The 72,089-nt window shown below is 39.7% G+C and overlaps 3 protein-coding genes and 1 non-coding gene across 5 annotated transcripts in view; 3 read left to right on the forward strand and 1 right to left on the reverse strand.

Moving 5' to 3' along the window:
- LOC137179664 (uncharacterized) overlaps window positions 1-5,671 on the forward strand; it is a 12,817-nt gene extending 7,146 nt beyond the window's left edge. The window contains exons 2-6 of the mRNA XM_067584513.1: window positions 165-575; window positions 1,228-1,359; window positions 2,499-2,549; window positions 2,978-3,043; window positions 3,155-5,671. Coding sequence (XP_067440614.1) covers window positions 165-575; window positions 1,228-1,359; window positions 2,499-2,549; window positions 2,978-3,043; window positions 3,155-3,225 — 731 coding nt within the window. The 3' untranslated portion in view covers window positions 3,226-5,671. The remainder of the gene's footprint in view (window positions 1-164; window positions 576-1,227; window positions 1,360-2,498; window positions 2,550-2,977; window positions 3,044-3,154) is intronic.
- Window positions 5,672-15,172: 9,501 nt separating this feature from the next.
- Window positions 15,173-44,552, forward strand: tmem132a (transmembrane protein 132A). The gene is made up of 13 exons (XM_067578182.1): window positions 15,173-15,188; window positions 15,792-16,099; window positions 16,224-16,436; window positions 16,555-16,748; window positions 18,220-18,363; window positions 18,493-18,762; window positions 18,866-19,018; window positions 20,917-21,112; window positions 21,214-21,357; window positions 29,808-30,010; window positions 31,257-31,476; window positions 31,556-31,747; window positions 41,311-44,552. Exons 1-13 carry the CDS (start codon window positions 15,173-15,175, stop codon window positions 42,283-42,285), a joined length of 3,228 nt encoding a protein of 1,075 aa, XP_067434283.1. The 3' UTR covers window positions 42,286-44,552.
- Window positions 44,553-46,999: 2,447 nt separating this feature from the next.
- Window positions 47,000-47,071, forward strand: trnam-cau (transfer RNA methionine (anticodon CAU)). Its single transcript has one exon. It is a non-coding gene; the product is annotated as a tRNA-Met (tRNA).
- Window positions 47,072-70,665: 23,594 nt separating this feature from the next.
- The window catches only part of si:ch211-89o9.6 (uncharacterized), a 31,057-nt gene continuing 29,633 nt past the window's right edge, over window positions 70,666-72,089 (reverse strand). For both annotated transcript variants that reach the window (XM_067584493.1, XM_067584494.1), the window contains exon 8: window positions 70,666-72,015. In XM_067584493.1, coding sequence (XP_067440594.1) covers window positions 71,330-72,015 — 686 coding nt within the window. In that variant the 3' untranslated portion in view covers window positions 70,666-71,329. The remainder of the gene's footprint in view (window positions 72,016-72,089) is intronic.

Consider the following 72,089-nt stretch of genomic DNA (forward strand, 5'->3'; position numbering starts at 1 on the left):
ATGAAATTCTGGGAAATTTTTTTTTTTTTTTAGAATTTGTTAACACAAAAGTGGTCAAATGTAAACATCCTGAATATCAGGAGAAACAGTTACCTTGTTTAACATGAAACCCATGTTGTTCTCTGTGTTCTCCATACTAACTAATGTCTGTCCCCTATAATCAGACCAAACAGACTCAACCACCACCATGGCTCCGGCCAACAACACCACCAACAACACCACCAACAACAGCAACAGCAACAGCAACAGCAGTAACTGTAACTGCCATAGTACTACTGCTCACCCCAACACCAGGAGCTCTACATTTGCCCTGGGCTATATCACAATCAAATGGATAAAGACATGTCAAGGAGAAGTCCACATGATCCTCAATAATGCCTCCAACTCCTCCTTACCGTTCTGCAACAGCAGAAAGACAAATGTCCAGAGTCTTCTTAGTAATGTGTGTGAGAGCAAGAAAGGTTGTGAAAACGTCCTGCGCTGGGAGGAAAGCAGAAATACGCTGGGTTATAACATAACTGAAAGTGGACAAATGAAAAAAAACGTCTGTAAGACACTGAGGGTCCAATGCAAAGGTTTGGTCTTCTGTCTGTGTGTCATTTCTCTATGAATGTGTGTGTAAGTGAGCTAATTTCATGTCCTGATGTAGTTTGACATTTTATACTCAGAAGCCTTTTAGAGGCTTACAATGATGCAGTATATAACCACAAGAGATACACTCCCTGATTTTGTTATACTGTGCAACAATACAAACTAACACTTTAATATTAAGTCTTGGTATTGTTTGGACATTTTAGTACTGGAGCTGGTGGTTGGTTCCAACACCAAAGACATCTTTTTTTCAGTATCTGACCATTTCAATATCTTTTTCTATAAAGATATCCTCCAGACATGTTTTAAGACATATAAAGGTACTCTGCTTTGAATAATAATTTTTGCCAAATATGTTTTTTCTGTGAAAAAAGTTCAATTATTCTCTTGTGTTTTTCTTCTTGTTCCTTAAGTTGGATGTTGTTCTCTGTGCAGAATGATGCAGTTTGTTTTCATATTAATTTGCTGAAGATGAAGATCTGTCTGAAAATACAACTTTCAGTTAATCACTAACTACATTCTTTGCAGTTAGCTTAGACTTGCCTTCTGTCTTTCAAATCTATACGCAGAGTGTGTGTGTGTTGTCACAGCAGATGGTTTTACCTAATGTGTACGTTTGTGTGTGTGTGTGTCCAGTTGAAGTTGTCCCAGATGTACAGGGGCAGCTGCAGGGCTACAAAGTAGTGACAGCTTTGCTCTGTTGTGTGCTGATGGTCCTTTTACTGATGCGCTTCACCAGACCCACCATCAAAGCCCTGCAGAGGAGATGTGAGTACACACACACATGCACACACGCACATGCATGTACACATATGCACTTGTTTGCATGCAATCAGGAGTATTTACTGAACACTCTGATATTTTCAGATTAAGACTTGTCAGATTAAAAATAATCCAAGAAAGAGTTTTCTTGAATCAAAAGGATTCTGACAAACAATACAATAGAATGTGTGCTGTTTTTAATCAACCCGTAACAGGTTTGAAATATTTTTATTTGGGTTTTTATGTATAGAAAATCGTGAATTCTTACATTTTCATGGTGTGGTTTGGCTAATTTGGTCTGAAGGTCATGAACCATTGAGTTGCTCTTGAAGGCATTTGGCTCACACACATGTCACTTTTGGTCATTATCAGTGGGTGACTGGCATCGGTTATGTCTCGTCATAAGCAGTGTGTATAACGGAACAATCTGGTTCTGCTCCAAAGGCCTCTTCCAGGAGGAAACTATCTTTGTGTGAGAAGTGCAAAATCAGTGTAAATGATGATGACAATCATTCACATTGCAATCACATGGATAGAAGTACAATTAAAATGCTATTTTTTTATGCTTTTTTTCCTGCTTAAAGGGCAAATTTACCCAAATGTGAAAAAATGCTGCTTTCACCCACCCCTTATGGTCTGTCACCACAAAGATAGCTTTGATTTAATGAATTCTGAAAAAATAATTCTTTCATCCCAGGATGATGGAGATAAATGGAAATTCTGCTGTGCTGCTCACACTTCTATGAAATGATGAGAGGGACTTCGGAATATTTTTTGACCTGTGGCAGGTCAGTGTTTGGCCACTGGGCACAGTAGAATAGTGGCGCTGTTTTCTGCCCTTCCAGTGACTCACAAGTCACAAAAAGTGACCCATATGTGTGTTTTGTGGTCTCTAGGCAAGCGGCATACAGGACGTGGAATCAGTTGAGCAAGAGAGGCAAAAAATCACTCTTAGTGGAATAAGTGGGCTCAGTGGAATAATATGTATTTTTTGTTATTTGGGTGAAATTACCCTTTAAATGAATTATATCAACATATCCTCCAGAAAAAAGAAACTGGAACCATTTTGAGGAGGTGCACATCATTTGATGTATATGCAATATTCACATGCATGTTCAGTGCTTGTTGTGTTGTTTTATTCTCAGTATCAGACAGGAGGCAGAATCGCTGGATTGGCCCAACGCAGAGTCACAGCGGTGAGTCTTACACACACACAAACACACAATAAATTCTTCTACTAACAAGTATTTTTTGTGTATCCAAAGTCTGATATATCTTGTTCCTCTGTGCCATAGACCTCCATTGTCATTCAAAAACTATTAACCCTTTGAATCCTAGACTTTTTTTGCTCACTTTGCAGTCCCTTTATTTACAGGCTTTATAGCACTAGAGCACAAAATGTGCATTAGTCCACCACTGAAAATAGACCCCAACAAATGCACTATTTCCTTCTGTTTGAGTAACGTTTGTGAAAAACTACAGTGACCAGCTGTTTCAGAAAATTACTGAGCCTTTAAAAAAATAAACTATACATTTGTTAAGATTTACATCTTCAGTAGGAACCAGTGAGCTTATGGCATCCTTTTAATGTCTGTCCTTCTTTTTATGTTTCTGTCTGTCTCAGTGTCTTACCACCGAGGGAAAACTGCAGTGAAAAACAATGACGGAGAGAAGAGACTGTCCTACCCTGGTAACATTCACACACACACACACATGTACACACACACACACACAATGAGAATGTTGTTAGCAGTCATTCTATTGGTTTAAATCTGCCTGCTCTTCCTATGTGTCAAATCAGCTCTGGAGCGTCTGACAGTCAGTGACAGCAGAGAGCCTTCATCCAACAGGAACAGTGGCTACAACTTCTGACACACCTTCTCCTCCTCCACCATCAACATCATCATCCTCTATATGTGGGCTGAACATGTTTTCATTAGTGATTACTTCTGGATTGTAACTTAATGCAGGAATATCACTTCTGTTTGCAGAGGAATTACTCACCACATTTTTCAAGATCATGTAAAAGTGATAATTGATCTCTTGATACACCTACATTAGCTGTATCACATTCAAATTTCTGTCATGACCGATAGTCAGTACTTAAAACAATCAAAGGGTAGAGTCCAAACCAACCTAAACCATCCTTTTAGGCTAGCCTAAATATGTATAAATGAGACTGGAAAAATATGTCAGAACAAGTTATACTGTAAATATGAAGTTAAATCAAGATGTGATTTTTTGAAGACAATCTTACAATATTTTGGGAAACGTACTTACTGTATTTGCCATCATTGTGCTCATTATGTTTTGGTAGCAGCAGTTAGCATTGGCTAACAAGCGTTGGGTGCAGTGACTGCGCTGGAAATGGAGTTTCCAGTTTTGAGCTCTGCCCAGGTGATTCTTGGATATATCCATGACTAGCTCTTTTATTAACAAGCTAAAACATGTAAATCACACAGCTTTGGAGTTAAAAGGTGTATTTTCCCTTTTAGCTACTAGCAGTTTCCCCCTTTTTCCAGTCTTGGTGCTAAGCTAGGCTAAACACTTTCAGGATCTCTCCCTCTACTAGACAATAAAACTGAGAAACTGAGAACTGACCAGCAAGAGGATTTAAAGATAATTTCCCAAAATATCTGGATCCTTTAATCAGAAAAAACATAAAACACCTAATTCACTGACACTGTAACATACTGACATTTATTGTATTATTTCTTTTGTTGATTATCGTTTATGATTTTTGATTAAAGTTGTCAATCTTTAATGTTCAGTATGATGATCTTTGTGTTTGACCTGATTTGTTGTCTTTGAAGTAGGTGAATGGAAAAATTGTGTAGTTTTTGGAGAAGACAGAAAGACAAAGAGAGGTGGAGGAGAGAGTGAGAGACGAAGGTGGTTACTAAGTGCAGAGATGTGGTTTCCTCTGCCGTTGACACCAACTTCCTGTTTGTGTTATTTCTGTCGCAAACTGTATATGTTTCCCCCTCTCTCCATTTCTCTTCCTTGTTTCTTTCAGTCCCTCCTCATTCTTTTCTTCCTTTTTTGTCTTTTTGTTTTATTCTTTGTCTGCTTCCTTTTTTTCTTCCTCCCACTCTCTTTTTGTCTTCTGGCTGTGTGGTGAAGTCAGAGTTGAGGTTAATTCTGCCCCTCTTCATTCATCTCTCATTCAAACTTTGGGGAAAGCTGCATCTGAACAGTGTTAATGGAAAATCAAGTCAAGTCAGTCTACAATGTACTGCATTCAACATCCTCTATCCTTACATGCTTGATTCAGATAAAAAAAAATAAATGGGGGAAAAATGTAAGAAACCTAAGGAGAGCAACAGAGGAGGACAGACATGCAATAGATGTCGTGTGTACAGAACAGAGCAAGGTAGCAAAATTACAGTATGTCAAAACAGAATGACAAAATTATAGATAAATTGATAACATATATCACAAAGTACTTTGAGGAACTTCCAAGTGTCGCCAAATAGATAGAACCTGAGCCAACATATTCTTTAATGGCAGCGTAGAAAAAGTGAGACTCGTCATCATTCTGATGATTTACTTAAAACAGTCGAGCTTGTTTCTTTGGTCACACTGTGTCTACTCTGTCTAAACGTCACTTGTCTGTCAGTGATGTCACTATGTATTCTCTGTTTAGGGTCAAATTTGAACTAACGTTGAGATTAACCAGTTATTGTTTCTTGGGTTGGCTGAAATGAAATGAGGATTGTTCTGAATTTGTAATTTGTGGCATCAACATCAGCTGGTATCTTGACACTGTAGAGCTTTGTAGGTGCTATGAAGTTTAAATCACTATTAAATCACACTGGGGCTATGTTATGACTGGATTTGTATCAGATGGTGTGAAAGACATAAAACAGCTCAGTTGGATAATTAGGGAGTACTGGCCATGTAACGCCCTGCAAAAGACTTGTGGTGACACTGAATAACCTTTAATGATTAAATGATGTGGTGTGTGTTGTAGAGGCGTACAGTAGTAATAGACATGCATCACAAAACAACCAGTTCTCTGTAAAATCTCAGCTGTGCCTTAAAGCTGATTTGCAATCTGCATTTTTAGCCATGCTAGCAGCATGGTGCTAGGGATGGAAATGTCTGTCTCTCAGTCCACCTCTTTGGTTCAGATTGAAATATCTCAACAACTGCTGTATAGATTGCTATGAAGTGTGTTACAAACATTGATGTTCCCATCAGGGTGAGTTGTAATATCTTAGCTAATCCCTTAACTTTTACATCAGGTAAAATTTGAATGTGTCCAACACTTTGGTTTATGACCAAATACCTGCAAACCTGATGCCATCAGCCTTAGCTGTACTTTGTCTTTAGTACTAATAAGTAAAGTCGATAAAGTGAGTTGGTCCTGTTTTGTTTTTCTTGTACAAGCGAATGAGGACACACATACATGTGAGCATGCACACAGTCCTGCAAATGGTTTCACACTATTCCATTGATCTACAGGTGGCTGTAATGTGCCAAAATGCAGGGAAGAAGAAGAATGCAAGCTAGTAAACACTGATGTAAACAATGCAGGATTTAAAATACTTTGCAAATATTTTCTGAGGAGATGTATTAAATAAGTTCATTGGACCTCATGGATACACACAATGAGTTTTGGTGAGCATGTATGTAAATATCACTTTTGCTTATTCACAAGAAAATCCCAGAAGACCCCTTTAAATGCATGTGCAATGAGGAAAGATACATTCTTTGCAGACAGTCACACAAAAGACACACAAACTGTGACTCTAGCCTGCTGCGTCTGTTTGATAAACACAGCATATGTTTGGGGCAGAATGTGTCACATCTGCACCTGGAAATAAGGTGCAAAAGATGCAATAAATCTGGCCCTTAGTCTTAGGCACAGAGAATTATCACCAACACTGCAGTTAAACTCAGCTCTGCAGAGTATTTTAGTGTCTTTCAAGTCACTGTTTTGGTTTTACAGCTCACAACTTTACTGTTTGGATTCAGTCTCATCAGTTTTAATATGCAGCAGGCAGCTGTTTTTATTGAAAAAGCTCTTATAAATCAGAAACAGACACAGTTAGCCAGTAGCTGGTGAACATAGTGGAGCATTTATCAGCTAAAGAGCCAGATATTTCCTTCTGGAGTTGGTGTGGAGCAAACCTGAGCTAAAAGGAGAATGAATATTGAATTTACATTCAGCAGGTGGCCAGAAACATGACTCCAAATGTAAGGCAACTGACACTGTTGATCCCCAAAACATCTATCTCAGGTTAAACTGTGGTTCACCGGCCTGCACAAGCTCCTCCTCCTTCACTTGTCGACTGTTCACATACACACACACACACACAAACACACACATGCACACACACGCACACACACACGGGAAATGTGTTTGTCCTCTTTGTGCCTGTATGTAGCCTAAAGTACATAGTCACATTTCTGTGTGTAAAGTGTGTGTCCATCTGTGTGTGAGTGGGTGTATTTTGCCTTGTCCTCTCCTGGTCAGGTCATGGTATGAGAAGATAATCTGGCCTCATTGCAAATGTCCCATCCAGAGAAACAATGACAGATGACTACAGATTACAGCTGCAGATTATCCCGCAGGGGATTGACATAGGGGGAGGGGGGGGGGGTGTAGGGAGAGTAGGAGAAGAAAGAGAAATATGGAAGAGTATGTGACATATATGAAAACATGTCAAAAAAGGATGAGAGTCACCAAAAGAGGAAACAGGACAAAGAGGCAGTTTGGGCAGGACAGCTTCATTGTAGATCACATTTTTAAATAATAACATGATGTTACATTTTCTAAGAAACAAATATTTGAAAAAAATGAAAAATAATAGTGATTTAATAGTGTTCATATACTGTAGCATCCTGAAAAACATGGATGTTGACATGAACTGACTGTGAACAGATTTCATATCCTCATATCATCAAAAGGTGCATAGTAGTGGTCACAGTTTGATTGACAGGTGATCTACAAATAGGACCCCACAAGACAGTCCACTGTCCTGCTGGGACAGAAATCACCAGTGTTTGTGCCTACTATACTGTATCTGTATACAGATATCATTTGCTTTGACCAACAAGCTGACTTAGAAAATAATAAGGGGGGTCAGATGTTATGTAGCAGGTCACTGAGCAAATGAAATGATAACCTAAGTTGGGCCAACATGACTCAGGTAAATAATAACAGACAGTCAGGAGATACAACTGGATGTAGTTAGAAGCACTGAGGGCATAGAAGAGTGTTATAGCCTCTATAGAATATGAGATATGAGTGATAACTTGATAAGTTACAGGGATTCATTATGAAATAGTGTGGAGGCCCATAATATGTTAGCAGTGTAGATCTTAGTACTGAAAACATGTAGTTCTAGTTTAGCACTGGAGCTGACATTCTATCCAGCATAATTTCCACTAAACACTTGAAATGTGGTGTGATGTAGAGAAACATCTGGACACGTGAAAAGGAACTTGTACTTGTAGAATGCTATTAGAAACAAATCACTTCATTTGAAGTCACAGAGAAACTGTTGCTGGATTCAGGGTGAAATTAGCCCATTAGGCTTCCGCACTGCTGAAATGAGCTATGGGCTACTGTGTTTGCATTAATTTGTTCATTTGTTCATCTTTCACAATATTGTTTGGTTTTTATTTGTTGGAAATTTAGTACATTGTATCATAGTACTCATTTTCAAAGTACTTTTATTTAGTTGTAGGTTCGTTTATGTCTTGAATAAAAGATTGTCAATTGTCATAGCTTTTGTTGATGAAATTATTGCTCTGTGTATGGACACAAAAAAGGGCCCACAGGGGGCCTTAGGATGATTGCGAACATGGGGCCTGTACAGAGCCTATTGATGCATTTTTATGGAAGTCAAATGGAGCCCACATGTCAGTCAGTGCTGGGGACAACAGGGACATGCTGTTGCTTTTATAATTACTCACTCAAATGTGCAATTAGTGAAATTATCACAAAGCCATTGATACACCTGGACCTGGTGTGCTCGAGGGTCCTGGCCCCAAGACAGTTGCTGTCGTTACCTGATTCCTAAACCATTCTCACCTGGAGGTACAGTATATTGTATATTTAGAGTAAAAAGAGCAGTGGGGAGAGCACACATTCCTGATAAAGGGGAGTGGTACAATTTACACCTCTTCCTAACATACAACAAGTGAGAGGACTGTAGCATGTGCACAGGAAATATTGTCTAGATATACCACAAGTGATGTTGTAGCGCAGAGTGTAAGTGTGTGTGGAGGACCAGACGGAGCGGAGGGACAGAGACACTGCTCGCCGACAGAGCACCAGGGATCTCTGGAGGAGAGAGCCGGGGCCAGAGCCAGAGCCTCTGGAGGAATAACACCCAGAGTCACTCCAGATTCTGTTCTAATCCAGAGCCGTTTACTGGCGGGAGTAGAGCTTTTTTAAACTTTTGGGATTAAAAAGTGGATTTATCTTAATTTACTTACTTTCTCTTCACCCATGTTGACTGCTGACTGGAGGGGAAACAGAAATGTCAAGGACATCAGTGTTGATTTTGACCAATGAAAACAGAGTTAGGTGCGCGAAACTTCACAAAAATAGAGCCAGGATGAGGGGTTTTTCAAACAAGCGACACATCGCTCAGCCTGTTCACTGACACACAGAGCAGGTTAAGACATCTTCACTGGGAAACACTGAAATAATCTGATGTTCGCTCACTCATTTGCATCGCGTCCAGTTAGGTATCGGTATTATAGTCAAGATCCATTAGATCTTCTGTGTCTCGGCTCCAGTTGGTCTAAAATGCTGCTGCCAGACTGCTAACTAATATACAACGTAGGGCACACATCACACCAGTGTTGGCCAACCTACATTGGTTACCAATAGAATGCAGAATTGATTTTAAAATTCTACACAGGCTGGCCCCACTCTATATCTCTGAATTATTGTGTCCCCTGGCTGCGGTGAGATCACTGAGGTCTACTGACCAATGCCTTCTGGCTGTCCCGAAATCTGGGCTTAAGAACAAGGGTGACCGTGCTTATGCGGTTGTCGCCTCTGGAATTGTCTTCCCCTAGTAAAAAAAAAGCCAAGTCAGTCAATAATTTTAAGAAGCTCTTTAAAACTCATCTGTCTCGTAAGCACTTTATCTCGTAATGTGTGATTGCTCTCTGTGTTGCTTTCACTGTTTTTATTGTTGTATCTGACTTCCGTGTAGTTTTTCTGGTTCTATTGTTTTTATATTGATTGATTATATTGTTAAACTTTTTATTTATTTATCTATTTTTTTCTTTTTATTCTATTTTATTTTCCTCCCAATTGTTTGTATTGTGCAGCACTTTGTAACTCTGGTTTTGAAAGGCACTTTATAAGTAAAGTTTACTTACTTACTTACTTACTTACTTATACACTGGATATAAATTGTAGACTTGGAGATATTTTGCCAATGCAACTGTCAGCAACTGTCATGTGACACTGTGTCACTGTACTTACTCAATACTGCTGCAATCTCAGAATGCAGTGACCTATGACGATCAGTCAAACTGCTAACAAACAAAGCCAGGTTAGCTGAATTCATTTGGGGGAAAAAAAAGTGAACATTAAAATGTCCACGATTAAGATCCATCACAGTTTACAGACTGACATCTTGGTTCATCTTTGAACTACTCACATTTCCGAACACTCACAGTTTTCGTGTGCAATGAGATATTATTACCAAATTTCAGATGTGCTAACTCTCAGTTTTACCTCCAAAGTGTTCTTCAAATGCATATTTGGTTAAACTGTCACCTGGTTAAAAACCTGTACAATTGTATTGTCGTCACATTTTTTTGTCCCTTTCGACTGATATTTACTAATGCTGCCAAAAATAGAACCCAAGTAGTAATGAAACATAGTTCCCTTTAAATACCTGGGACTCCAGTGAAACTTTTTTATCTTAACACTGAGGTCCACAAACTGGATCCTTTATAATTCCTAGAGTAGTTAAAGTGTAGGAAGGTGATATCCTTCAACCTTTGTCAACACAGTCTCTCATAGAACCTGATGGGCACAGACACCAGGGCCACAGGCCTGCATACCCCTGCTCAAGTTCCTGCAATGAGGGCTCACTTCTAATCTGGCTAATATACAGTATATCAGTTTATTTTCAGCATGCAAGACTTCCCACCATTGCATCTGAAAATGCAAAATGTCTAACTTTGAGTCTAATTTTCCCATCAGACGACATATAGTCTTGTCTTATTGAGAATACAACTATGTGTAATACAAGTTTGGTTAAAAGACATCACACCATTTGTTTCTTATGTAATCTATTATTTGCTGCTGTAATATTCTGATTGGCCCACATTGATTTTAATGTAATCTAAGTAAGTAATATATTGCAAATAGAACACAATGCTTTTATTAGAAATACGGAGTGCACTGTAAGTAGGTAGGGTTTGTTAGGGAAATTTCTATGCTGTTTTCGATGATGTTTTTCTTTTTTTCTCTCTCCTCGGTTAAGCTCCTCTCTCAGTGTCAGATTCATTGTACTCTAAGCCCCTTCTGCTGCTCTATTACCACTCTCTCTCTCTCTCTCTCTCTCTCACACACACACACACACACACACACACAGACACGCACGCACACACACACACACACACCACACAGGATGAGAAAGAGTGAGAGAAATATAAATACATTGAAAGGGTGCATGTGAGATGGGACTGAGGGAAGATAGAATTGACAAATGAAGGAGAATTGAGGCAGATATGAGACATCGCAGAAAGCAGGATAATACCAATTAAATTAATATAATGTCTCCCACAGTCAAATATACAGCCTTCCTCCTTCAATCTCATCCTTTTCCTGTCCAGGGTAATAGCTCCACTTCAATTATTAACCATTTTGCTTTTGTTTTTTTGGCAGTGGATATAAAGCAAAACAGAGAACTCCATCTGCTGATAGAAGCACATATAAGCTAGGCTGAAGCATCATCTAAGCATTAAATGACTGGCAGAATTATCGAGCCAGATGTCCTGTCAGAGTGGTTTGGATTGGTCAGAAGCAGAGGGTCTAGTTCTCTCTCTTGAAGATACATTTTTCTTTAATGAAGCTATTGGTAAAAAAAAAAAAAAAAAAAAAGTGAAATAAAATGTAGTAAACATATCAACAGCAAGTGAGGAGATGTACACACATCCACACATGTACAAACCTGTAAAAACACATTTTATAAGCACAAACCTATCAGATCCAAAATTAGTCAAAACAAGCTTGTAGGCTGAACAGTAAAATATACATTTTGAAAAACTACATTAACAATTACAGGGACACCTAAAATGTTGAAACCAAATGCACTAACCAGCAATATACTACATTTACAAGTATTAATCACATTTTACTAAATTCTTTTTCTGGAATGAGAAACAGAAGATATGTATGTAAAGCTGTATGGCTAAAGTCTGTTATAATGTTAGCCTAATGATTACTATGCTAGATACAGTTCAGCAGAATATTTCTGTTTTCTGAATTTTGGAGGGCACAAATCTGCTTGCAAAATCACATATAAAATAATCAGTTGTGTTAAATGCAATGATAATATAATGATATTATTGCCCAAGATACAAGTGGCATAAATGCACTATTGAAATTTAACATGCCGACAACAAGTCCTCCAAACTAAACAAAAAAAAACCCATTATTTATCATTGCCTTTCAAAATACAGCATATTAGTGGTTAAAAGAAAGCAACATTGAGCAGTGGTCGGATATGTGAAACAAACAACAATCAGTCACATGCTTTAGTCACCTCTCCGTAATAAAATATATACAAATGTCATGTAACAATGGCCTTTGCTTCTGACAGACCACAGTCATAATTCACATGGTAGACATATTTTCTTCTTCTTTGTCATTACTTAAAGTCCCCCTCCACCACACAGAAATGTGTTTTTCTTCTTGTTCCTTCAGTTGGATGTTTGAGCTTCACTGTGCAGAATGAGGTATGTCCAGAGTTTGACCCCAGAAGGCTGTTTTCACATTCATCTGCTGAAAGTGGAAAGTTTCTCTGAACTCATTGAAAATCTGATTTTAAGGGGCAGGACTCCAAGAATTACTTGTGACATCACAACAAGTTTTGGAAGCCAATCCTGGTCCAGTATGCAACTTACACAAGTGTGATGTGGAAACTTGAAGCCTCCAGTGCACATACACTTGAAAATGGACTTTTCATTAAAATAGGAGACATCTTGTATCCAGCAGTTCAACTTTTGAAATGAAATATATTTGCATATTCAAAGACTCTGGATTTTTCAATGAGGGAGAAGGATTTTAATGATGTAATTGGACTTTTTTTGTGGGAAAACCACATCAGACATATTATTCTAAGCGAAGTATGCCTGGAAGGGATCATCAAATGTGGGCCATAATAACCTAAGACCATTATCTCTCCATTTACAAACAATGTCAATGTTGCCGTCTCATACATATAATGTGACACGTGACAGACAGTGAAGTAAAGCACTAATGTGGAGTCGTCATGCTTGTCCGAGTCCAGCTGACAGTGTTAAATATAGGATTTGCAGTCTAGAGCATTTACATGGGACTGCTCTGACAAGCACTTGGCTTTAACTGCTAAGCTTGAAATTGAACATTATCATTTAATGCACAGCCACTGTACAATGTCTGAGGCTTTCTCTAAGCCAGGGAGACAGTTTATTTATAATTACAGCACACACTACATACACATTCCCAACTTTAGTGTACAATTACAGTTGGTGTGTGATGGAGAAACCCACATACTCCACCATCTAGAAATGCTTTCCAAACACTAGACTTAGTGTTTGGAAAGCATTTCATTTCGAAAGGGTGACCTTTTTGTTGGAAAAACTGATTGAAGAAGAGAGGATGTAGGGACAAAAGATAAGTAATTCAGAGGGGAAGGGGGAGTAAGGGGAGGGAGAGAGTAAGAGGCAAAACCTACAAGAAAAAAAAATGAGATTGTAAAGAAAGAGGGAGGAGGGATATAACAGAAGGGGGTTGAGGGGGATTATTTACCGTTTTAAACAAATAAATCCGTATTGTGTGAATCTGGCCCAGAGTGGGAGGGAAGAGAAAGAGAGAGCGGAGGTTTAAAGCAGTAGCAGACCAGCAAAGAAGAGCAAGAGAGACAAAAAAGAAGTATATATATATATATATATATATATATATATATATATATATATATATATATATATATATATTTGTTTTTTTTTAATTAATTTTAACTTGATTTTTTTTATTGGTTTTGTTGTGAAGTATGTATTAAATTCTTGTTGGAAGCAGTGATACAGCTGTGAGTGAGGACGGAGGGATCAACACACTTAAGATACTCGAGGAAAAGATGTAATCTGGAGCTGAAATAGATACAGGTGGGTAAAAGAACGGGAGTGTATGTGTATGACTGTGAGAAAGGAATGGCAGAGAGTAAGAGAGACTGAAGGAGTGAAGAAAAGGAAATGATTTGTGTGAGCATGTGAAACTATATTGTGTTTATGTGTAAGGAGGAGTGAGGTGAAGGGTGAGACGTGTGTGTTGTGTAGAGCCTCATGGTAATGTGTCATCTGACCTGTCCTGAGTGATTGCTGTCATGTGGGACCATGCGTATAACACACACATTTTATATATTTAGCTGTATGTTCTGCTGCACTGTCTTTGATCTTGTGCAGAACATGGTGTGTGAATTTAATCTAATTCCACCCAGCTGAGGTGTTTGAGTGTGTGTGTTTGTGTGTGTGTGTGTATTCACAGGACACACTGGCTTGTAAAATATTGGTTAAGTCTATTTAGAGTCTCTCTGTGATGCTACATGTGGAGGCTTTGATTGGTGTCCTGTAAAATTCTATTCACCTACAGGTGTTGCATTCCAACACTGGGCTTATAAACAGAGCTGGCCTGAGCTTTCTGGGACCTTTATCACATTTTGACAGCCTCCACCCTATATATTTTTAACTTATAAAATCACTTTGTTTTTAACACTGACATACAGAGCACCCACTTTTGACCTGCTCTTTGTAGGACCCATCAATCAATAAACTAATCACAACTCTTGTTTTTCAAAAAGAAATGGGTTCTGTTTGAAACTATTTTGAACATACCAGTGGAAATGAACATCAGGTAGGTACTGTTGCTTGTACCACACAATAAAATGACTTCCTTTTGTCAGGCCCCTGCATCCAGGGCATGTTAACTGTATATCCATCCATAGCTAGCTAACCATAGTAGGCTATGCAGTCATCCATCCATTATAGTATTGATAACAATAGATTTTTACTTAGCTAATGCATCTTGAGCAAGTTAGCAAAACTAACTGGACGCTTGATTTTAACATTAAGGCAGCTTGTTTTGTAACACTCCTTCTCTGTTGGCAATCTGTTGGCTAGTTGGTCAGTGTTTCAGGATAAAAATCAGAGCTATAGTATAGGCAGACAGTTTACTGTCTTACAGTAACTTTCTAATAGTATTTCTAAACACCTTAAGAATATTACTGGATCTATAACATGAACACCATTTCAGCTAACACTGTTTCTAGCTAATTGCTGGAAATCAGTTATTTAGCTAAGCAAAGTGGTTAGGAGAATTAGGAGAAACAGTGTATAGTGGTTTCTGTATGTGCATGTTGTGTTGCCTCATAAGGATTATTGGTGACTCACATTCAACACACTGACAAATTAAATTCATGTGTGCAGTAGGCTATACAACTGTTTTGCATGAGCAGAACCTGATTTTGGAAGAAAAAGAGATGCTATACTTGTTATGGCTTTTTTAACACATTGGAATATTCATACTGAAGCTTGATGCAATATACTCAATGATGAAATTTTTCAATATCCACACATGGCAGACAGTATTGGTAAGGTTGGGTAAAATAATAACTTGAAGTTACACTAAAAGATGAAAGCCATGAAGACAAAAGTATGATTAAGGTCTGGTAGGCGACTGAAATGAGATGGCTAATTTTAGGGAAATATGGTCATAGTTGGACATGACCCTATTTCTGGTGCTCGGTGTTGCTTCTGGGTGAATATTACAAATGCAGAACTTTTTAATATTGCCTTGATTCACAGCAGTGGTCACATAAAACTGTGTTGCATTAGGTCTGCAGTGATGGGAGATGTCAGCTGGTCTGGTGTGTGGTGGGGCAAAGGAAGAGTTAGGATGCTGTTGCTCTTTTGGATTTTCATAGTAGGTAAGTCTTTACAATGGCAATTAGATTTTTTGTCTGTGTTACATTAGAAAATCAAAGAAGGGTTCAATAGCTCATATTTCTGTTTTCAGAAATCTTTCATGTTCATTCCATCTTTAGTGCTATTGGCTCCTTGTTGTTTTGATTCTTCTGCCCTTTCAGCCATTCGGCAAACATGAATTGTCACATAATTTTCCCTTTTCACTGTTTTCCTTAAATATTAAAATCACCTTCAAAAAGTAGGATATTTGTACCTATTTTTTGAGGTAGATTTCTGTTTTCTGAACACATCTCAGTTTCTAATCTTTTTGTTTACTCCTCCTCCCTCATCTTCCTCTTTGTTTCCTTCAGTCCCTCCATCTTTCCTCCAGCCTCCTCTCCCTCTGTCTTTGCCGGTCCACATGTCAGTCGTCCCTCCATCCTGGCAGTTCCTCCCTCTGTCCCAGGCAGAGCTGGGCCCTCTCTTTTCCAACTTTAGCCCTTTCTCCTTCTCCCAGAGCCTGTTCATGTTGCCCCCACCTGGCCGGGCCTCAAGACCGGGCCTTCAGGCCTCATTTGGCTCTTACTCGGTCACACAGGTAAGAGGAAAAGGAGAGGACAGATGAGATTTGTAGGTGACTTGAATGAGGATGGCACTGCATGCAAATTCCACTACAACTGCTAAAGCTAACTAGCTAAACACCTCTCTGTCTCTTTCCATAGCTCATATCAGAGCCTGTCCTCCCTCTCTCTCCTCCTCTGTCTGCCTCCCTCCTCTCAGAATATGTGGAGAGAGAGAGGGATGAGGGAGGGCAGGAGAGGTTCAGGGTGAGGGCTCTGTTCCACAAGCGTGGTGACGCTAGCACCAAAGGGACCTGCATTACCCTGCATGCATTCAAGGAGACAGAGGTGCACAAGGCCTCCTGTACTACACAGGTGAGGCCCAGTTTCTCTCTCAACCTAGTGTTTCTCTTGTTCTTTCTGTCTTTCTTGCTCATCCCTTTGACCATTTTCCTTTCCTTCCTTTTATCTCCATCACCTTGCTGTTTCCTAGCCTCCTCTAGGACTTTGCGTGGTAGCTCTGACGCTGCCCAGTGACTGGTTCAAAGATCAACACTCTAACCAGTCAAATCAAGATTTGTGGCTCAGTAACATTCAACCCCATCGGCGGGTGCAGAAGCGGGAGCGGGACGGACATCATCACGTCAACTTTGTCGACCGTCGGCGTGCATCTTCTCCTTCACTGAGGTGAGGTTTAAAAGACATTTAGTTAGTTTAACATGAACTTCCCACAAGGTCAGCACAGCAGGGAGTGGGGAGTGACAATAGTTGTTCTTATTTACATATTCTTCTATTCCTCAGTTGTCAGACAACTGACAAGTATGAAATGGTAATTTAATTGCAGCTCATAAATACTACATTTTAAGCAGCAGTCATTCTCAAGATGCTGTGCTGTGGTAACAAAATCAGTGACACAAACTCTACTACCACACAGCCCCCGTCTCTCACTGGGCAGCACTGACATCATTTTGAAAAAAGCTCAGATCTCCACATGCACACTCAAACACCAAGCTTGCATTTTAAGATTTATACACTCAGAAGTTGTTTTGGAAAAGCTCTTTTTTGTGGGGAGAAAAACGCAGTTTTAGTCTGGACAGAGGGCTGAAAAACGTGTGTTTACAGTTTTAACTGGCAAACTCTCAGAGCTTACAGGTGGATGTTGGGATGGAGGTGGGGCTTATTAAAATGCTTATGCTATGAACAGCAGCAGTAGCAGCATTAGCAGCAAGTGTCAGCACATCTTTCAGGTCAGTGATGTGGCAGCAGGCCAGGCAACAAATGAGTGGCCAGAGCACTGACGGCTTAGTACTCCACCATGATTAAAAGGGTGCATTGGATATAGTGTATGTTGCAGTGAGAAGAGGATGTCAAGTGAGTGTTCAGTCATTTATCATTGATTTTTTTCCCCTTTAGCAGGCTTTTCTTTATTTTATTGGCATGAGTATTCTGACATGTCAATTTTCATTCCAGTAGATAGTTAGTTGCTAGGAAAATTCTTACACTCAAACAGCTTCCACAGGGTGTTAATATGGGTGGCTGTCCACTTCCCACTTTTGTCATTGACTGCTTTGCTTTAGGCAAGATGTTTTTCAATGTCTAACTTCTCCTGGTCAAACCATTCCTTCTTTATCTCTATCACAACAATGACATGGCAATGACAGCTGTAGTCATTTTGTCTTGTTTTTCTGGTTCTTTAATACGACTACTGACACTGTATTGACACTGATTTGTTATGCTTTTGCTGATTTCTGACAACAGGACTTGAGGCTCCACAGTGTGAAGCTGGGTAACATTTTTGTGAATGAAACTTGTAAGGCATGGATTATGCTAATAATCAAATCTCAATGTGCACCTCCTCATGAATAGGTGGCCTTCATGAAACATATCTGACACTGGTTAAGAGTTTTCCAAATCCAACTTCAAACACTCATGGACAACGGTAAAGAAGGTTTGAGATTAGAATACGAAAATGTTCTTGCATGAAGCAAACTGTCTTCAGCCAAAAGAAATAGATCCAGTTTTGACAGGGAAATTGTACATGTACCAATCTGTTTCAAGCATAGAACCATAGAACCTTCTTCTCCTCCTATAAATTTTAGGCAATGCTGACTCATTTATCAGTTGCCTGTGTGTCAGATTAATTTATCCCTTCATTCAGATACCATCCAGATGTTGATGGGAGCACCCAAGGGGATGTTCCACAGGCCCTCAGACCATACCAACGTGGCCCCATGAGAAACCAAATACAGCTTTACTACTCTTCCTTCGACACAGTGGCCAACATAAAGCTTACACAATCTGGGTATGTTGAGGAAAATATGAGACTCCTTGAGCTTTTAATTCTCTCTTTGCTGCTCTCAAATTTATTTCAGTGTGTTTGTCATTTGCCAACATCTGTCAGTGTCCCTCTTCCCATTGATCATCCATCCAGATGTATGGAGGACAGAGTGGCTCAGTCTCAGAGGCAGCTTTTCCATATCAAAGCAGTGACACTGAGGGATGTGGAGGAGGAAGAGAAGGAAAAGGAGCAGAGCAGGACCAAAGAAGAAGAAGCCTGTTTGAATGAGCAGGAGGAGGAAGAGTTTAGCTTGGATCCACATGTCTTGATTCGTTATCACAGGGGGCCAGTCTTGATAGGACAGCCAATCAGGGTGTCTGTGAATCTGAGAGCTAACTTCAGTGCTGAGTTTGTTGTCATAAGGTAAATGCGAAATGCCGTATATAAGCCCAATGACTTCTGTTTTGTATGTGTTTTTTGTTACTAATAATGTGTGCTGTCACAACTGCCATCAATTGATCCACAGGCTGAAAGTGAAAAAGGGACTGGTGTCGATGGTGGCCCAGCGAACTCTGACCTCTGAGCTGTGGGCAGTGACCCTGGAAAGAAGCCAAGGCTCAAAACATGATGTGGTGTCCATCCTCTGCCACAAACACAGCACAATAAAACACACACACAAGTAGGTCAAGAGTTTAATTCCATCTCAATTCATAGTGTCCATGAAACTTTGCAGACAAAAATGTTGACAGTTCCTTTAGCGAATCTTTTCATAACTGAGAACAACACCTCCATCCATACTGACAGTAAAACCAAAAGATAGAAATACAGTGCAGCCATCTCCTCAGACACCCAAACGTGTTCATTTAAACAAAAACCACTCTCAAATGCTGAAGTTAATAACATTTAAGCACTTTGTGTTGAATGCAGCATTTAGGGTCATCTTTAAGTTCTCACTATGCTTCCAACAAAGTGCTTGTTGGATTGTCTAACCACAACTGAAACACCCTCCCAACACAGCGAAATTATGGGAGGCTGCATCCAGCAGTTTTTGTAACCAACAATCACACAGTGATTGGCCAGGTGTAAGGAGGGGGGATCATATGCTTCTCTCTTTAGCTCTCTTTTTTTATTCTTCACCCAACTACGTCTGCCACTTTTTGAGTGTACAACTGAGTGCAACATCATGAATGTCTTCTAGAACAGACTGGCTGAAAGTGTGCATTGTTATCCTCAATTGTATGATTCAACACATCTCACCTTTTCACCCAGCTTTGAAGTGTGGCCATCTAGAAGAAGTAGAAATACTTTTGTCTTTAGACGTGGTTAGACCACACTTTGTAAGACTTAGTTAGTTTGAAGCATACTGATACCTTTAGACTGTATATGCAGGGTCACCAAAAGAATTGCTTTTCACTGGTTTGAGCCATTTTTATACTATTGGGAGAGCAATGACGGCAAACTTTGCGCAGCACTATCTTGGGAATTGCACACTGCTCTGATTTTACACTTCACTGCTGCGCTCATAGTTGAAATGCTTTGAATTTGAACCCTGGTGGCTACACTAGATTTAGAGCTATGAGTTACAAATAAATGTGTATCGGCTTTTCTTCAGCATAACTTCAGTCCCCATACACGCTCCATGCAAGTACATGAAAACACGCTTCGAGCTATGCAAGATCGATTTCACATGTTCTTGCGTTCTGTGGGTATGGATGTGAGAATTCTTAACACAACGCAAGCACAGTCTCAGCTTTGCAACTGGGGCTGCTATAGCATGAAACAAGAGAGGGCTGAACTATTTTGTTTGGGTTCACTTCCGCTAAAAATAATCATGCTGACCAGTTGGACAAAGCTCTAACTGAACTTCGTCTCCTCTTCATTCAAACAGGAATCCTCTGTCCGTCCTCCGTGAGTGAAAGGTTGCACATCACATCTTCTGTGTTTTCTTTTTTTTGTCTTTGAAGAGGCAAACACAGCAGTATACATTCCTCCACAGACACCATGTTTGTTTACTACTGTGGATATTACTGTGGTCATGGAAATGCTCTGATAAGCCTGAACTAGCCTATATCACTGACATTGAGGACTGAGATTGATCACTTCCACTGGTGCGCAAGAGTGCATGACACGATTATTGAGTATGTTTACCAGAGTCTCGTGTTTGTTTTCAGGCCTCTCATTTAGGAGGAAAATGCCAGTTTGCGTTATATAAGGAATCATTTAACTCAAACTAACTGAAATGATTCCTTCATGTTTTGAAAATAAATAATTTATGCTTCAAAATGACTGAAGGTGAATGACATCCTTTTAATGTGAATTCCCTTAAACCCTTAAATTGGAGAATAGTTTGCCAGCAAATTAGGTAGTTTTGCTCACTCACACAAAGATTTGGATCAAAATCAAAATGGTTCATTTGTAGGGAATATGAGACCGTAAAATACACTGATCAGATTTACTTTCAAAACATTTTAAAAACAACATTTCTAGCAGCGGTGAGCCCATGTTCAATCATGTTAACTAACTTTGAAACCATTTTGATGGCTGTAGTTTGAGTAAAATCTGTCTGTCCCCCTGCAGTCCCGCTGTCCTCCAGCAGGTGGTGTGTCTGTCAGTCGACGGCCTCAGGCGAAGTTTTGGTGTTGCTATGACGGTGTCAGCTAATTGGTGGGTGGAGTACTCTGGACGTAGTAACCCTACATTGTCACATGGAGCAGCAGTGAGCATCTTCTCATTCACTGATCGACACATTTTTGGCATCACTCCCGTCACAGAGGTACTTCATTCATTCAGTCCCAACCCAGAGACTAGCATTCATCTAATCTAATTTGTTTAAACATCATTTTGATTATGTGTTTTCTGATTCTTTGTCCCCAGAGCAACACAATCATCAACACAGCAATACTAACCAACCAGCCTGTGTCACTTCCTGTCATTGTGCTGTCCATAAGCCATGATGGGAAGGTGTCAGATGTCACCTCTGCAGTCATGTGTCACTCAACCAACACGAACATTGTCAAGGTACACATTTTACCAAAAAGATCAGTCTGACATTTCAAAAAATATAGGTATACTTGTTTATCACGTCACTCAGATTCAGAAGAATCTGAGGAACATGATAAAGAATCATCAGGACAATTTTAGCCTAGTTTTTACAAAAAAAAAAAAGAGTTAACTCAAGGTCCTATTACTAGCTTTTTCCACTAGTAAACATTCAACTCTCAACATCTCACAGTCTTCCTCGGCTGATGGAGTTTGCTGATTTTAGCCTAGCATAGCACAAAGACTGAAATGTGAAATATGGAGCAAAAATTCAATGTCAAACTAGATAGTTAACAATGTACTCATAGTTAGTAATGGTCATTTATTTAAAAATGAACTAATGCTATGATATGCTAATGCTAATATTATACTGCGACCTCTCCTGCGAACAGAGGGAATGTTGAATGTGTAGTTACCTGACTTGGTATCAAGGATAAATTTGACAGTTGTTTAAAGCTGCATTCATTGATTTTTTGACCACTTGGAAGCAGTGCAGTAAGCTATAAACACAAGTCTGACATTATCTTATCACCTAAAGTTTTTAAGGTGAACATGTTAGCAAACAGTTGACTATTTACAAATCCAGCAGTCACAAAGAAAAGTTAGCATTCATATTGAGCCAGATAACATTGGCATTTATTTCATTTGAGTCATGTCTGTGTCCCTCTAATGACCTATTCACTCTCCTTTTAGCTCTAGTTTGGTCCCCACCAACACCTATGAAAAATATTTGTCTCTTTAGCTGATAAATGCTCCATTATGTTCACCAGCTAGTTGCTAACTTGGTGCAGGTGGTTTATTTGATAATGATGGTTCATCCAATCACCTGCCAAGTATTTTTTGAAAGTGCCTGCCTTTTTCCAAACAGTTGCCAAGGACGACTTCTCAGGTTAGGTTAGGTCTGTAGTGATCTGAGCAGTTCCCATACCGGACCAGGATGAAGCCTGTCAGCAAGCTCTCAATGGTGCACCTGTAGAAGCTCGTAAGGATGCTGGCATTCATGCCAAACTTCCTCAGTCTCCTAAGGAAATAGAGCTGCTGGCGAGCTTTCTTGACCATGGCGTCCGTGTGTAGTGACCAGGAGAGGTCCTCGATGATGTGCACAACGAGGAACTTGAAGCTGCTGACCCTTTCGACCTCAGCATCACCAATGTCAATGTGGAGGTGTCCACCCCCCTGCCATCTCCTGTAGTATACAATCATCTCTTTAGGTTTACTGACATTGAGAGAGAGACACTAACTGCTGGTTAGTGTCTTCGCCTCCTCTCTGTAGTCATCGTCATCGTTGTCCATGATGAGACCCAAGATAGTCATGTCGTCATCAAACTTGATGATGACATTGGAGCTGGACAGGGAATACAGGAGGGGTCTGAGCACACAGCCCTGTGGTATGCCAATGTTGAGGATCAGCGAGGAGGAGGTGTCACTGCCGATTCTCACCATAGGGCCTGCCCGTCAAGAGGTTGAATATCAAGCTGCAGATGGAGGTCTCCAGTCCAAGATCAATTAGCTTAAAGATGAGTTTTGAGGGAATGATGGTATTGAATGCTGAGCTGTAATCAATGAAGAGCATTCTCACATATGTATGCCCTTTGTTCAGGTGGGTAAGCACAGTGTGTGTCGCCAAGTCAATGGCATCATCTGTGGCCCTGTTTGGTCTGTATGCAACCTGAAGAGGGTCAAAGGTGTCAGAAAGGAAGGAGCAGATGTGCATTTTGACTAGTCACTCGAAGCACTTCATGACTGATGTCAGTGTCATTTAAACAGGAGGCCACTGGTTTCTTTGAGACAGGAACACGCTTGCACCTTGGCGGATTGCTATTATGACCGCACATTTGCCAAGTAGTAAGAAGGAGCACTTCTCTGCGGAGAAAATGGATCTGTTTGTGCACAAAGTGAAAGCGCACGATCCATAATGAGCACAGTGCTGCTCCTGGACCCTTCTGTGGTCAGCCACAGATCACAGATCATTTCCTTTGTTAGTTTAATCATTGTTTTCACCTCCTTATTTCCTCCACCTTATTTCCTCATGTGTTCCCCAAGTATTGACGCTGCAGGAAAGTTGATCTGTGTCTGATCCGTTGTTGTACATGTATTGCCACGATTTGGTCAAATAATTAAACAATTTAATCCATCATTACTGCAATCAGTTAATTCTGATAAATATTATGACTAAGCATTATGATTATCAATGTATCAATGCATATATTTTTTAAAATATATTAATACACACAATAATAATCTCTCACATTGTAATCCTTTTATTTGTTACCTTTTGCATGTTTGTGCGCTGCTGCGCATCCTGTGTGTGTAACAAGCAGAGTGTATGTTGTGCACCCACCTGTGTAGGCGCACATTACTGTCTTGATAATGCGCCCTTAAACAGTGAAACATTGCGCCATTGACTTAAGACCAGGATTTTGTTGGTCAATAGCGCAATCGCTCTCTGCTGCCTCAAGATAGCAATGCGCCAACAATGCGCCTGACCACACCTTACTTTTAGACCAACATGCCCATGGGCACAAGTGCCATTGCTATTTTAACAACGTGGGCGCTGGACGGGAAACTGCTTCAGTCTTGAAATAGCAAAGAGACTTGTGCTGCACTTAGCGCCGCACTGCGCCGGGCGTAAGATAGGGCTCCTTATCTATGTGCAAGACATACAAAATATAGTCTACAAAGCTGACATGTTAACAGTATGGGTGCAACGGATCACAAAACTCACAATGCGGATCGTATCACGGATCGGATAATTTTTAGGATCAGCAAAAAAAAAAAAAATTCTGTAACACACTTACAGCAAGGAACAGCAAGGAACTTTTGCCCATGGTCTTAAATGAAAACAACATTTAAGAAAATAACATTCCAGATGTCCAATGTTGAAATAAAATAAAATATATAAAATATTCAATGCTCAATTATTGTTAAATTAAATTGCAATATGAAGCATGATACCTTCCTCTTTTAAACACGGTAGTGAATGAAACAGCCTGTGTCCACATCATCAAAACCTGATGATAACTTAGGAACATGAACACGTCTTGTCCTGCAGCTTGTTGAATGAGCCACCAAACAAACATTAACCGGAAAAGTACACTGCTAACGTCAGTTAGCAGCTACATAGCTAATTAAAGCTGCAAGCAGTGTATGTAGATGTCTTCAGACCCGGGCTGTTCTCAGACAGTGCAAGAAGGAGATAAACATCACTTTCTTTGTCCACTATTTTGCCCGCCGTTGGGGCTGCTTTACTGAAATTTCGTAGGGGGCGCTATTCAGCCAGTTTGCATCACTGATGAAACATTGTCATGTACACGTGTTCAGGCCGGGAGTCTTATCAAACATGTAAAGTTTGGTGCAGACTGGAGCATTTACAATAAAGTTATAGCAACTTCCTCTGTCATGGCGAAACATCAAATCTCAATTGTGTGAGGATGAGAATTTTCTGCAGGGTGAGACATGGCTGCCTTGCTCACACCTGTGTCATAAAAATCATGCAAGTTTTGTGCCCATTCACTTGAATTTCAATTAGTAAATTGAAAACCCTTGATGAGTTTGTGTGTAAAACAAATTAATTTCCTAATTTTCATCAAGTCTATTTTTAGGAATGTAAAGACTTTTAACTAGGGATGCACGACATTAGATTTTTTCCGATATCCAATATGCTGATATTTCCAACTCATTGTGGCTGATTGCTGATGCCAATATATGCACATATTTTTACCAGCTGGCTGAGGAGGCTATTATGCATGCGAGCATAGATTATACAATGATCAAGAAAGACAATATATGAAGGAAGAACTTAAGAAGACTGGAGTTCAGTAGCTCAGCATTAAAGTTCTTCCCTCATATAGGCTATAGTCTTTCTTGATCAGTAGTACAATATATGATTGCATGTGTAATAGTCTCCTCAGCCAAGTGGAAAAAATATGTGCATATATCAACATCGGCAACTGGCAAAAATGACAGTCAAAAAGTGATCATGTTAAATAATCATGATCTCAATATTGAACAAAAATGATTGTGATTATGATTTTTGCCATAATCAAGCACCCCTAAAAACAGCAAATTGTGATTTACATACACGCACACACACACACACACACACACACACACACACACACACACACAGAGTTTAAATATGTATGTGATAAATTGTAAATATGTATGTAATGAATTGTTTTCTTTAAGAAACTGTTACTTGAACATTTTTCAGTGTGCTCCTAAAGTTATATGTATGCTCCTAATTTCTTTCATTTAGGAGCACATGTACTCCTTGAAAAAAAGTAAGGATTGAACACTGCTGTCAGATGTTACACTAAGTAACTGGAGTGTGGCGCAGTCCAAGGGCTTCTGTCACAGGCATTTAGATGTTTTCAGACCTGGGCTGATAGGCCTGACTTCACCCATCCCCCCCTCCCATTCTCTCTCTCTCCCTCTCAGCTGGAGAGAAGGATTTCAGAGTACTCTTCTTGTGAAATATCCTCATAAATCCCATGACTTTGGCCAAATCCTACATAAAAATCACATTTTTTGTAGAAATTTTCATCACGAATCCATTGATACAGGTTTGAAATTGGTCAGACTTATAGTTTAGACGTAAGACGACCCAGTTTGGCACAAAGTCCATGCCCAGAGATTGCCTCCCCATTGGTTTACATGTAAGGTGTAATGTCACACTCCAACTTTCAGGGCTTACTAGATCTAAACCATTTGAGTTATTACAAAGTTTTTAATAACTTTTGTTCAGCACAGTGTGATAAGTCATGTATTAAAGTTTGAAGCCAATACCATTAACGCCTTAGGAGGAGATAGCATTTATTCAAGGTCCAAAATTGGCACAAAATCGTACTTTGAAATTGAGATTACAGACTTCCTGTTGGATTTAGGTCAGGGATGTCACTATATGATTTGTAGGTCTTGATGAGACGAATAATTGAGTTTTGGTTCGATCTCTCTACGACATTCCTACGGGCCGTGGCGGCCTTTTTAGATACATAGGTGGCGCTCTCGAGCACATATTGGCACTTTAGGGGTTAATATTTACATTTTATCAAATTTTTAATCAGACCTGATGTGCGTGCCAAATTTGGTGAGTTTTTGAGCATGTTTAGGGGGTCAAATTTAGAGTTAAAGTGGCGGATTAATAATGAAAGAATAATAAGAAAGAAACAAACACACGAAAAACAATAGGGTCTTCGCCCTTTGGGCTCAGGCCCTAATGAGAAAGAAACAAACACACAAAATACAATAGGGTCTTCGCCCTTTGGGCTCAGGCCCTAATAAGAAAGAAACAAACACACAAAATACAATAGGGTCTTCGCCCTTTGGGCTCAGGCCCTAATAATAAGAAAGAAAGAAACACACGAAATACAATAGGGTCTTTGCCCTTTGGGCTCAGGCCCTAATAATAATAAGAAAGAAACAAACACACAAAATACAATAGGGTCTTTGCCCTTTGGGCTCAGGCCCTAATAATAATAAGAAAGAAACAAACACACAAAATACAATAGGGTCTTCACCCTTTGGACTCAGGCCCTAATAATAATAAGAAACAAACAAACACACAAAATACAATAGGGTCTTCACCCTTTGGACTCAGGCCCTAATTAGCTGCTCAGCTGCAGCACATTAAACAGCAGGTAAACGTACCTGCAAATGTCACCTCGGACCCGTTAGATGCTGGTTTGATCATCGCTCTTCAAAATCCCTGTTAGCAACATGCTGTCTGTCCATGACCTGTACTTACAGCAGTTTGTTTAATTTGTCTTAAATGAGACATTAAATTTTGCAATTAATCCGCAGTTCACATGCGTGCCGAACCGTGGGGGGCGATCTGTACGGATCACGGATCAACTATGATGTGTTACACCACTAGTTAGGGACCGAGCCCAAAAGGCAAAGGCCTTACCTAAGGGCGAGGGCCCTATTGTTTTTCGTGTGTTTGTTTCTTTCTTTCTTTCGTTATTATTAAGGGACATCACACCTAGATTTGACCCCCTAAACATGCTCAAAAACTCACCACATTTGGCACGCACATCAGGTCTGGTAAAAAAATTTGATAAAATGTAAATATTAACCCCTAAAGTGCCAAAACGTGCTCTCTAGCGCCACCTATGTAACTAAAATGGCCGCAATGGCCTGTAGGAATGTCGTAGAGAGATCAAACCAAAACTCAATTATTCATCTCATCAAGACCTACAAATCATACACTGACACCCCTGACCTAAATACAACAGGAAGTCTGCAATTAGCCTTTCAAAATAAGACGAACAAATGTTATCTCCTCCGAGGGCGTTAATGGTATTGGCTTAAAACATAAATAGGTGACTTATGACATTATGCTGAAAAAAAGTTGTTAAAAACTTTGTAATAACTCGAGCAGTTTGCCTGAAAGTTGCATTGCCACATCACACCTTACAATGTAAAACAATGAGGAGGCAATCTATGGGCATGAACTTTGTGTCATACAGAGGCTTCTGACGTCTAAACTATATGTCTGACCACTTTCAAACCTGTATCAATGGATTCGCCACAAAATTTCCTACTAAAAAATATGATTTTTAATGTAAGATTTGGCCAAAGTAATGGGATTTATGAGGATATTTCACAAGAAGTGTACTCTAAAATCCTCCTCTCAAACTGCTCCTGGTGATGTCACTCCCTCAGTGCTGTGAAACATTCCACAATACACACTCACAGGAGGAGCATCAAAAGACTTTAAAAGTCAAACTCTAATATCTCAAAAACAGTTTGACATAGAAAAAACATGTAAATTCAAGATTTGTAAGTCAAAGTCTGGTGACTCATTTAACGTTCAAATGAAGTTTGTATCTAAAACTATGTGGAAGCAGTTTTAGAGTTTTCAGTTTACTAATTGAAATTCAAGTGAATGGGCCCAAAACTTGCATCATTTTGATAACACAGGTGTGAGCAAGACAGGCATGTCTCACCCTGCAGAAAATTCTCATCCTGTCAATCAAACTTTCAAAATAAAAGCACACTATACTTGTAAGAATGTCCCTCATTTTTAAAAAGCAAAATGATCTGATCCCGACGGGCCACACTGCGAGGTCCTGACCAATGCTGCTTGCAGCTTTAATTACACTTGTTATTCTAGTAACTTTAAGCTTATTACTCAATATACGACTCAGCTTAAAAACGAACTGAAGAAATTGTCACAAGCAAGCAGCCAGACCTCCTGCACACTCATTCACTAGTCACACAATATCAACAGGTGACTGAACAACCACTCAATTTAAAACTGGGTCAGTTCTAAATGAATGAGTGAGTCCAGACAGCTCACAGTAACTTCAACAAGCAAAGTACCTACAGCACATTATATGATCTCTGCTGCATTCTTGTTAAGGAGATAAATTCACACAACAACCACAGAGACATTTAACAATCAGAGATGAAATTAGCAACCAAAGAGACAGAAAGAGAGAAGCTGTATCTGACTCACATTAGTCTATCTGATGTCTTCTTTTTTCTATCATGGAGATGAAGAATCCATGTCATAACGTCCATTTGTGGCTGTTGGTCATCTTGTTAGTTAGTTAACAGAACTTTATGGCTGCTGGTTAACCAGTCTGATATCATTAGCAACAATGACAAACAAGCTAACTCTCCTGGTTGTTTCTCCGGTTGCTTCTCTCTCCAGCCGCTCCCCGGTGGCGTCCTGCTGCTGCTGCGCCACACAGTCCAAATCCATTCTCCGGTTAGCTTAACAACAGTCCTTAACAGTACTTCATGGATGTATAAAGACTCCTTGCTACAACTGCTGCTACAACAAGCTAACTGTTGCATTGGCTAACGCAAGAGCTATCTACTGCTCGTTATCTACTGCTGCTACTCTGCTTTACAGTGGAGAGAATTGAAGATGAAATCTGGAAACTATCATTGGACCAACGCAATGTCAATATTGCATTCTGGTTGTTGATTGGTTAGGGAGGACGTCCTCCCTTGGAGCGTCATTTTACATGTCTTGGCCAATCATAGATTAGCATGAAAAAAATGTACATTAAATTGATGGAAGAGATCCTGCCCTGAGGAGGACAGCAGGCACCCATCCTCCTCTACCCTCCACTCCTCCCCACTCTCCCCCACTACCCTCCATCACCACTTCACACACACTGCTCTTTCTCCTCCTACCCTGCAGGTGTCGTTGTTGAAATTTCAATGATGGATTGTTTCCAAAGAAGAGATTTTTTTTTTTTATAAATGATACTGAGATTTGGTAATGGTTTATTTCAGTCAAATATTCTTTTTAATATTTTGATCTCTCTCTTGTCTCTCAAAAATAGAGAAGGAGCAACATCCTCTGCCTCTATGGATCAGCCTCCACTGATATACATACTGTGCAATGGCAGTTTAATTTTGTCTGTCTTTAATAATCTTTTTTGCTTGTCCTCTGTTCATCCTAACCACAGGTGTCCAGTGATTGCTCCTCCCTCTTTGTTGACGGCAGCGAATCAGGTTTGGGCAGCACCTGTGTAGTGGTGGAGTTTCTACTTGGCGCACTCAGTGGCTCTGTGTGTCTGGAGGTGTGGGCTCCCTCAGTGCCCCTGCGTGTCTCCTTGGCAGACCCTGTTCTTAATGCCATTGATGGCTGGAACCACTTCACAGAGAAAGGGTATGAGACAGCTTCGATTCCCTACACTTTGTTTATATGAGTTTCTCTATATAAAGAGGTTCACCCCAGACATGATTATATGAAAGGGTTTAAGGGTTACATTTATGGGTTAATTTGACAGTATGTTTCTTATTTAAGACAGAAATGACCTGAAAGTCCCTGTTAGCCCCAGTGATTCCTTAATGTGTTTAATTCAATATGTTTTCAAGGCTGCCATGTTTGTTTTCTTTCATGTAAAGGCCGTGAAACCTTACCAACCAATGTCAAGCACTTTTTGGCCAAAAGAAGGAAACTGTATATCTGCATATACTGTATCTCAGAATAATCCCCTGTTTTGTGCCTTTTCACCAAAAAGACTATAAATAAAAAGCTACTTCAAATGAATTTAAGGTTACATCCATGATGCCAATCAATCTAGACCACAGTATTAGCTAATGTTGGAACAATGTGAATGTCCATTGGAGAGTTCTGAATTAATCCCCTTGTCATCACAGTTCTCATTTCTTAGAGACCCCAGTCTGCAAATATAGTTTAGCGAGTGGTTATAAGGTCCAAAAATGGTTAATGGCTACATTTATATAGCATTTTTGTCCAAAGCCGATGATGCTACTTACTCATACACACTCACCGCAGCAAGTTAGGAGCAATTTGTGGTTATCATCATCATTGTATCATCAGTTCATTATCACATGGTATAATTGAACCCTGAACCTTGTGATTACAGATGACCTGCTCTACCTCTTGAACCACAGCCACCACCCCTATAAGTAGACTAGTCAATCCACAAGTGGTTTATATAGATGTGCAGACATATTGGGGTGGCTGTGGCTCAGGAGGGAGACCGGGTCGTCCACTAATCGGAAGATCGGTGGTTCGATTCCCGGCTCCTCCAGTCCACATGCCGATGTGGCAAGATACTTAGCCCCAAATTGCTCCTGCTTCCTCTGATGGGTTGTGACCTTGCATGGTAGCCCCTGTATGAATGTGATTTGTAGTGTAAAACTGCTTTGAGTGGTTGGAAGACTAGAAAGGCGTTATACAAGTACAGTCCATTTACCATATGCACAAGTTGGATTTGACCAAGACGCATGTAAAGGCTATTGAGGCCGAGAGCTTTAACTATACTCAGAAATCCAAGGTTACTTTTGGAACTTTTGCTACATTCATAGATAAGACTGGTACTGCAGAGTTGTTCATTTGCACTTTGTTTAGTCCTTGATTCCTCCCGTGTGTCCATTTTCCTCAGGTGTGTGCCAGTGTATCAGCGCTCCTCAGTCCAGGTTCTGACTCAATTCACAGCTCAGGACTCCCAGAGCAGAACTACACAACTCCTGGGCTCATCCGATTGGTTTGTGGATGTGACAGAGCTGGTCCGTAACTGGCTGAGAGTAGAGGACCCTCGGGTAGCTTCCCTTGGCACCCAAAACAACCTGATTGGTTTACAGCCTGGAAAGACATCTCTCCATGTAGGTGGTGATTATAGATCAAATCAGCTCAACATCTTAACCTTCTGAGTATTATCATCATCAACATCATCTCTCTCAGGTTGTCTCTGAGCAATGGGATGGTGTTTTGGGCAGCTGTGACATCACTGTGACCTCTGACACTGTTACCCCTGGCGACCTGTCTGTGCAGGTGGTCAGCGGCCTTGGCATGTCAGTCAAGACCAGCCCTGCCCACCCCTCTGTCATCACAACAACAGTGACAGCCTACAACATCCTATTCAACCATCACCAGGTGAGAGACAGGTGATTTATGATATCCCTCATGAGCAAGTGGATAGGAAATATTTTAGTGCAGACACTAAAAATTTCCAAAGAAAGCCATTCCTCAAATATTAGCATTGAGTTGTGGCCAGCACAATGCAGGTTGCTGGTAAAGGCTGGCTATAAAGGTGGTTAAAGTAACATTCACTACATTGGCTAACATGGTTAACTAAGCATAATGTATTGTTGTACTGTACATTTTCACAACATTTTTTCCATCAGTTCAACAATAGAGTCGTGTCATACCCACCACTCTGCTGCTCTCAGTTACCATCTTTTGCAACACTAGCAGTATGGTTATAGGAATGGCATTGTCGGTTGGTCAGGCCATCACTTTGCTCCAGACCAAGTGGCAACAACCACGGCTTGAAATTGAAGCCAATGTGGAAGTTCCTTAAGTTCCTCCTTTCCTTTTTAAAACTGTGCTTTTACTTTGTATTCAAGTATTTTTTGGACCAGTAATCTACTTTTAACTTTGCTACATTTGCCATTTATTCCTTCATTACAACTAGTCTGTTATCTACTTACATTAACCGAAATGAGCTGTCTTCAGAGCTGTGCACACGTGGTTACACAGGAGAGCTTTAACCAGTCTCCAGTGCGGTACAGACATGCACTTGTGCCAGATATTAATGAGCAGGGCAAATGCAAAATTTGAGAAAATCAGGAAAATACCTTTTCAGTTCAAGGTTTGGTTGTTCTACTAATGTAACTCAAGTCCAGTAACTGCACACTATGCCACTGGTGGCTGTGTTGGAAAGCAGCCTGCATCACCCTTTCACAAGCCAGCAGAAATACCTTCAATTTCCATTAATGGCATATTAAAAGCGTATTTAGTTGATGCAGAACAAATGTTAGCTACACACTGTATAAACATCTAAGTCAGATGATCACTGGAGTGATTCTGATATATAAACAGAATCCTCTCATTGCACAGAGCATGGCATTCTTTTTTATGGAAATGAGCTTATTTCTTTTCTCTAATTTGCATTGGTTGCTATTTGTTTTACAGTGATGCCCGCTGGTGAATTCAGTAAATGGAATGTCGCCGGTGATCATGGCTTTCACTCAGTAGGCCACCAGTTGTTATTTATTCAGGAGATTTTTGAGAAGCATAGGAAGAGAGCAAATATGGGTGAATAGTCACAGGTCGCCCTAGTTCATTCAACAATGGGCTGCTCCCGTGTTATTGCCACAATAATTATTTACATTATAAAGATTATGTTCATAGATGCTTTAGGAATGATCATATTGTATTAGGTACCTGTGCTATTGGAAAAGGCAAATCATATGCAGCACCCTTCATATCAAAGAAAGTGCTTTGATTGGCTACATGTCCTTATCTAGATAACAACAGATAGGCTACAGGCTACAAAAATAGACTACGCAGCTAGCTAGTATGATATTTTAAAGTGATCTTATCAATACTTTCATGTAGATAAAAAAAAATAAGCAAAATAATTGTCTTAAACAGAAATAGCTAAATCAGAAATAATCAACATGCAAAAGCAAAGTGCATTCCCTAGAAATAACCATGTCGCACAGTGGCTATTTCTAACCTGATGCGCAGCGTATGTAACACTTATTATTCCAAAAAGAGACTTAAGACTGGACTCAGACTCCTGATCAAAGACTTGAGACTTGGCTTGGACTCTAACTCAAAGACTTGAAACTTCATGTGGACTTGTATAAATGACTTGTGAAGATCTCTGGCCCACACACACTAAACAATATTAAAACACAAAGTAACTTGTACTTTGTGGTGATACGATTCAATTTTTATTTATATAGCACCAAATCACAACAAAAGTCATCTCAGGGCACTTTTCACATAGAGCAGGTCTAGACCGTACTCTTTAATTTACAGAGACCTAGCAATTCCCCCATGAGCAAGCATTTGGCGACAGTGATAAGGAAAAACTCCCCTTTAAGGGGAAATAACCTCAACCATCTGCCTTGACCGGTTGGGTTTCATATTGCTTTTTGTGGAACGTTGAACTGCAGCGCTAATTCAGCTAGCTTTGTTGTTACATGTTAGCCTGTTTTCCTCCGTGATCCTTTCTGGTATGTGTGTGTTGCTGCTGTAAATTATGTAAATGTATTTGATAGACATGCCATGAAGGTAACAAAACACATGTGAAAAAGAAATGGTCAAACTGCAGGAATTCCTTTGCTTTGCAACATTGTGTGACTGATTGGCACCCAGCAGCTAACTTGCTCAGACAATAAAGCTGTAGTAGCCCACTACAGTATGTAAAGTGTGTGTAAAGTCAAGCCGGGGCTAGTCCATTCTGGTCCACAGATAACACTTAGCAATACTGTAATACTAGTATTAGTGATGCTGCTGCAGCTCTGTTGCAGTTCCACTATGAATATGAATACTGTCAACAGCCCTCGGTCTCTCCTGTTGCAGTCATATAATCTCACATTGTATCACAGCCCGAAAGTCACACTCAGGTCCGGAGTGGAGCATGGGGAGCTGCAGCTCATTTGCATAGACACAGAAACAGCCCATCCAGAACAGGACAGAAACAGAGGGGTATAGAAGCATGCTAGAATGCATAATCTCAGCTGTATTTTCAGCAAAAAACTTAAAAGACATGTTTTGGGGACCTCAGAGACTTATATTAACTTGTTGAAAAGGAGTATAATAAGTCACCTTTAATGTTGCTTGATACCTGCCATGTTAGTTAGCGTGCAGTGCTCAGTGTTCCCAGTAAGCTATCGTTAGCTTCGGTCTGAGGTAGCGGGGTGTGTTTCCAGAGTGTGAAAGGCAACACACAGCACTCCTTGTTTGGAGGGTCCTGGCTCCAAACAGGAAAGATGGCGTTGACTGTAAGCAGCTCCAATGCAAATCAACAGATGACATCACACATTGCTACGTCCATCTTTACATACAGTCTATGTTCCAGACTGAAATAACTCAACAAATATTAGATGCATTGCTAGGAAATGTGGTACAGACATCTGTGGTCCCCATGGTTCATATAGCACCATTTAAGTTTTTGATTCCAGTGAAATATCTTGGTATCTCAGGGCTCTACAGTGCAAGTATTTCACTCATATTTTCCCCTAAAAACCTGCTGCCAATTGTTTAAAAACTAGTAGGCCTATTTAAACCTGCAGTGCGGAACTTTTACATATAAATGAACATCCGTGACATTCAAGTCCTTGCCAAGCAAGTTCACACATTTCTGATTAAGCCTATCACCGCCAGATAAATCTCTCTGTATTTCACAGTATAAAAAGATTTTAAATCTGGTGTCAGGTTTGACATTCCTGTGCTGGCCGGATGAATGCATACTGGGTGTGCTTTATGGATAGAGCATGTGCACTAGAAACTTCCGCTGGCCTAGCAGCTAACTTCCGGTTAGCTCTCTGCTAACTTGAATGGGGATAAAATAATTTAATTATGCAGCTCTTCTGGGGGAAGGCTGTGGCTCAGGAGGTAGAGCAGGTCGCCCACTAATTGGAAGATTGGCAGTTCGATTCACGGCTCCTCCAGTCCATATGTCAATGTGTCCTTGGGCAAGATACTTAACCCCAAATTGCTCTTGATGGCTGTGCCATCAGTGTGTGAATGTATGTGAATGATTAGATTTCCTCTGATGGGCAGGAAATCCATTGCATGGTAACCCCTGTACCCATTCATCGTATGAATGTTGTGAATGGGTGAATGTGATTCGTAGTGTAGAAGCACTCTGAGTGGTTAGAAAACGAGAAAGGCGCTATACAAGTACAGTCCATTTACCATTTACCATTCTAGACTTTACAAATGTTATCAGACTGAATGGATCAAATTCTGATAGTGAAACAAGTCATTTCGTGTTAGCTGTGTGACACTCAAAAGTATTTATCCTCTGTTTCACAGCCACAACTGTAGCGATGGAGTAGGCTACGGCAGAGCCTACGACGTATACAGGTCAACAGCAGGGATAGACGCTAATATTTTTAAGCACTGGTCCCATGGGCCACTAAGCCCCTAAATTTGGTGGCAAAAGTACATTTTTGGTGGCCGAAATATAAACTTATGTAAAAACAATAAAGAAAAGGCAATTTAATGCAACTTAACACAACCTTCCTTAACTGTGACACATGAATATACCATATAAATAAAAGAGTTTGACAAAGAAATAGTTTTGAAGAACAACATCTTTATTTATATATTTATTTATATTTATATTTTAAAGCCATATTTAACAGGTGAACACTGGCTGCAAGTTGAATTACTTGAATGAGCCTCTGATGAGTAGATCAAATCCACCTGAGTGTCATCTGAATGCATGCTTCAATGGAAGGGGTACAACTCAAGGAAATCTGACCTTTTGTACAAAGGAGTTAAGTTGATCAATGCCACAAATTTGCATAAATTTGATTGCCGACCTAGGAATAGTGCAGAATCTTAAATATATCTTCTTTATTTTACGTCATAACTTCTTGTGTTTCCGAAGTTTCTGAATCCTCAAACTTTCTGATTATTTCAAGGTTTGCATAAAAATATTATTTATTTTTATTTATGATTTTTATTGAATGGGACAGTGTGCAGTTTGAAACATTAAAGATGCACTGCACCAGAGTTAGCTTAAAGCTAATTTGCATCTGTAGTCCCTGACAAAAAACATACAACAGCACAACAACAAACAGTAAAAAGCAAAAAAAATAAATAAATACACCCAAATAAAATTTGCTAAGTTGTACTTTATGGTTTTAACCGTTTTTTAACATGTTTCTTGAAGTTCAAATTTGGATCCAGTGTCACACTAAGATATTTAAAATCAAATTTAAAGTAAATTTTTTCACCTTTGATGAAAATATCAGCATTAGGAGGTTGTACCATAGTTTTAGAGAAAAACACACCTTTTGTCTTGTTTACATTTAGACTCAGACATGATGTCAATGTGTGTCAATGTGTGACCCTTTCCAATGCTATTGCTATTGTTCGCTTAGCAGCAGCTAACTCAGCTGTAGTTCTACATCATGACACTGTTGAGGGAGATCATTAATATATAGGCTAAATAATAGGGGCCCTAACACTGACCCTTGTGGAAAACCCATTGTGCACTTCATGTTACTGGACAGTGTGTCACCAACTTTAACACATTGTATCCTATTGGATAAATAACATTAAATCTTTCCCTCACAGAGTTGATTATTTGAGTAAAAGTATCACAGCCATAGTCCAGATGATCAGAGGACAGTACATCATCCCAGTTCAAGTTGTTAATTTCATTGGTAAATTCTTCTTGCTTAGCTCTGAGTATGCATTGAAGGATCATTGTCTTAGTTGCTGTGGTCTTAAATCTACTTTTAGTCAATTTTCTCGCACATAGGATTAGCTTATGATCTGATAAGCCAGTGATTAAATTATAACTTTTAGTTATTCTTTCTGGTTTGTTAGTAAATATCAGATCGATTTGTGTACTGGAGCATTTTGCAATCCTAGTTGGGCCTTTTACTAGTTGTTCTAGTTGGAATTTCTCTGTGATCATTTTTAATTTTTTCCTCTTAGTTTTATCCTCCCAGTTCACATTAAAATCACCCATAAGTAATAACTCTTTGTTGAGATTGCACTCTTTCAAGACCTCTGTGAGTTGATCATAGAAAGTGTCATCTGCAGAGGGGGACCTATAGACACCTATGATGTTAAAAGACATTTGTTGGGATAACAATATTTTCATCCCAACATATTCTAACGTGTTACCCGCATTATAAACCACACGATCACATTTGATGTTGTCTCTCACATAAAAAAGCACCCCTCCTCCTCTTCCATCAGGTCTGTCTCTTCTGAAACATTGGTATCCGGGTACTGTGAACACACTTGCAGGAGTTGTTTGTTTCAACCATGTTTCAGTCAGACAGAGAAAATCCAGATTTGAGTCAGACACAAGATGAGTTAGCTGATTGCTCTTTGCAGTAATGCTTCTGATGTTAAAAAGTCCACCGAATAGCCCCTTTGGTTTCAGCTTCAGGTCCCATAAGACTTTTGCACGATTGACAGTTTGGAAGGTTTAGAATAACCTCTGCCTCCTCACTGCAGGGTTTCAACACGCAGCAGGTTTTGTGAGAGAAACACTGTACCTATCAAGATTTCCACAGCCCAGTAGTGAAAAGTTATTCATGGAGCCATCATGCCTGGTGTTAACAAAGTTTAGTCTGTTAAGGAAGAAGCCCGGCTCAGAAAGTTGCTGCTCATTCTTCACTGGCACCAGAGGAGTCCCAGACACACTCAGGCACAAATCAGCATTGAGGTTCTGCAGCACTCCAGGTGTCACTGGTCCAGGATTTAGCTGAACATCTCCGGAAAGCAGGATCAGCATGAAGAGGAGACCTGCTATTCTCCGAAATGGGGTGGCAGATGACCAGTCCACTGGATCGGTGATTCACTCTGGTACCTGGGCTCGTCTGTGCCGCAGGACAGAGGAATAGATTGCAAAATATCCCAGTAAGTTATGTTAAAAACTCACTGTAGGAGCATCAACTGGCCATGAGCCCCTCAGCACCGGCCCGGTGTACCTGGAACCTCCTCTCGACCTCAGTGGGGAGAAAAGGCCGCCATCCGGGCGGTTAGGAACCCCAGAAGATCCATGTGGCCAGGACCGTTTCCTTCGATGTTGAGATGGATGTACAGATGGTCTTACTTGATGTTTAATCTGATGTTTATGTTTGAAAACCTGGACTGGCCTGGTAGCAGAGTCGGCAGGGGGGTGAGCTGACCATCTCCCCATCCCGTTGAGTGACCCCCAGTCATATGCCATTGCTTCTTGAGTCCAGGATGCATAGAGAGGTTCCAGCATGCGTGGATTACATTTACCAGCAAGGATCCTTCAAGTTTTCCTCGTTTTAAAAAAAACAACAAAAAAAAACAAACGAAAAACAAAACTCTTCTGTTTCTTTCTTCTGTTTCTGCTTCTTTAGTTCTGTGTCTCCTTTGGAATATTGGTAACAGGTAGCAGTTAGCAGTTGACAGCTAGCTAGTTGTTTTGATTTGAAATATATATCCAAAGATGATGTTTTCTCTTCTGTTCTTGCTGATCAATGCTATTCTTCTTTCTGAAGATTTTTTAGTGTTAATTTGCAAAATGTTCCACTTTTTTGGGTCCAAGTTTGAGATGTAATCAGGAGCTCACTCCCAGTGCAGCCACTCCTCCGGAATGTTAGATCTTAGAGATTAGAGATTTTAGAGATTTTCAATGTGATCTCAGACTTTTGGAGCTCACTGTATATTATTGGTTTTATAAGGATATAATGTTAAATGATAATTGATCATAAGATCATGCAGATGAGCTTCCGCTGATAACATTTTACTTTTTAGACTAAGACTTGCAGCTTTTGTATGATGAAATCTCTGACAGTGCTACAGCGCCACCAGTAGGGGGACCGAGGTGCCAACTTTTCCTGCTCTATCTGCCTACAAGCCCTTACGGAGGGCACACATTACCTGGCTACAAATATGGATGTATAATAAGAGCTGGATAGGGTGCCGTCCATGGATGTATAATAAGAGCTGGATAGGGCGCCACCGCTCAGCATTGCAGCCAGTTCAGCATTGCATCAGGCTGCCCTCAGTGTATTTAAATTTGAGTCTGTTTGCCAAAGACCTGAGCACACCCACTCACAGCAGAAACAGCAGCATTGTTGACAATGGGCTAAAGACAGTAAGACACAGTAATGACTTAGTGTGAAAGATAAACTGCAGAGATGTTGGCCCATTTCTGAGTTAATAAACTGTGTTACTTGAACATTTTTCACTGTGTTCCTAAATTTCTTTGTGTGCTCCTATGTTTTTCATTTTGGAGCACATGTACTCCTTGGGGGAAAAAGCTAGTGTGGGCCCTGTATATCTACATGATGGATTGGCAAAGAATTGGTGCAGGTGTTCAAGTTTCCCCACAGGTTGAACTGTAAACTTTTGGGATCTCCTTACATTCCCTCCGAAGCCATTGCCTGGTCAAAAATCGTGTTTGTTCGGGCTCTGAAGGGCAGTGAAGTACTCTTTGCATTAGTTAAATGGCATCAGCTGTTTCATTCATGTTTCACTATGAGTGGCCCATTCATCAGCCGTTTGGCTACCAGCTAACTCATGAATAGCTGAATAGTCAAATTCATGCAGGTGGCCATTTATTACTTGACACTTCTCACTATTATTATGTTTGCTGCCACAGCTCCCTCCACCACCCCAACCTCCTCCTTATGTACTGTTTTTTTATATTGTTCATTTAACTAAGATTTCACTAAGGCTCCACTCTTTTCCTTCAAATGTAACTGTCTCAAATGTCTCTTATGAATTTGACATGACATTTCCATGAGCCTCAGCTGTACTCTAAGAGCTTAGAAGCAAATATTAGCATACTCACATGCTGTTGAGTATTATACCTGTTAGTATGCTCACATTTAACTCACTGTGCCTCATCAAAGCATCACAGAGCTGCTAGCGTTGCAGTAGACTCTAAGTCTTGTTACAGAAATACAGAAATTCCATTCACTTCATTCGTTTAATGTTAAGGTTTCAGTATGCTTCAAACTAAATTTGCTCTCTTTTTTCATTCATCACACATCTATTTTTGTCACTTCTCATGCATACAACCACATGCAACACCAGGAATGCGAGGAGAGACTGTCCAGTATGTTTCAAGCATACTGACACCTTTAAGCTATGGTCAATACAACTCAACAGTCCATGCAGATGTTTCCCATGAAACAACTACAAGGAAAGGGAGGGATTATGCACTTTTAGCCACTGGAATACTTTTAGTGTGAAACATCTGTGCAGGAAGTGTTGAGTATCATTGACAGTAGCTTAACTCTGAATGAAAAAAAACAGCAAAGTAGACTCAAAGACAGTATTTCTGTTAGAAAGTATGATGCTGTTGTTGTTTTGATTGGTTGTCTTACTCACCATTCTGCTGCTCTGAGTTTCTCTGTTTACCACTAATAGCCTACTGTTCTCATTCAATAATCATTGCTGATCATTTTTACTATGCCTTCTTTTTATAATCGACAGTTAAACATCTGTTGATGAAATTCTTAATTACACAGATGTTTCACATTAAAAACCTACCAGGAATGGGAGGGTTTATACTATTTCAGCCACTATAAAGCTTTTATGAAATGTCTCTGCAGGGAACGTTGGTTTCTTTTTGACAATAGCTTTACAGCAATCAAAAAACATCACAAGTTAAAGTGGTTGCAAATAATTAGCAAGCATTAGCAGCAAACTAGCAGCATTAGCAGCTTTTTAAGATATGATCAGAAATATATATAACAACAAATACATTAGAAATAAAGGCCTGTGCCAAATGAGGGTCTCTCTCTGCTGTTGAGATAAATAAAGGCCTTGCAACCATTATATAACTTATAGTAGGCTGAGACTGATAATGGGACACCTGGCTAATCTTTATAAAAGTAACAATGTAAGTATGCAGTTTGCAAAGTATGCAACATGAAACTGTGCAGTATGCGGTCTACTAAATCTTTTCCTCCTCATTCTCTCTTTCTCTCTCTCTGTCTCTCTCTCTCTCTCTCTCTTTCCAGGAGGCTTCCATCAGTGTTTGGCTCCAGTTCAGCGATGACACCGCCTCCCTCCTCTCCTCCTTCAGTGACCTTCCATTTTTCTTGCATCTCTCCTCATTGGCTGAGACTGTTGTTGTGGTGACGCCTGGCCCAAGCCAACGCATCTTTGCCCAGGGCGATGGAGGTGGGCCTCTACTGCGTGCAGAGCTTCTGGTTTCATCATGCATTGATCAGTCAATCACCTCAAACTCTATCAGTGAGGGCCATGTGTATGTGACAGACACCAGTGGAGGAGGTGGGACGAGGAGGCTGGCAAGGGGATCTGGTTGGATAAGAGTCAACCTGGACTTGGACTTCCTGCAGCCAGTAGAAAACAAGGATGAGGAAGGCGAGGAGTTTGAGTTTGATATTTCAGACACACTGATTGAGTCAGACAGTGACATCTACTCATCTAACTTTGGCGAGGGTGGAGAAAATGTAGAGAGTGAAAATGTGAACACCAGTAGTGACTACTATGACAAAATTAGCGGGAGGATGACTAATGGAATTTGGAACAAGGTCGGAAACAGAGGGATGGTGAGTCAGAACAATCTGGAAAGAGCTGTGCTGATGCCAAGCCAGGAGGAGGGCACTGTGTACTTCTCTCCAAGCCAGGAGAAAGAAGGAGAGAGAGAAGAGGAAGATGGGCAGGGAGCTCTAGAGCTGGAGGTCGGTGTGAGCACCATCCTCTCTCTGCTCTGTCTCTCTGCCGTCCTCTTCCTGGCAAACTGCCTCCCCTGTGCCCTCCGTGACAGGAGGAGGAAAACAATGGAGGAGAAAAGGGAAGAACAACTTGAGGCAGTCACAAAGGAAAAAGAGGAAGAGGAGCAGAAGGAGAAAGAGGTAGCGAACAAGAAGCTCGAGGAGAGGAAGGAGACCGAAGGTGAAGACAAGCTAAACCGGGAGCAGGAAGAGATCAATAAAGAAGATCTGAAAGAAGTAGAGATTGTTTGCTGATACAGTGGAAACCACTTATAGTGATCACGGTTACAGTGATCAACCACTTATATGGATCAAAAAACTTGGGACAGAATCATTCCTATACAAATGCTGTTTAAGTAATTTGCTAATAGTAATCAATTTTGGGTCTTTTCATACATGAAAACACATAGAATTTTAAAAAAAAATAATTAACTAATTATTTAACTAACTAATTACTAACAGTAATTCTATTTTACTCCCATGATACACGTATGATACGCAATTAGTGGCTGCAGCACCATTACCAGGCGTTGCGGCGCCATCCGCAGGGTTGTGTGGAGGTGTAGGGTGCAGTTGAGGGCTTGTTTATTTGTAACCACTGTGAAACAATTAGAAAATAACGTTTTATTCCTCTCATTCACCGGCTTTCTCGCTACCACTGCATGCTAACTTTACTTTTAACGTTATCAAACGAAGAGAAATGTCCTCCCCTCTTCCTAGTAATGTTTTTGTCCTCCCTCATGACAGGGTTATAGCTCTGATCAGTCTTATCACCAGCTGTGATTGGCCACCGCAGCATTACAGGTTGCATTTCTCCAAAAGTTGATTCTGGTTCAACTTTCTCGCTGGCCGCTCTTGCAACTTTCTCGTAAACACACATCCCGCCTGCTTCTGGCTGTTCTGTATTTTGAAACAGTCCATAAAATTCAGTAAATAGCAAAGCTGTCCATTTCATTACTTTATATTCATGTAATAAATATACAAATGTCAATTAGATGGTAATCTGCATTAGAAAAAAAAAATTGGTTTTAATAATCATCCGCATATAGTGATCACTTTGACCTGGACAGATGTAATCACTATAAATGGTTTCCACTGTATATTCAAGAGCCAAGCTAGATTTCAGCTTAAATCTAATTTTCATTTTGACAGGCCCAGAACATTAAGCTGCATTTGAAACATTTGAAAAATATAAACTGAAGTCAAAAAGTAAGTGAAAAGTTCACTAGTATGCCTGACATGACGGTATAGCTAAAGAATTTAAACTTTTGGGCACTATTGGGAAACAAAAGTCTAAAGTGTTTGAATTCTGAAGGGTAAAGGTGCAGTCCCTGTGAATATTCACTCTGTCTCCATTGACTTCAGCAGAAGACTGTACAACTGTGTGTTCACCTTTGTTCATTGTGGCCCTGTGAATCGCCACAGTCGGGCTGTTTTTAAAAGGACAACTCATTATTGTAACAGTGTGCTATCACAGAGTTTCACAGCATCACTCTTTAAGACTGGTTACTCCTCTGCTTTGTATTTATTTGTTACCCAATGGAACAGGGACATTACATTGTTTTTGGGTGGTGGGATGGAATTCCTATTGCTTTCTATGTTAGCCAACACGCCAGCAGTGACATCTGGATGCATGTCATCATGGATTGAGTCACAGCGTGTAAATGTCAGGTCACATCACTGTCCTATCTGCAACCATCAATGCTCATCAGTTCCTCAGGAACAGCAGTTTTATCACATTCACACCCCAGATCAGCACATCACAGCCACCATACATTCATCACTTGCTCTGACCACATGTTGTGTCAGCTATGTGCTACGTGTGCATCACTCATGTCAAATGATGCAGCTCTATGTGCTGTGGCTGCTGTTACACTTCAGTCAGGAAATTTTCATTTCAGTGCCAAGCTCAGTGTTTTGGAAGAACCAGAAAATGTGTGTGATCTGGATTCTGGGTTCCATTTTGCATCCTGAAGTACACTTTCATTAAAGTTTGTCTTTCTGTCATTCTTTTATGTGACTGTGAGACTATGGCTATGGAGGTGGGGTGTTTGTCTCAGTGATAAAGCTTTTTTAAACTGTTATAGCACAGATGCAGGGAGTTCACCAAACTCCTAAAAATAATGAGCAGGTCAGACCTAGCTTTGAGACCCCTACATTTGCAAAGGGGCAATACACCAATTTTCATTGTAAAAGTCAGTAAAAATCATTTTAGCAGAAACATCTTTACTATTCCATACATTCGTCTTCCTTATCAAAACCTGAGGCTCTTCTCATTTCTCTATTTTGTGCCTCCTCGTCTCCTCTCTCATCGCGTCATGTTTAAGGATATCTCGATTCCAAAATGCATCTGGAGGAGAGAGGAGCGAGGAGAGAGGAGGTTTGCCGGAGGAGCTATGAGCGAGGATACACAGGTAGTCTTTTTCGGCACCGTATGGCACTGTATGACAGAGGCATGACACATAGCTGGAATATACAAACCATTTGTAGTGCTTCACTCAATAAAATATATAAGGGATATATATGTGTGTGTGTGTGTGTGTGTGTGTGCACGCATATGTTAAATAAAATATAACAATGTATGACATCCGTACATTCTTGTCATATTATGCCACGTTGTGATTTGAATTAAAAGTAAATATATACATTGTCATGAACACTGTTATGCTCATCTGTCAGAGATCATAAAATACAGTGGTAGGCTATAACAAAATAATAGATGGGTGATGCAGCTCTGCTGCACGTTATATTTAATTGACATGACGGCTCCGAAGCAAGGATGTCTCATTTTGCTAAATGCCTGTTGCCTTGACTCCTCTCTCCTTGTGTCTCTTGCTTGCCTCCTCCGCTTGCATCTCAGGTGGGAGGGACTAAGAAGTGAGGAGAGGAGGTAAGGAAAGAAATCGAGGATGTACAAATTGAGAGATGAGAAGAGGGGCTGGTGTCTACATTACCCACAATGCAACTCAACTGTTGACAGTTCAGTTGGACAGTTATGCTAGTAGTGGCTAGTAGCCTGGAGCTGCTAGCCTCCAGCAGAGAAGAGGAGTGGGCTACAAAGGTACGCTAACCTCACTTTTTAGTTTTCAAACTTGTGGTCTTCAGTCCCAACTGATGCTGACTCAAGTGACATCACTTAAGCAGTTTATCAGATTTCACACAGCTTCCTCTGGAGACACATTATTGAATTTCTCTTTGGGGATCAATAAAGTTATATCTGTCTATCTATCTATCTATCTATCTATCTATCTATCTATCTATCTATCTATCTATCTATTTATCTACAAATGGCTTTGTACAACTTTTAACACACTGGTACACACTGATGTGGAAAATCTGTGGAGTTCCTCTTTAATAAGATACTGTATATTTTTCCTTTTAGATATCTTTCCTAGACATATTGGCCACATTTTGACAGTATTTTTATGTTTACTAAGAGATTGGTTACCACTGATCTAATGATTGTGTACATGAGAAAGAAAGAAAAACATGAAGTTATCCATAGCAACCATAGCGCTTAGCTGTAAATTTTTCTCCATTCCATAACAACTGTTACTTCCTAGCTTTATGACATCTCAAAATAAAACTCTTAGTTAAGAACTCTCAGCCTCATTTTTTATAACTGTTATGATAAAATACAGCCTCTGGTATTTAACATGGCAGGTAGACTGGCACGGATATGCTTCAAATCAGCAAAATCTAGGGCACTAGTGTTGAAGTGGGGGAAGGTAATAGATAAGCTCTGCTTCTCCCTAGGAGGCATCTTGGTTCTGGCAAGTTAGATGAAGCATCACTCCCCTGCATTTCCATTTGGTAGACTGATATATGTCCTCTTGTACAGCACATATAATGTTGAAAATCATCAATCAAGAAACACTTGTTTAAGTGTTGTGGTACAGATATTTGAAGTCTTAGTATTTTTCAACAACTACACACATCACTGATGGAGAATAGATACCTGTACTGTCTCCACTACTATACTAACACTGTAATAGAACAAAAACCACAACATTGAAATGAGAGTTTTTTGGTGGACTCATTACACACCTGATAAACTATGCAGTGTGAAAAATCAGTCTGTGTTGGGCAGCTGATGTAGCATACATAAATATATTGAATAATGACTTTGGCAATGTCTAAAGCTAAATTGCTTTTCAGAATACATAATGTGTCATTTTATCAGTTGCCTTTATTTCTGGTTTCATGTGAGTATGTTTAAAATAAAGTGTTCTTTATGAAGCTTTCCACTTCTTAAAGGGTTGCTGGTCAAGGAAACTTCAATGAAGTGGAGCTGTTCACCACCCAAACAGTCACAAGTGAACAGTGAGAAGTAATAAATACTAAGATTTAATAACCCAAATTACCCATTTTAATAGCTTAAGAGTTAACAAACATTCATAATTCAAAACTCCAAGACAAATGTAGTGACAGCTTATCCCTATATAATGTTTAACTAGATATGTTTTATGTGCGCTCTGCCTGCCACAAACACCACAGACTGTACCTTCTGCTTAATGCATCCATGGACTATACCAATAAAAAGATATTAACACGCCATGCCCTCTAGCGGTGTGAAGATGGAACTAAATGTAAAATCGACAGCAAGCAGCTCAGACTGGATATTACAGGATATTTGGAAAATATGTTGGTAATATATGCTCATCCACATGATAGTCTGCTCTGCTGGAAGATATTTAAAGCAGTGGATACAGATGTGAGCTCAAACTCTGGAAGTAGTTAACGTTAGCGTTATGTTGTTTATCTCATGATGCAGCAATACTTGCTTCTGAAATGCTGTCTTTGCGGCCAATGTATTTTATTGAATCGTTCCTTGGGGTCAGAATGTAATGAAATTGTTACTGTTGTGTATTCAAGTCAAGACTTTCGATAATTCATAGTATCAATCTCTCATTCTTCGACCCTTGTCAAAGATCAATATGAAGGTCTCACATTTTTGATTTTGTCGTTGAGCAGAGTGGCGCAGCGGAAGCGTGCTGGGCCCATAACCCAGAGGTCGATGGATCGAAACCATCCTCTGCTATCTGTTTTCCTTTCACGTGTTTCGTTACACATTGTTAGACGTGTGCTCTGCAACTGCTGCTCGAAAAACGTAAGTTAACTGGCGCAAAAGGTTTTCCGCGATATTATAAGTCATTGCCCACGTGATGTTAGCCTAACATATCCAAAACATCAACGTGTTTATATAGCCTTTGCACTTGGAAATAGGACGATTTCGTTGAAGACGGGAACGTTATTATACAGAACACAGTCATTAAATTAAAACTTCACCAAAATCTACAGTTTATGGGAACGTCATTAATTACGTGTCATTGACCAGCTGGAATCCCCCCATTAAACTGTCTTGCTGAAAGACTATTCCTGACTTTAATTTTTATCAGGAGGCAGAGCTGCAGTCCTACACGCTTCTCTGCGCTTCTATTAGAGCAGTTACCTACTCTAAACCACATAGAGACTGCGTCTGTCCCCCGACCATTTAAATCAATTAAATCCAAAGTAAACAGAAGAGGATTCATTCATAAAAATCTAATAAAAATTAAAACCACTACTGCAATAGTACAACAAAATAAGAGAATTAAATGTGGACTCCTGAACATTAGATCTCTATCATCTAAAGCCGTATTAGTAAACAATTTAATCTCAGATCATCATATTGACTTATTTTCTCTTACTGAAACCTGGCTGTCTCATGAAGAATATGTCAGTCTGAATTAATCCACTCCCCCCAGTCATATTAATACTCACATTCCTCGAGACACTGGCCAAGGAGGTGGAGTTGCAGCCATTTTCAACTCAAGCCTAACCATCAACCCTAGATCTAAATTTAATCATAACTCATTCGGAAGTCTTGTTCTTAGTCTCTCTCAACCAACCTTGAAAACTTTACAGCCAGTTCTATTTGTTATAGTGTACCGTCCTCCTGGTCCATACTCTGAATTCTTATCTGAATTCTCAGAGTTTTTATCAAACTTAGTCCTTAGTACAGATAAAGTAATTATAGTAGATGATTTTAATATTCATGTGGACGTCGATAATGATAGTCTCAGCACTACCTTTATCTCATTGTTAGACTCAATTGGCTTCTCTCAGTGTGTAAATAATCCCACTCACTGTCTTAACCATACCCTCGACCTTGTTCTGACTTATGAGATTGAAATTGAACATTTAATTATTTTTCCACAAAATCCTATTTTATCAGATCATTACTTAATAACTTTTGAATTCCTATTACACATCATTAGACAAAAATGTCTTCACTAGATGTCTACCTGATAGTGCCATAGCTAAATCTAAGGAAGCAATTCCATCAGTACTGAATTCAATGCCATGTCTCAATAGTACAGAGGACTCTCATGTTAAGTTTAGTCCCTCCCAAATTGATAAACTTGTTGATAGTGCCGCAGGCTCATTGCGAATAACACTCGACTCCATTGCCCTTTTAAAAAGGAAGATAATAAAACATAAGAGGTTAGCTCCATGGTATGACTCTAAAAACCCGCAAATTAAAGCAAACATCGCGAAAATTTGAAAGGATTTGGCGTTCCACCAAACTGGAAGAATCTCGCTTAGTCTGGCAGGATAGTCTTAAAACATATAGGAAGGCCCTCTGTAATGCTAGAGCTACCTGTTACTCAGCATTGATAGAAGAGAATAAAAACAGCCCTAGGCTCCTTTTCAGCACTTTGGCCAGGCTGACAAGGAATCATAACTCTATTGATCCATGTATTCCTATAGCTCTCAATAGTAACAACTTCATGAGCTTCTTTAATGAAAAAATTCTAACTATTAGAGAGAAAATTCATCACCTCCTGCCCTCAACAGGCACCGATTTCTCCCCAAACACAGGCACCTTAGAAACAGCTGTAAATCCCAACATATATTTGGACTGTTTTTCTCCAGTCGACTTTTCTGAACTAACTTCAATGATTTGTTCAGCTAAACCATCAACCTGTCTCTTAGACTCCATCCCAACTAGGCTGCTTAGGGAAGCCTTACCCTTAGTTAGCGCTTCTTTACCAGATATGCTCAATCTATCTTTAGTGACAGGCTATGTACCACAGTCTTTTAAAGTAGCTGTAATTAAACCTCTTCTTCAGAAGCCTACTCTTGATTGAGGTGTTTTAGCTAATTATAGAATTATCTAACCTTCCATTCCTCTCTAAGATCCTTGAGAAAGCAGTCTCTAATCAGTTAAGTGACTTTCTACATAACAATAGTTTATTTTAGGTTTTTCAGTCAGGATTTAGAGCACATCATAGCACAGAGACAGCACTGGTGAAAGTCACAAACGACCTCCTAACTGCATCGAACTGCATTCTCTCCATTCTTGTCCTTTTAGAGCTTAGTGCCGCATTCGACACAATTGACCATCAAATCCTATTACAGAGGCTGGAACATTTAATTGGCATTACAGGAACTGCATTAAGCTGGTTTAAATCCTATTTATCAGACCGATTTCATTTAGTACATGTTAAGGATGAATCCTCCATGAAGGCAAAAGTTAGACACGGAGTTCCATAAGGTTCTGTGCTTGGACCAATACTATTCACCTTATATATGCTTCCCTTAAGTAATATTATTAGGAAACACTCCATAAATTTTCATTGTTATGCAGATTATACCCACTTATATTTATAAATTGAGCCTTATGAAACCAATCAGTTAAACAAACTCCAAGCATGCCTTGAGGACATAAAGACCTGGATGACCTGCAATTTTCTACTCCTAAACTCAGATAAAACAGAAGTTACTATGCTTGGCCCTAAACACCTTAGAAACACATTATTTAATGATATAGCTACTCTGAATGGTATTACCCAGGCCTCCAGCTCCACCGTAAATAATCTGGGAGTTATCTTTGATCAGGATATGTCATTTAACTCCCACATAAATCAAATTTCAAGGACTATCTTTTTTCACTTACATAATATAGCAAAAATCAGACACATCGTGTCTCAAAAAGATGCAGAAAAACTAGTCTGCGCATTTGTTACTTTATGGTCTAGACCTGCTCTATGTGAAAAGTGCCCTGAGATGACTTTTGTTGTGATTTGGTGCTATATAAATAAAAATTGATTGATTGATTGATCCATAATAACAGTTAAACACATATATTTTACAGCGTCATTTCCATTCAGTCACATGTGAAGTTGAAAATTCCTGAGTGTGGGGTTTGATATGAGTAACATAATTTCCATTTTTTCTTGAAACATTTAGCCAAAGAGATATTTTCCAGTGTTCAAAAGACCTGAAACCTGACCCTGAAATTAGAATTATGACTGGTAAGAATTGGATTATTGATATCTGAAATGAGAGTTTCTCCTAGTAAGAATTCTATTGTAGATATCCAAAATGTTCATTCTAGATATCAAAAATGCAATTGTGGATATCTGATATTGAAAGCCCAATACACATGAATGGCAAAAGTAACATCATTTGTTCTAGGAAGAATGATGTCGTAGATATTTCAAGTGACAATTGTGGATAGGAAGAATGTCATCGTGGATATCTGAAATGTTCATTTTGACTTGAATTGAATTATGGATATCTGCAATGAATATCCAGTCTAGCTATTAAATGTTAAAACGGCTTGCCATAGTCGCTATCAAGTCCATTTGCACTAACCTCAATGGTCTGTAGAGGGGGACAAGGAGGAGGAAAGAAGGGGAAGGAGGGGGCAGGAGAGAATGAAAAAAGAGGGAAAAAAAATTGAGAAACTGAGTGAAAATTAAGTGAATTGAAAATTACTATCGACTATGCTGCCCCTTCAGAAGTTATATGACGCACCTTTGATCCTGTTAGTTTGAGAAATATGTTTATACATGACACTTAAGAATGGCATGGGGAGCTGTGGATCAAAAGGTCACCAGTCCGATCCCCTACCAGAACATGTCTGTCTTAGCCCAAACTCTTTATGTGTTAGTAATCATTCAAATATCACTTAATAAGTGATACAAATAGAACACAGCTACAGCCAAATAGTAAAACTTTGTGTTGTTTAATGTTCACATAATGTAGAAATGTGATTGTTACTAATGTGAGAAACATTTGTAACAAGCACTGGTCACACCTACACACACATGTAACTTTTATCTTTATTTTTGACTAGAATGTATAAATGAATTATTTTATATTCATATATTTTATGTTTGCATTAGCAAAACAACCCAATTCATTAATACAATTTAATTAACAATGAATGGAATAAGTATTGAGAGCACTGCAACAATGTAATTATCTCTGAATGAATGATGAGTTTGCATGTTTGCATGCAGTGTGGAACTGTTTTTAATACTGTTCTGTTGGCATACATTTTCTTGTCATTTCATTATCTGCTTGAGGTTGCAAAAAGCTAACCTTTGCCTGACTCCCATTTTTACAAATATTTATTAAATATAGTGCAAATTTATTGCATAATGTACAATAAATAATAATAATACATATAATAAATAAACTAAATACAAAAGATAATAAATAAAGCTAGGAAACGCTGCTCTACTGATAATAAAAAAACATACTAAAAAACGAATTCAGCACACTTTGCAAGGCTCACACAACATTTGTCAGTATGGTGTTAGTCTGTGGGGGAGGAAGGGGGCTGCAAGGACTTGTAGGGTCAAAAACACGAGTGGGCCAATGACAGGACTGTGGTTGGGGACAACAGGCAAAGGGACAGAGGTAGGTGGAGTTACCTGCTGAGGGAACAACTGCCTCTGAGCTGGCAACCTTGGGTGGACAGACTATGGAGGATGGGGGTGTTGGGCCAGAGCTGCAGACTTCCTCTTGACCACTGCCTGTCCTGCTGTACTTTGAGGCAAGTGGTACTGATGTTGAGAGCCAGGCTGTGGGGGTGCAAATTCAGGTTTCTTTTTAAGACTACCTGAAGCGTCCCTGTTGTCAGACGCACATGGTGCTGTTCAGCATATCCCACTTGCCACTGGTCGTATGGCAGAAGGTTCTGCCACAGCGCTATAGTGGTACTGGCCTGCTGGTAGTTAAGTGTTTGGCCGGTTGCAGTCCTCAGCCCCACCAAGTACTCTGCCAGGCTGTCTACTCGGTCCACCCCTGGGACACTGCGTGTATCCACATCCTGGTAAATATAAAAGTACATCAAAATCAAAAACACAATAAGCAGAAAAATAACATAGTGTAACTTGTCACAAAAAACAGTCACTACTTACCAGTTGTTGCTCAGGTGTTGCTGGGGTGATGGCTGGTGATCCAGAGGGAGCAGTAGCTGCAGCAGCAGAGATAGTGATTGTGGTGGTCGTGGGGAGAGGAAGGGCGGAAGCTGAGCTAGTGATGACAGCTATACCTATTAGCTCCCCTGGGACAGACAAGAGAATAGCTTTCTGCAAATTCATAAAAAAGACAATTGTATTTTATGAATATGTAAAATAACCTCATCATTAGGGCTGTAGTCTCCTGGTCAACTGGTTGATTAGTTGGTCGATATGCTCTCGTCCGATCAAATTCTCATTGGTCGAATAATCGCCATGTTACTTTCATAAGGAGAAAAGTGCTACATCAATATCCTCCCGGCATTAATCCATTTGCTGCGGCAGGAGGGACAGAGTAACAAATTACCTGTGAAATTGTTAGTTGTTTTCACAACTTTGAACTCACCCAACCTAATGGAGACTGCCAGGTCCACAAGGCGGTCCCCTTGGCAAGGCCTGTTTATTTTATATGTGTGATGTTAGTATAATAGTACTGTGTTTCTTTTTTTAAACCTTTCATTTCATATTTCACATGTCTGTGCTACTAACGTTATATTTTAGACTACTTTTGTTTGTAATATAGTATTTTAACACTTAAAAATATTTTCCTTTTTGTGGGGGCTCTGGTGGATCATACCACAGTTTCAGGTCAGTGCTCTGCCACTGGTGCTTCCACAGAGCAGAGCAGAGAGAACATCCATTTCTGATCCTGAGGTGGTATGGTTTTCATCATCTTTGCGGGCAGCCAGCCAGGATTTGAACCAGGAGCAGTCTCCACATGTTCAGCCATTCCATCCTCTCCACTCCCAAATTCTGGAGGTAGCCTCTGATAAACCCCGCTCTGTGGGGGTGAGTGTCAGGAGCAGGGTGGGCTGAGAGACCAGCCACAGATGGGGCAGCAGAGGAGACACAAACAGAAGTTGCAGAGGCAGATGCAGAGGTCACAGGGGTGAGAGGCACAGAGGAGGTAACAGAGGAGGTGGCAGCTGATGCTTCCTAATTTATAAATAAAAAAAGGCAAATATATAGACATGATTACAAGCCACTCATAAGGGATGCTTGTTTGAAGTTTAGTAAAATATTAGTGTGAAGAAAACAATGCTGGACATGGCAGAGGAGTCAGAAGTGCTACTGACGGGCTGAGAGAATAAGAGCACAGTTTACAACATTTTAGATAAAATAATCTATCAATATTAGGTATCACAGTAATGAAGACTAGATCATTATCTTTATGGAAGGAAAATCCCACTATAGTTAACCAGGCATAAAAAGAATAAAGGTGCATATATTGTAAAATCAAATTCAAGATGTGTCATTCTCCTTACATTACCTTGCTTGCATGCTTCCAAGTCAAACTCAAGTTTGACTTTAAAGCAGCACCATGAGATCTGCTGAACCATGGCTTTGTAAACTGTCAAAAAGAAAGAAGTAATTTTAAGTGGAGCCTTGTATTTTTATATAAACTTAGCACAAAAAGTAAGGGAATTTGTGTTTGGTAGATTATTTCTTACAATGCTTCTTGGCAATAAATCTTATACCGTTGGAAAGCCTGTTTATTTCCCTTTTAAATGGTGCCACATTTGTAAGGAACATGCATTTGTGGGATGAGCAGTAGAGCTGAGTATGTGGGTTGCGCCCATGAAAAATTTGCCAAATATTCTCTGCCATTGCCAAAGAGTTTATTCTGCCATTGACTCCTGTTTGGTGTTTGGTAGACTGGATGATTGAAGTTTGAAGAAACAAGATCTATTGGCAATTTAACAATTTCTTCATTTAACAAACAGGAGCCTCAGTAGCATGTGGAAGAACCATACGCAGCCACAACAGCCTGGCACCTTCTCCTCATGCTGGTCACCAGCCTGATCACACACTGCTGTGGGATGGCATCCCATTCTTCAACCAGCATTTGTCACAAGTCAGCCAACGTGGTTGTGTTGGTCACTCTGGCACCAACAGCACGCCCAAGCTGATCCCACAAGAGTTCAATGGTGTTGAGGTCAGGACTGCTGGCAGGCCATTCCATCCTCTCCACTCCCAAATTCTGGAGGTAGCCTCTGATAAACCCCGCTCTGTGAGGGTGAGCGTTGTCATCTTGGAGGATAGAGTTCGGTCTCAGACTGTGGAGATATGGGATTGCCACTGGTTGCAGAATCTCATCTCGATATCTCTCTGCATTGAGATTGACTCCAATGATGACAAGCTTCGTTTTACCAGTGAGGGAGATGCTGCCCCATACCATCACACTACCTCCACCAAAAATGTCACTCTATCGGTGCAGCAATCAGCATAGCGCTCTCCGCGTCCTCTCCACACTTTGACCCTATGATCATCATAACGAACATGACGTTCCTCCACATGTTAAGGTTCCAGTGCATGTGTTGCCAACACCAGTGCAAACAGGCCTGACGGTGAAGGGCAGTCATGGCAGGCCTCCTGGCAGCCCTATGAGACTGGAGATTGGCTGCGTGCAGTCTGTGTATGGGCAGAGAGCCGTCAGACATATCGTCCTGCAAACTTTGACTGCAAATCTGTAGAAGACAGCCTATGGTACCTAAGTGCTGACAGGGTGAGGAAACGGTCTTCTTGGGACGCCCACTGCACGGCCTGTCTCTGACATCCCCTGTTATATGGAACTTGACCTTCACTTTGGAAATGGTACTAGGGCTCACTCCAAATAATGTTGCAACTTGGTTTTGCGGAACACCAGCTTGAAGTTGCCCTATCGCACGGGCCCTATCCAGATCAGTCAAACGTGGCATGCCGATTCTTGGAGCAGACACCTACTGACCACTGTAGCAGGGCCCATGCTCACAGGTGCTGCCATCACTTGGCCAGTAATCCCTGTATGGATGTTAAAAACTCCTGAAGTAGATACGGAATTGCTGCAAATTAAGCCAAGAAATACATGGGTATACAGATAACAGTATGTGCACATATTTTTTTGATGTTTACACAGTTGAATTGTACGCCATTTTTATGGCTCTAGAATGGATTGACCAATACGGACCAAACAAAGCCCTTATTTGCAGTGATTCTGTAAATAAGGCTATCTAGTCTTAAGTCGGGTATGTCCAATAGTCGTCAGGATTTGTTAGTCAAAATAATGACAATTCACTCAAGAGCAATAGAACAAGGCATGGAGATCATATTCTTATGGGTTCCAGCTCACATAGGTGTCAGAGGAAATGAAAAAGTGGACAAACTAGCTAAACAAGCACTTAGGAAAGAAAACATAGACATTTGCATTAAACCATCCAAACAAGAAGGAAAGAGCATTGTATGGGGAAATATCAACATGCCAGAAGATCAAAGAGTATAGAAGCACAAGAGACGAAACTCTGGTGCTTTTTTGACAACTGCCACTAGATGGCGCTTCTGTAGCACTGATACCATTTTGGACTGAAAACACTGACAAACACCATCATATTCATTCAAATTCATCACATCTTACGTGCCCAAAATCGGCATATCTCACAGCCAAACCAGAAGCGCAATAGAAATTTTTTCAAAATAAGTCATCAGTAAATTGTATGACTCTTATACTAGTTACCTCACCATACTACAATTACCTCTGAAGTTCCACTACTTTCAATACCTGATTTGATACCATGGCAAAACCAGAGATCCCATTCAGGACACACTTCTTTATTTAAAAACTTTTTTATAAACATTAACAATTGAACAGAAACTTTGTGTGTTACGTTATTTACATCATTTATTTACGTTATTTTACAGTCTGAATTAGAATAAGAGTCACAAATTAAATATTGGCCTGTATCCTTCAAGTAGAAAGCAAAGCAGCCCAAAAAAAATATAATTTCAAATTAGAGGAACTGTATGAAATGTGATGCTGTAACAACAAATACAGTTGTGTGATTATGTGCTCTCATTTTGGTTTGCAATCTTGTAGGTATGACTGAAACTTTAACGTGTTTCAGCAATAAACAAACACACTCAAGCTACATTAGAATAATAACACTGAGTTATAGAGTGAGGTGTTGATACCAGTGATAACTAAAAACACTGGTATTAGTATCAATTTCTGAATGCTGGTATTGATTTGGTATCTATGTGTCTATGGTAACCATGCTTTGATTCTTGTGACATCCCTAATTATATCCACTTTGTAATGTGGTTTTCAAGTTGTTTAAAAGAATGATTCCCAAACTGGGATCCAAAGACCACCAGGAGTCCTTGAAAGGGCTGCAGGGGTTCCCAGCAAAAGCACAAATAGATTAATTTCACTTGAATTACACCAACTTCCAGGAAATGTATCTTCTTAGAGGGGATTTTTCCAGACAAAATCCTCTCAAACATGGGTCTGTGGTCTATTGTGCACCTATTTTGGAGGTCCTTAACATGAAAAAGATTGATATTGCCTGGTTTCTCAAAATCCCAACAGTGCTGTATTTTTCTAGCTTCCATTTATGTCCATTGCTCACTTTTTGCTCCTCTGAAGTGGGGCAAAAAGTTGTTATATGTCATGTTATGTCATGTCTTCCTATTTGGATAGGCACTCAGAATTTGTAAATCTGAACCCATGATTTGAAAGTTTTTATTTTGTAATAAATTAAATTCTGAATGAGTGTTTCATAAATTTCTGCTTTGATAATACGTTTGTCACCTTCAGACCAACATGGCGGAGGCGGAGCTCTGCTGCTGCTGATGTTGCAATGGAGCGACCAATGTAAGTTCTTTGAAAAGATGGCAGTAATGTGATTACATGGATGCAAGAAGTAGAAGTAGATGAAGAAGAACAAGCAGAAGCAGCAGCAGCAGCTCTTAAAGTGTATTTTAAGTTAGTTGACTAAATAAAACAACATTGCCTGCATCTTACCTCCATATCTCGGCGGAATAGATTCCAAAGTAACAAAATTCAACAGTGAATTTACTGCAGCTTTTTAAAAACAACTTTATTGAAACAATACGCAATACTGCGGCTGCTCCATCAAAGATTTTCAGTAGTCTGATTGCAGCCGCGGAGGGAATAGATAGCAACGTGGACACCTCATCGGCCGCTGCTATATGTTGCTGTGCGTCTGAGTGTCCGCCATATTGGGGCGGTTAAGATCCGCTGATAAACAAACACAATGTGTACTGAGAGAATCAGACCTCAACACAAAAATGGACCAGAGCTTGCTTAATTTTGAACCGATTTTTATGAAATTTGGTTTGTTATAAACGTGAGAAATTGAACGTGATGCTGGTTACTGCTGGAATAAATTCAGTTACTGGGGGCAGATATAATCAGCGCTGTGCCAAAACATTAACCTTCTGAATACCCACAACTTCCTCTGGGATATCGCTGATCTATGAACAGGCAACATCAAGGGCCCTATTTTAACGATCTAATGTACATGGTCTGAAGCGCACGGTGCAAGTGCAGTTAGGGTGTGTCTAAATCTACTTTTGCTATTTTAATGGCGGAAAAAAACGGTTGATGCGCCAGGTGCATGGTTCAAAGGGGTTGTCCTTCGTCTCTTAATTAATCATAGTGGTGTTTTTAAAAGCCAGGTGTGCTTGCAGCTGCAGCCACACATTTCTCCGTTCTGTATTTCTCTGCTAGAGAAAATAATTTTTGACTGCTTCCAAGAGCCTGGGAGAAGAGTGTGTGAGAAGGCAACTATACTATGATGTAAGTTATATTCAAAAAGTAACATTATTTTTCTGAAAACAGCTGTTGGAAAGGGGGGGGTCTTCTTATAATTAGGGTCGCCTTATATTCATATTATTATTTATATTCATATCTCAAGCCTGACGTTATGCCATCGAGAGCTACTGTGACTAAATGCATTGAAAAACGCTTTGAGGAGAAGAAGGATGAGCTAAAAGTCAAGCTAGCTCTGACCACCAACTGCTGGACAGCTCTCACAAACGAAAGCTGCATCACAACTTTTTCTCAAAAATTAACCAGTTAGTTACTGGTCAATGAGATTTAACTGACATCCCTAGCTCAGATATACAGTTCAGTCATATGTAAACATAAAATAATTGGGCTCTAGAGCAACTAGGTAAGAGTTAAAGTAATTCCCTGTCTTGGACAAACTCAATTCCTCTCCATCTCACATTTTTCAGCAATATGTGAACACCTTTTGTTCCAAGGATTAATATCCTTGAAACAGTATATTTTTACAGAGCTTCTTTCTAAAGCTACCACTGCAGAGTGAAGTTTGGCAAGGTGGTAGTGCCTCAACTTGTGGAAACTGCTCACAACTAATGACAGGATGCAAAAGTGATAACTGTAGATGCAATCCTGAGTTCCATTAATATGGTCACCAAGATTGAACACATCCTCAGCTGCTGCTGAAATGTTTGTGGTCTGTCAAATGCAGCGCTCTTCTGAGCATATCATCCTGACAGTACCTACAGATGGAATCATCAGGCCTCCATTGTTCTTCAAGATCAACAAGTGTTAACTTTCAGAAAATGATGCTGGTACAGCATCAGACACCAAACTGTTTCGGCACACATTGCATCAAAGCTGCTTCATCACCTATCAAACAACAAACACTCCATCCAACAAACACACTATATACACCAGTGCATTCTATGTTAGACCCCCGAAGTGAGTTGGCAGGTAACTGTGGTCCAGTATCACACCACAGATGTCCTCAGATGGAGAGGAGGCAGTGTCAGAGTCATCAGCCAGCACTACAGATGACATGTTCACAGCAGACAATGAGACTGCGTCATCCTGGGCTGTCATATTGCCAGTGTCCCCCCAAAGAAACCCCACAGTGGACCATTAGACAGCAGAAAATGCTCTGGAACTGAACCAAACTCAGGTTGTTGTTCCAGCCACCTATAATTTGCACATTAAGTGACATTATAGTTCTGTATTCGATCATCTAATAAAAAAAGTCCCTTATCCCTCTGAGTTATGAACAGCATTGTGTATTGAAAATGTAATTCCCACCTGATGTCCTGATGGAATTGAACAGGAGCTGTAAATGGTTCTGGCTGAAGCAATATGTGCAGACATAACACTGTGACTGAAGCAGCTCTGGAATCATCAAAGTTAGGGTGTTGATGTTAAAAATGAAGCCAGTCACGGATAAGTACCTTTAAAATTTGAAAATAAATCAAATAAAATTAGTGAAAATTGGCAATAGTGTAAATACTTACTCAATACTCACCATTACCTCAGCCGAATGTCCCCATTTCACTATGAGGATATCATGTAAACAGAACACATTTTGCTGTCACATGAGAGGACAGAAATTACATTTGCTCTCATCGAAAACTGCATTGATGCAGCTTACTGTATATGTAATGTTTATTTATAATTTTGACAAAATTATACCTGAAACAATGAAACTTTTTTATTCAACAAATCAAATTTCCATATCACTTGTTTCAATGAGAGGGAATGGCATTTATCCCTTTCCATTTGATAGTCTATTTATTTTATTTAATCTAAAAATGTGATTTTGACTATAACTATATATAGAAAAAATGACCCTGCTCACAACAGTGTTTTGGTAATAACCAAAAAATTATGCTCCTGCAAAGGTTCAACAGAGATATTTTAACATACCAATGATGAGACAGGTATGTTGCTTGATGAACTTTTTAAACACATCAACTTCATATGACACCCACTCATACCTCTAATTTCAAGTGTCTCCAATTTTTCTGGGGATAGAAAGGATAAAAGGCAACAAAAAAAGGACCAAACTGGAACATCAAACACATTTCATAGAACTGAACATCGAACTTCATTCAACATAGAACTGAACATCAAACAGTAAAAACTTTTAAGTACAGCTTAAGGACAATGAGAGACAAGAGTCAAAATGACTGTACAGTTAAATAAATAAGTATTTTTAAATAAACAAATTTGCTGATGTTGCAAATGAGAAATCAGCATATGCCTGCAGCTTACTCCTTAAAATTTTACTGAAGGTGTAAACACCTCCATTAAGACCCTGTACTCTAATCCACCTGCATATACAGTATGTTATACATTTTTCAATAGTACACAATAATTAATTAAGTATCATGGGCCAATCAATGCATTTATGAACAGTAGTTTGATATTTGTTATGAAATATGAATCTTTACGTTTACTTTCAATATAAGGCTTGATAATTCCAGTTCAGATCATTTTTATGCTCATCATTCCAATCAGTTTCCACTATATATTGACACTGTTTACCACAAAGAACACTATAATCTTATGACTTGAAAATACACTTAAGTTGTTCAGATGGTCTGGAAAGAATGCAAAGACTGAAGGGATCACACATTCCTTCATGCACAGTTTGCCCAATTCTGTCAAAATCATCTGCCTTGAAATGACAGCTACAGGGAATTGTAGTGTCATTAGGCTTAAAATCCTTCCGTCTGAAAGCTATGGCCCAAGCCTTCCATAGTCCAGAATATTTAGGGAACCTTTGACAAAACAAGGCCATCTTAAAATTACTTCTGGCATGCAGCTTCATGGTGCTGCCAGTGCATTAAGCTAGCAGCATAAATATGGCCTACTAGATCTAAGCCATTGAAGCTAGCTGGTGTGTATTATCTCATGAGCACAAACACATTCCAGCGAATAATTTTCTATTAGGTAAATTATACAAATAATGAAGTCACTGTTAAGTAGTGGTGTAACGGAACATGGTTGAGCCATGATCTGTACGGATTGCCCCCACGGTTCAGTACGCATGTGAACCACGCGGCAACCTCCGGGGCTGAAAAATGAAGCCAGTGTGGAAGTGCCAAAAACCTGCATTCTAGCTAATGGCCAGCAGGGGGCGACTCCACTGGCTGCAAAAAGAAGTCTGATTATATGGCAGTCTATGAGAAAATGACCCCACTTCTCTCATGATTTATTACCTCAGTAAACTGTTTCCTAATGAGTTTATGGTCTCAATCGTTAGTTTCAAGTCTTAGTCAATACAGCATGATGTTTATTTTGTAATTTATGGCCCCATTTAGAGTAAAATAGATGATAAAGCAGCGTATGCTTTAGGGCGTAGCTATGTTGTGATTGACAAGTCGCTACCACAGTGGCAACATTGCTTACGTAATGTAACCATGGCGTATAGGCGTAGCTGCTGCTATTTCATGGTGTGTTAATTGTGACATTGTGGTCGCCTACATAAAATCTTGTTCAGCGTTTGGTTGTCGTAAAAGACCCATCAATGACTCAGATGATCAATTTTTCCCAGTGAGTACATTTTGTTTTAACGGTTTTAGGCCTGTTTTTTGCTAGCGACAATTGGCATTAGCATTAGCATTATCACTGTTAACCATAGACTGTAAATCATGGATGTATTATAAGAGCTGGATACCGGACTAAAAATGGCGCCCATTCAGTCCTATAGGAATTGCTTGCCTGGCACATACGCCAAATGAAGTTTCTAGCTTCTGGGTTTGCTTCTGCGTTGTGTGGCCCACTAAATATTCGCAGTAGTGTTTCCCCCACTGGCCTCGCCCGTGAGCTCCTGCTTGGCCCATAGACTTAACAATGTGATGACGTCATGGATTTTTAAAGCACTTTTCTCAGCTTGAGGAAAGTTTTACAAATATAAAACCTCCATGGATCAAAAGTTCATAATAGAAAGAGTCATAATTGACGTTGTTTGCAGTTCAAGGTGTCCTGTCAACAGTTTTACAGGCGTCTTTTTTACAATGGTGGTCTATGGGGAAAATCCTTTTTGGGCCGTAGGGGGGATTTTTCGCTGCAATACCACAAGTGGCCCCTGGGAAAAATTTGCTGCAAGGCTGAGCGGCGGCGCCCTATCCAGCTCTTATATATCCATGATCGCTACACTCAAGGCTTCAAAACGGCAGTTCGCAAACCAATGGGTTAGTCTATGAAGTGAACCGCGGATTAATTGCAAAATATAATGTCTTGTTTAAGACAAAGTAAACAAACTGCTGTAAGTACAAGTCATGGACAGACAGCGTTTCACTAACAGGGAGCAACGACTAAATAAGCATCTAACAGGTCCGTAGTGACATCTGCAGGTATGTTTAAATGCTGTTTAATGTGCTGCAGCTTAGCAGCTAATTAGCTGTCTAACTGCTAACTGACGTTAGTGGTGCACTTTTCCCCAGCGAATGTTTGTTTGGTGGCTCATTCAACAAACTAAACTGCAGGACAAGACAGTGTGTTCATGTTTGTAAGTTATCATCAAGTTTTGATGATGTGGACACAGGCTGTTTTTTCATTCCCTACCATGTTTAAAGGAGAAAGGTATCATGCCTCATATAGCAATTTAATTTAACAATTGAGCATTGAATATTTTATATATTTTAAGATTTTATTTAAACAATGGACATCTGGAATGTTATTTTCATTTAAGACCATAGGCAAAAGTTCTTTGCTGTTTTACTGAATGTTGTCTCCCCCCTTTTCCTTTTTTTTTCTTTCTAATCTGAAAAATTACCTGATCCGTGACTCAAATCCGTGAGTTTTGTGAGCCAATGCACCCCTACAGTTAAGTAAATATTACCTTTAGCCCTGGTCACGTTGTGCTTCAATAATTATTCAGTACCGTCATGTTTTCGTCAAGTAGCCATCATCATGATGGTGTCAGGTCATTTTCAGGATAGTCTGAAGTGATATTTCACGTTTATTAACTTAACGGTAAAATACAATAAAATTGCCACTTAACGTCATTTGTGAGAAATTATCCTGCAATGCCTGTTTTGAATGTTTCGTCTCTTTGTACAGCCAAAACATGTCTGCAGCAGTTTTCCAAGCGGTCGCCTCTCTCTGACTCCTGACTGTTGACCGCCCCAATATGGTGACTGCCCACGCAGACACACGTCAAATTTCCATGGATGTATCCATGCAAATCTTGAACACGGCACTGCTTTGATTGGTTCGTGTGAGACAAGAATGTCCACTTTTTCTTCTTCTCTACTTTGCATTCTTCCTTCTTCCACTCAGACAACTTTTCTGCAGATTTATTTATGTGCAAAAGTTCAATAATTATAATTATTGTAATCTCAAACGTGATTTTTTCACACTCATTTGGGTCACAACAATCTAGAAATATTGGAGGCTTTCTTATAAAAATCAATTAAAGAAACACCCAAGAACTGATGTTTATTTACACTGTATAACTCTGTTTAATTAAGTTAATTTAATATTTTCAGTTTAATTAGAAATCTTGATTGGCGGGGAACATACATTATACACATACACAACCACACACATGCTAGAGTGGCTCTCCCAGCTTGTCTGGGAGCACCTGGGGATCACCTGGGAGGAACTTGAGCAAGTTGCTTAGTAAGTAAGTTGCTGCTCTGCTTGCCTTTTTACCACCATGAATCTCATCTTGATAAGCAGCTAGAAAATGGATGGATGGATCTTATTATGTGACTTAATCATTAGGAATATCAACTATTTTACTTCAACAAACAATGATATTGTTTGAGGAGGAGTCATAGTATTAGCATATAGACTGAAATAAAATTAAATTCTCAGTTGTTGAATTTGTTCTTGTTTTCACAAGCTAAAAGTTGCAAGGGATCTGGGAAAGTATGATGTAAGCAACTCAAATATACAGCACATGAAAAATTAAAATTTTGCAATTTTCTGCCATTAATCCACATTCATGCTGTCACAAAGGTAACATTTGGCAACATTTTTAAACTGAAACTCTTCCTCCTCCTCTCTTCCTGTCATACACAGACATAACCTTCCCTAGTCTACTTGAGAATGACACTTTGGGCCAAAAATCAAAATGTATATCTTGTTACTTATGTTACCAAGCTTCACTTCTTCACTCAAAGGGGCCTTGTGTTTTACAGCCATTTTCTGTCACTCAAGCCACCATCTCTTTTGATTATGTCCAAACCATTTGTTCTGCACGTCCTCCTGGAGATGAAAATGAGTGCCTCTAGTCACAGGATAGTAGGCCACAGACATTAAATGACAGCACTCAAAAGACACCAAACCACTGGAAAGAGCAATATCCTTGTTGTTTTGGCATGTTGTTGAGTAACAAAATACCATGGGGTTGTGTCCACATGTCTTTTTCACAACATGAATGGCCACTGCACTGCCTTTTCAGTGGTGAGCAAGACCTTAATCAAAGGCTCCAATAAATGAATGATAAAACTTCCCAGAGTTATTGAATTAGAGAGGTAGGATTTAAATATTCTGTTGTGTACAACACACCTAAACATGTGTATGTTAATATTTATTCCATTAACAAAGATATCCTGAACATGATTAAAACCAGGACAAGTTGTAACAAGCAAACAGTGTACATGTAAAACTACTTAATAATAGGCAGTGTGTTGTTGACACATTACAGACCAGGGGCTCTATTTTCATGAACCCAGTGGTGTGCCAAAGATCTCAGATCTCGAACATTTGTACAATTAAAGTGCAGCTAAAATCATCATCATGTGTTTAGTGTCATAAATAATCTCTCTGTTTGTTAGAAGCTCTGTTTTAAAACCAAAGTGGAAATAGAAAGTCTGCAACAATAAAATGTTTTTACTGACCTATAAAATTATGTATAAGAAACCATTCTGAATATGTCACATAAAAAAGACCGTTTCTGCTACTGAAGCAAAGAGTGGAAAAGTAGTTAATGACTGATTAGGTCTATCTGACCCAAATGTTACATTTATAATCATGGGAGTCAATTAACAGTGTGTGGATTATTTTTCTAATAAAAGACAATCTTTTGTTTTTTTCATTTCCAGTTATCATCACACAGTTGTCTCATCTTCTTCTGAGCTGCAGTGATGGAATCAGAGTGTAAAATCATCCACACTGTCAGCTCTCACTCTAGGGATAAATTAAACTTTGGACAATTAAAATGCAGCTAAATCATCATTATGTGTTTAGTTTCGTGGACAATCTCACTGTTTGTTAGAAGCCCTGTTTTAAAACCATAGTGGAAATAGAAAGCCTGGAACAATAAAATGTTTCCAACTGACCTATAAAAATATATATTTCTCCTTTTTATTTGTCACTTTATTGTAAACTCAGGACTTTTGTCCATGTCAGGGTCCTGTAGGAATGATGACTCTTTTTTTCCAGTGATCTGATTTGTCAGTGGTTGGGGTGTTGACAGGTTGTGATCTGATCCTCTAAAGTTAACCTACTCTGGAGGAGGATAGCTGTTCAACATAAGTTACCATGGCGATGTACCCCAGTAAGAAGTGAACCACCGTCGTAACCCTGGAAACCCAGGGTTAAACCTGAAGTTACCTCACTAACCCCAAATCCTGCTTCATATACAGGCCTTGGTGTGTTTTAGCCCAGTACAGTCATATAATTTAGTTTAGAGCTCAAAAAAACGTTTTAGTGTGCAGTACCTCTTTAAGTAAATCTGTTCTCCCCATTGACTTCTCCAAAATTTGCCATCGTCATCACATAAGCGAGTCTCTTGTAGGAAAATTAAGTCTGCATTTGAATGTCTACAGAACAGAAAAATAGCCTTCCTTTTAGTGATATTTCGCATGCCTTTGACATTAAGAGAGCGACTTTGAGATTAATAAAATAGTAGTTGCCATAAAAACAGTAAAGATAAAAAACAAGTTTGATGCCTACAAACAGGAACAAGTTAAAGAGAAGATAAGAACTATTACAAACTCTTAACCTTTTGATAGTGCAAGAGTCCACTGGGGTTATGGGTGATAGGGGAGAAGAATCAAGACAATATACTTTTGCTCTTTTCCCATAGGCCTATGTACAAAATCTACACGCCCTGAATCATCTACATCCTCAGAGCTATTTTTCTGGCTCAGACATAATAACCTTATAATAACTAATAATAGCTAATAATTCAGGCTGTTTTTCTGTACATCCTAACTGGAGCAAAATAAAGAGTAAATCAGTGTCAGTGGGAAATGTATATATGGGATACTTTAGCCTGTATATAGTACCCAGGTCCGATACATGGGTGCAGGGGGTAGGTGAACTATTACCTCAAAGGAAAAACAGTTACTTCTAGACCCAAGGAGTATTTAACTAAAAACCAGAAGGGAAAAACCACTCACCTAGTAAGATGGAGTCATACTCAATGAAGAAAAGCACAGCTTCTTGATGAAGAAGAAATATTCCCTTTTTATTTGAGTATTACAATATAAATGCTATTCAAAGTCCAAAACCAATACAGGGTTTCAGTATAATACAAAAAATGATCTAAGTGTTCTTCCCCAAGCAGAGAGAGAGCTATTTTTCTTCTTTATCTTTACATACCCAGGCAATAGGAACTCTGTGAGGTCAGTGATAATAGGATGCAGAAAACTCATATATGGACATGAACACTCTGGAAAGTCCCAGGAAGTACTGTAAGTTATCTCGTATACACACACAGCAGGCCATAATGCAACACACAATACTGTGGCCTTGACTCAAACTGTCATAACACATGCTCTTTTCTTCTGAGGTATAAAATAGTGTAGGAGGGCAACCGCATGTTCTTCAATTGTGTCTAATCTTTGATTCTTAAGGAAAATAAGAGACAGACTCACTGGATTCCTAAGTTCCTAAGAACAGACCCCCGGCCTGCAGAACTGACTTTTGTAACCCTCTAAGTGGGGGTTGATCAGTGATGCTCAACAGACTCGGAAAGACCTTCTGAGAAACCATTTCAATAAGTTGAATTATAACATGACCTAAAAGCATAAACTGACCCTAAGGCCACCTGGACTGGAGAAAAACAACTCCCACCTTAGATGGAACACAGACTGTCTTATCTAACTCAAGCCATAAAACTAATCCACATTCCTGATGACTTTGTGAAACCTCCCTGCAAATCTGAGGCAAACCTGAAATTCATGTAAATTAAATGTCTAATCATTAAGCAACTTATATTATGTTATATGTCATGTAAATACAAGGAGAATGGTATAACTTTCATCATTTTATGACTATCTACTAAAGAGATATAGGACTTAGATTTTATTAATCTTTGCACTACATGTAACCATACTGGCCTCTATTGACAAGAGTTGAATTCCCTTATGTGACGAGTTAATGAATGTTGGGTAACTATGTATTTGTATTTAAAAATCATCCAAGTGTTTAACTTCTGATCCATTAGCCTCATAAACAATTATATTTTAGTAGTTAAATTAGATAAGTAGTTATATTGAAAGAATAAAGTTTCTGAAGTAATAGGAATGTAAAGATATAATGCTTTAAGGATTTCAGTTTAAAGTTTTCTTTTGTTGTTAAACAATAGTCACATTGAATGCTTTATATTACAAAGTAAGGGTTATGATTAATTTATATTTAAATATGTTTCCGAAAGTAATCTAATCAGTCAAGTGTTGCTTAACTTTATTTCCTTTCACTATAGTATTAAACTTTTATTGAACTCTTTTATTTGTTTTTCAATAAATTATGTCCGTATTTAATCTTTTATTGCAACAAGTTAATTTGATTTTGTTTTATTAGTAACATTAAGTCTCGTATTTCCACGTATACTAATTTAATTTTGAAGTAAACACGTACAGTATTTTATTTTGAGGTAGACACCGCTGAAGATTTGAGCATAGTCGGACTAAACTTTATTCGGCACTCAACTCAAGTTACTACAAGCCAACCAAAGCCGGAATCCTCAACTTAAACTCCTGAAGAAGAAGGAGGAGGAGGAGGAGGAGGAGGAGGAGGAGGAGGAGATGATGATGATGATGATGATGATGATGATGATGATGATGATGATGATGGCGGCGGCGGCGTGAAACTGGACCTCTGCCTGCTTTTGTTGAGCAACATTGCAAACTAGAAGATAAGCCGACCTAAAGACTCTTTCAGAGCTGCCTGAAACGGCTTGACTCCTTCACCCACAAAGACGCATCCATAGCCGAAACCTGATCCGGGCTCTTCAATGACAAGCACCGCTGGGGATGCTGCATAAGACAACGCTGGATCTATAGTCTATGCGCTAGACCTGCCAAGATGACACCTCTACCACGACGAAACACCTCAACAGTAAGGCATAACATGGCTTTGTGATAAAGGGTTGATATCGAATTACGTTAAAATTAAAAGAATTTAGAAGTTGAATTAGCTTTCCCTTAGCATTCCCCGGTGCAAAACGTAAAGCCTCGAGTCAAACACTTCGAACCACTCTTGCTGAATAATTTTCTTTATTAGTTTTATCACCATTTATAGACCTTATTTAATTATTTATTTCGCTTTCTTTTTATTTATTAATTTCGGTATATTATCTTATGCTTTATCATGTATCCTCAAGACGTTTAGCTATTAATAAATGTTTTCATTTATCCCAAAAGTGTTTGGTTGTTTCTTTGAGCTGCAGTAAACAGAGGTCACTGCTTGGGACAAGAACTTACAATTGTGAGACTGAGTCATTGATTAAATTGAACAAACCAAAAAGGAGGTGGTAATTAAATACTAAAGTGTTAATACTCCTACAACAGGGTTAATAAAGTTCAACAATATCATTTAGATAATAAAACTGGTTTTACTAAAACCTAAAACTAGGTGTGAAAAAACATTTTATTTAACTGAAACAAGAATAATACTGATGAATAAATGCAAAACCAATAATTCAGGCATGAAATACAGTTAGTCAGGACTTTTAATAAGGCCCTGGCCTAAAGTTCATTCCTCTTGGGGGTTCACATCCGGCATGGGGTGCCTTCCTTAACAACAGAAATTAAGAATACTCTGAACAATAAGAGTACCAAGGAACAAAAATGTTGAACTACTATAAGGCCATAATATTAATATCAGGCTACTTAGTTGTCCATTTGTCGACTATTCACTTGCTTTGTTTTTATTAACTAGACATCTTAATACTTGGTGATGGCTTCTCGTGCAGCAAATCTCACACCGTCAATGAAGGTGACGGGTCCTTGCCATCTGGTTTTATTTCCCTCCTTATGTGCCTGCTCGAACAGGGGCCACAGTTTGTTTCTGCAGTCTCTCTTGGAGCATGTCAGATCCCCGGCTTTACGGAGATTCATCCTCTTCATGACATCAGCATTGCGTGAGTCCTTCCAAATCTTGTATCTTAAGGTACACATGTTGAACTGTATAATTAGACAGGATGTCTTGTTATCTCTGGGGCGTCCAACTCTGTGTGCCATATCAACCAGGAATCCAAGCTTACTTGTATCATCTGGTGCAATTTGGCTCATTATCTTCAGGACTTCTTCCCTCACATTTTAGTTCTCTCTTTCCGGGAGGCTGATGAGACATAGATTCCATTTTCTGCTGTAACATTCACCTTCTTTGGTTTTCCCTTTTAGTTCTTTCATATGCTTGTCCAGCATTTTCACCTTTTCCTCACTCTCCTTTACTTGAAACCCGAGTCCTTTCATCTCTTCTTTTACTTTAATGTCTGCTGTTTTTATTTATTCGTTCTTCTTCTCCTCAATTGCCAAAAGAAGAGGAGAGTATTATATCCGTTCAAACTACACCAACTTTGACCTGCGTTCAGTGTCTCTGTCCACAGAAGCAGCTGTCTGTCAGCTGCAGCTCCTGGGGAGCTGAGAGGACAGTGGCTGGCCAAACTGCCTTCACCAGGCTGACTGACAGCAGAATGAGCTGTTGCAAATTCATATCGCTGCTGGTGTGAATAGTTTTGATGGGAACTTTTCGCAGGTGAGTATTCTGCATTTTCGTGTCATTTATTTGTCACATCCCTGGTGTGTAAAGGCCTTTACTTGGAATCTCAGGAAGGGGTGAACACAAACCGTAGGTCTCCTCTGGTTGCATTTTCAACACCAATCCTGCTTTTGTGCCCTTCTTTGTGTCTCTCTTGGTAATTTTGGTCCACAAGCAAAATGTCGGTATTAGCTTGGTAAGCTAATTATGTTCCTGGTTGCTGCACATGTTGAGGTTTCAGGGTATTTTCAGCCATCAAAGTTCTTATCTAGGCAGTTAATCCTCACTTGTCAGTGCATCTATCAAGATCTTTTAGTTCAACAAGTTGTTAAACAGCTGGCCTTGTAAAAATATCATAAGGTACTCAACTACTGTTGCAGAGCATGTCGTCCACCACAGTTGCCAGTTCTTGTGCAACCTCCATGTTATGACAGGTGGCAACAAACTGCAGCAGTGAGTGATGTGACTGGGCAATTAAAGAAAAAAGGCAGCCAGTAGTTACTGGGCGTTCCCGATCTACATAAACCAATGATCAATGTTGGTGTTCCTGTACTACAGGACAGGAGCACCCCACCACACTGCAATCAGACTCGTCTCAGAGATTTGGAGACAGGCCATAGTGATTGGCTGTCAATAGAAGATAGAAAGATGGAAACGATGAGATGTGATTTGACGACAGTCTCTCGGTCCCCAGCTACTGCTAGCTGGGCGATGATATCGGTGTCAAAAAATATATATACTGTATAAAGAATCATATGCAGTGTTTGCGGTAGCATTCTTTCATTTGAATAAAGTGAGCTGATGTAGCAAATGCTTGTGGGGGGATGCACCATAATGTACAATTAAGCAAATATTTTATCAAATTAAAAACTGTTCAAACACAAGTACAAATACAGGGAAAACCAGACAACATTTTAGCCCATTTACTTCGAGTCAAGTATAAATTACATTACCACCCAAAACATATCCACCTGTTTTTAATGTAGTTTCCTCCAGACAGCCTTTAGTGTCAATTAATTTCCATATAGCATGAAAATCAACTTGCAGACACTTTTGCTTGAGTACATATACAACCCATCACAGTGCATATCATGTCTGATGGTAATTTGGCACAGACATTCACAGCCCTCTGCACTCTCAGCTGCATCACCTAAATTGCTACGGCTGCCTGGAAGGTTGAAATACATTCAACAATACCGTCTACTTTGGAAAACGGTCAGCAGTAATGTAAAGTATGCATGATGCGTAGCTAATGAGCTAAAACAACATGAAACATAAAACATGCAAAACACTAGTTTGGTTCGTCAACTGAGAGCTAATAGTCATCTTGTGTCAAAGACACAAAACGTTTGAAAAAAAGAAATATGGTCACTGTTTCACATTTTTATTGCTGCCATACCACTAATTATGAACAAAGAAAAGGCAGTATACCCCTGTGTGGATGTTTTTGTTTTTCCAATAAAGTACTACTTGCATTAACAGTCCTGTCCTCCACCACTGATCAGCCCAGTCCTAACTCTACCCTGGCCTGTTGTCCGCAGCCTGTGGCAGACTGCTGGTGCGTCCTCAGGTTGCAGATCCAAGCAAACCTTTTCCCACATTGGTCGCAGCTGAACGGTTTTTCCCCGGTATGAACTCTCTGGTGCTTCTTTAGGTTCCCGGCCTCTGAGAAACGCTTCCCGCAGGTGTCGCAGCGGAAAGGTTTCTCCCCGGTGTGGACTCTCTTGTGGGCCTCCAGATTGGACAGGCCAGAGAAAGCCTTGCCGCAGGCTCGGCATATGTAGCTCTTCCTGCGGCGATCACCGGGCACCACACTGGCAGCTTGATTTTTGTTGTGGTGAGCCAGGAGGCTGGCTTGATGGTGTGCAGCAATGGCCACATCAATGCTGGCCAAAGCTGCTGTGGATCCCCTCACTGGTAGAGCTGAGTGACTACTACTGGTTGAACTGATACTAGAGATACCTGTTTTATCAGCGCTGTTAGGATTACTGACAGCAGCTATGGTAGTGGACAGTGGGGGTTGTACAGAGTGAATGTTAGGTTGTTGCTGGGACATCCTGTTGGTGTTACGATGGAGCAGCTGAGCCTGCGCACTTCTTATCATGGCTGGTGTTCTGCTCCATGGAAGCTGGGAAGGTGGAGCCTGCATCCGCAAAGGTATGGACACAGATATTGCTGCTGGCAAGGCTAGGAGCAGAGAAGAAGAGAGAAAGAGTCAGGTTATGTCAAAGTAGAAAGCCAAAGTCCTGCCTCACCTCTGG

Source organism: Thunnus thynnus, chromosome 3, assembly GCF_963924715.1.
Source record: "Thunnus thynnus chromosome 3, fThuThy2.1, whole genome shotgun sequence".
In the NCBI taxonomy this organism is placed as follows: Eukaryota; Metazoa; Chordata; class Actinopteri; order Scombriformes; family Scombridae; genus Thunnus; species Thunnus thynnus.

Bases quoted from the DNA above. Each gene is read 5' to 3' on its own strand.
- tmem132a (XM_067578182.1), top strand. The intron at 19,019-20,916 runs GTAGGTCAAGAG...GTCCCCCTGCAG, and splicing joins ACAATAAAACACACACACAA to TCCCGCTGTCCTCCAGCAGG. The intron at 21,358-29,807 runs GTACACATTTTA...TCCTAACCACAG, and splicing joins CCAACACGAACATTGTCAAG to GTGTCCAGTGATTGCTCCTC.